At 41.7% G+C, this 71,433-nt stretch overlaps 4 protein-coding genes and 1 long non-coding RNA gene across 6 annotated transcripts; 3 read left to right on the top strand and 2 right to left on the bottom strand.

Annotated features, from left to right (window-relative positions):
• The first annotated feature begins 17,264 nt into the window (after positions 1-17,264).
• On the top strand, positions 17,265-18,351 carry LOC144717049 (two-component response regulator ORR3-like). The gene is made up of 5 exons (XM_078592362.1): positions 17,265-17,550; positions 17,625-17,701; positions 17,769-17,846; positions 17,916-17,986; positions 18,065-18,351. The coding sequence occupies exons 1-5, from the start codon at positions 17,376-17,378 to the stop codon at positions 18,156-18,158; spliced, it is 495 nt and encodes a 164-aa protein (XP_078448488.1). The 5' UTR covers positions 17,265-17,375; the 3' UTR covers positions 18,159-18,351.
• Positions 18,352-20,055: 1,704 nt separating this feature from the next.
• Positions 20,056-23,839, bottom strand: LOC144717047 (cytokinin dehydrogenase 3-like). The gene is made up of 5 exons (XM_078592361.1): positions 21,869-23,839; positions 21,671-21,798; positions 21,353-21,595; positions 21,012-21,271; positions 20,056-20,565 (listed from the first exon to the last, which is right to left on the bottom strand). Exons 1-5 carry the CDS (start codon positions 22,437-22,439, stop codon positions 20,226-20,228), a joined length of 1,542 nt encoding a protein of 513 aa, XP_078448487.1. The 5' UTR covers positions 22,440-23,839; the 3' UTR covers positions 20,056-20,225.
• An 8-nt stretch (positions 23,840-23,847) lies between these two features.
• Positions 23,848-26,060, top strand: LOC144717050 (uncharacterized). Its single transcript, XR_013585043.1, has 2 exons — positions 23,848-24,610; positions 24,699-26,060. It is a non-coding gene; the product is annotated as an uncharacterized LOC144717050 (long non-coding RNA).
• Positions 26,061-46,230: 20,170 nt separating this feature from the next.
• On the top strand, positions 46,231-69,377 carry THO1 (nuclear matrix protein-like protein). The gene is made up of 22 exons (XM_078592358.1): positions 46,231-46,411; positions 47,160-47,243; positions 47,376-47,450; positions 50,462-50,555; positions 50,859-51,004; positions 51,079-51,150; positions 51,410-51,482; positions 51,576-51,641; positions 51,739-51,785; positions 61,058-61,129; positions 61,220-61,345; positions 61,437-61,502; positions 62,873-62,914; positions 63,790-63,906; positions 64,016-64,098; positions 65,573-65,639; positions 67,743-67,814; positions 68,061-68,111; positions 68,205-68,264; positions 68,369-68,521; positions 68,621-68,861; positions 69,218-69,377. The coding sequence occupies exons 1-21, from the start codon at positions 46,310-46,312 to the stop codon at positions 68,858-68,860; spliced, it is 1,908 nt and encodes a 635-aa protein (XP_078448484.1). The 5' UTR covers positions 46,231-46,309; the 3' UTR covers position 68,861; positions 69,218-69,377.
• Positions 68,863-70,271, bottom strand: LOC144717046 (uncharacterized). 2 transcript variants are annotated; one of them, XM_078592359.1, is made up of 6 exons: positions 70,130-70,271; positions 69,849-70,055; positions 69,639-69,773; positions 69,494-69,576; positions 69,182-69,314; positions 68,863-69,066 (listed from the first exon to the last, which is right to left on the bottom strand). In XM_078592359.1, exons 2-6 carry the CDS (start codon positions 70,050-70,052, stop codon positions 69,001-69,003), a joined length of 621 nt encoding a protein of 206 aa, XP_078448485.1. In that variant the 5' UTR covers positions 70,053-70,055; positions 70,130-70,271; the 3' UTR covers positions 68,863-69,000. The 2 variants fall into 2 exon arrangements, with proteins under 2 accessions (XP_078448485.1, XP_078448486.1); XM_078592360.1 differs by having other exon boundaries at positions 69,182-69,316; positions 69,520-69,576.
• Between the last annotated feature and the right edge of the window lie 1,162 nt (positions 70,272-71,433).

Here is a 71,433-nt window from a genome sequence, read left to right as displayed (position 1 = left end):
AAAACTGATAGAAACTGTTTTGCTATCTTCGCTAATCGTGGGAACTTTCTTTCCCCAGTTTCCTTCCACAATGAGAGAAATAGAAGTACCAATTGTGCCATATGTATCCCTCATTGGATCATGCTCCTGAGTCATGTTAGTATCGTCCTCCTCTAGTGACGCCTGCTCTCAAATACGAAGCTTTGCTAGCCTCACTTGGACAACTAGGTTAATGGAATGTGTGAAACATGGAACATGACATACATGTGTGAAACCTGGATTCATATCCACTACTTTGTCTGCCAATAATCTGGTCATTCTATCGCTCCACGAAGCATTATCATTCATAATTTCAGTGGTCTGTGACACAAGAAAAAACATTACAAAAATGAATCTTGTGAGTGGTGGTACATGATATACCCTAGTCGTGAGCTAAAGTTCTTTGAGCACTGACTTGACAACTTTGCTCATTTTCTCCCTAGAAATAGTCGTGGGGTAGTTCTTGAATAGTCAATACCCAGTTCATCATCTTCCACTCAGCATCAATCCAACGCACAGTGATACCAAGTAATTCAATATCGTTCTCCGTAGTTCAATATCATTCTCCGTCCGCAATTAGGGAGATATGAGTTCTTGGGCACACTGATTCTCATTTCGTGATATGCTTCGAAGAGTGGCTCCTTCACTACTCTTGAACTTGGAATATGCATGTCAAATTGTGAACATAACTGAGACCATCGCTCAAACCCTCGATGTCTGCTATGCTCCATGGTAGGTCCTCAACGCATACCAGTCGCCCAAGATCTACTTAAGTAGCTTCCAGGGTAATCCCATACCATTGGGGGTCCTTCCCGTGTGTGGTCCACCATGTAATAGCTCAGCAACTGATTTCTTCCTCTTCAATAACCCCTTCAACTCAAGTTATACAAAGATTCTAAAGTTAGTATTACAAATCATCATACCATTTGGGGGGTGGGGGGGGGGGGGGGGGGGGCGGACAGTGATCATGAAATATTGGAATACCTTGGACCTCGGTGCATAGTGCCTGCTTGCAGCACTCGACCCCTCGGGATCACGCGTGTACGTTGTCCCCTTGCTTGGCATACCATCGGCTTGTTTGTTATCATTTGTGTGATCACCATGTGTTCACCATCGCAATGTGAACCAATAGGAAATGAGCTTTCAGATGTCTCCTCATCGTTAGAAAACGGATATCCAAGAGAGGAGTCTGCATGTCTATCGAAATGCAGCTCAATGGAATCCATTGCACCTAGTAATGGACTAAACAAGCCAATGATCTATCTAAAGTGGCTCAACATATTTACCCAATGATCAATCAATTTACGGGACTCAATCCAATGACAAATAAAAGACCAAATTTTACAGTAAATGAGAGCAAGAAAAGAAAACCTATACCCACTCTAAGCCAGTTCCTACATTAAGATATCATATGAAATCATCGTGTGTATGGTTTTGCAGTGCAATCTGACTGGTATTACTCCAACAGTTTCAACATGCTCGACATGATTCAGTAATAATCAACTAACTTAATAGTATTCGAATGGATGACGACACCCATCCCCTAAGACAAAAGTAAATGCTGATATTCGGATGGATGAAGACAATTCATAATACTAACTTTACAATCGTAGCTACAAGTTTAAGCTTCTCATAATACTACGATCATTATTTAGATCCTATGCTAATTTAAATAACACATCGAAAAAAGAGAAAGAATGATAAAGTGAGAGAAGAGAGAAAGAATGAGAATTAGAGAGAGAGAAAGAAACAAAGAAAGAACGGAAAATTGAGAAAGCGAGAAAAGAGAGAAAGAATGAGGATGAGAGAGAGAGAGAAATAAAGAAAGAAAAAATAGAAAACTAGAGAAGAGAGAAAGAATGAGGATGAGAGAGAGAGAAAGAAAGAAAAATAGAAAACGAGAGGAGAGAGAAAGAATGAGGATGAGAGAGAAAGAAAGAAAGAAACAAAGAAAAAATGAGAAAGCAAGAGAAGAGGAAAAGAGTGAGAAGGCAAGAGAATAGAGAAGGAATAAGGATGAAATAGAGAGAGAAAGAAAGAAAAATGAGAAAGCCAAAGAAGAGTTATAGAATAAGAAGGCAAGAAGATAGAGAAAGAATAAAGATGAGAGGGGAGAACAGAGTGTGTGTGTGAGAAGAGAGAGAGGGAGTGAGTAGAGAGAGAGGGAGAGAAAGAGAAGAGAGAAAGAATAACAATAACCAATAAATCTTAAGAATACTCCACGTCAATATTGCCATTTAACTTCAAATAAAGACTGGGAACACAAATAAAATTGCCATTAAATAAAAGCCTGCTGCAAACCCTCTAAGACCAACAGACACGGATTCAATTGTTTTTTCTTTTAAAAAAGAAAAACCCAGCATGAAGGCGCCCATTAAAAAGCATCATTTCAATGTGATAATTAATGAATGTCACCATCAATCGTAACCATGGTACGGGAATAGGCCATTTTATCTTTAAAACACACCACACCAATATCGCCATTTAACTTCAAACTAAGACTGGGAACACTAACCATATTGCCATTTAATAAAAGCCTAACACAAAACCTCTCAGACCAACATAATAATACAATCATTTTTTAGATCCTATGCTAATTTAAATAACACATAAAAAACCAAAATTTGCCACCAAAATCCCAAATCATCATCCAGCCCTTAAGACAAAGGCAATGCTGATATTCAGATGGATGACGATTTGGGATAGTATTAACTGTACAAGCTTAACTACACATTTAAGCTTTTCATAATAATATGATAAATATTTAGATCCTATGCAAATTTAAACAACAGATATTGGAAAAAGCAATCTCTCTAAGCGGTATTGGGTTGGACGAGAAAGCCTTGAACTTGTACATTATTTGCCATTGTAGAGAAATTAGTTGAACTAGAATATTGTTGATATGTCAAATATGCATCAGGGACATTTAGATTGATCATTGTGTCTTCAAAATTAAAGTGGTCGGTAGTTCCATTGATGTTGACTATGACCTGGGCATACTCCATGCCTAGGCCTTAAAGAAACATCAAGATCGTTAACGCTTCACCAATTTGGTCAGTGAGTTTCAAGGAGCCAACAATTCAGCAGAAATGCAAAATATACTCGTCTGTCATCATATCTCCTTTATTCATGTTATGGAACTGCCGATGAAAGTTTCATAATTTAATTTTGTTGGAAAAAGTATTTATAAATGTTTAACATGCTTCTTTGGGAGACTTTGCCTTACTAATGCATTGTAAGATCAACTCAAAAGAGTAGGATGAAGAAATTCAAGCACCTACTGGTCTATTTCCACCAGTGCTAGCAGTATGAGTTTGCAAATTTTAATTACAGTTCTAGAAGGCTTTGATTCACTTCATACAGTCATATTTTGAGCTCTCTTAATGAGGGAAACTAACTCCTAAATGCCACAAGATTATATGTTGTAGACTTACCCCTTCTTTAATGATCTAAATGATACCATAATTCATCAGAAACATAAATATTTTTTTCTTATAACGACTGCAACAGCCTATTATGATACACATTGCATAATGAAGAATGCACAATGCAGAAAAGGCTTTCAAATGAATCATGTACCTTTAAAACTCCACAAATGCAATATTCAAGCTCCACAAACATCAAGAACAAAATATTCCAACTCCACAAACTCCACGAATCCAGACTCGCCGGGTCAACAGGAAGAGAAGTCAAAAATGTTATACATTTCTATCTTTCTGATTATTCAATCCATACATTGGGGCAGTTTGAAAAAAATCAATCTGAACCCGATGGGAAGATCAGGTTTGAATCAAATTTTAACTGGGTCTGATTGAGGTTTGAATTTGATCGTTTGAATGATTGATCCAATTGAACATTCGAACGATCAGTTTGAGTCCCTAATCCCTAGTTGAAAGTTATGTTGTAGATGAATGTGTCGGTGAGAATGGTTTAGTGAGCTTTATTGGTATCACTGATTGCCCGCCATCACTTTCTCAACCTGATCCATCTACTTCTGCTTGGGGACTCATTCGATGCACTCTTACCTAACCTTCTACAGATGATTCTGCATTGGGGATATCCATATTTTATACTTACGTTAAGATTGGTGGTAAGATGTGTAAGATGATTGTTGATAGTGGTAGTTGTATCAACTCGTTTCAGATGCTATGATTTTACACTTAGGATTATCTTTTATTGATCATCCTAACTCATATTATGTTTTATGGATCGGTGCTACCTCTGTTCCTTTGAAGAATTAATGTCTCATTCCACTCAAAGTAAAGCCATACGAGGAAAAAGTTGTGTGATGAGTTGCCTATACAAGTTGGAAGCATTATATTGGGTCTCCCTTGGCTTTATGGTAATGATGTGCATATTTATGGTATGAGTAACACCTGTTACTTCATTTATAATGGCAAGAAGATAACTGAGCATCCTTAAACCCTGACCTCTGAGACACCTACACCCAAATCCACTTCCTTAGGTTTATATCTTCTTAATGAGCGTTGATTCCGAAGGGCGTTAGAAAGTGAGTCATCTGTTTGTCTAGCTATGCTCAATCGTTCTAGAGACGTCTCTTCTCCACCACCACTAGAGCTTTCTGAATTATTGACTGAATTTGAGAGTGTCTTCCCTACAGACTTACCCAATGCCCTCCCCCTATACGAGATATTCAACATGCCATTAATTTGGTTCATGTATCATCCTGGTGGCGTGGACGCCAATACTTCGACACCGGGCGTGCCGCCGCCATCAACCAAAGTCAACTCCATCGATGACGCAGTCAAACGAAGACGCAGTCAACCGAAGTCAGCCACGGACACGACGACACAGTCAACTGAAGTCAACACCTCCGCCACGAACACGCCGCAACCGTCGTCACGCACATCTCCACCCGCGCACGTCCCTGCGCGCATCATGACACGTCGCCAAAGGCAGATCAACAACTGTCCTTTGGCGTGACATAAAGCACGTCCTACGTCCTTTAATTTCTCGTCTTTAATTTCTCGTCCTTTTCTCTTTTCCTCCAAGGCCTATATATAGGCCATTGTTATCAAGAAACAATTAGGCAGTCGTATTTCAAGAATTGAGTTTTCTGTTTAACTCTTCTTTGAGGACTGCCCAGCCTCCCTCTCCCATCAAACCCTAGCTGTCACCGCCGCCGCCGCCGCCACCGCTGCTGTAGTGTTTTGTCGTCGGCCGTCTCTTTCACTTCCTCATCTTCTCTTCTCTCTCCCTCTCTCTCTCTCTCTCAGGTCTGCCACCCCAAGGCCGCCCAGGCTGCCCCAGCCAGGGCCGCCCACGAGCAGCCCTAGGCCGCCCCAACCGGGCCGCCCTAGACTGCCCAGGTCGCCCCTGCCTCACAGTCCAAGGCCATGCCCAGGCCGCCCCAAGCTGCCCCTGCCACGGCCGTACTCGCTCCTCCGGCTGTACCCGTCCGCATGCCTCGCCCTTCGTCAGAACCTCACCACGACATCAACTCACTACCAGGGTCGTTCAATGCCCGTAACGCCGAGATTCCTTCATCCAGGGGGCCGCTCAACGCCTGGATTCGCCCAGCCTCATCACGATCAGAATTTCCTGCATCCTCTTCACGCACTACGGTGCCGAGGTACGCCTGAACTCTTTGGTGTCGAAAGTGTTCTCCATCTAGTACTTTCTCGAGAAGTTTCCACCGCCGTCAAAATTAGATTTCCCACTTCCTCTCTCTCTTTCGAGTGTCTCTTCGTGACACAAATTCGGATATTGATTTCGGTGCTTAGGCGTCGTCACGGTGGGTGATGACAGTACTCCCACCCTCGACAAGGGTCGGAGCTGCACCACCAGTTTTTCATCAGTTTTAAAGTCTGAATCCGACCGTGTGTATTTCTGTGGGCTGTTTTATCCCTCCAGTACCCATCCCATACATTGTCGTCCATCGATCCGTAACATTTCCTGTACTCCAGTCATCCATTCCTTAGTCGTCCTACATCACATCCTTACCGAATCTCCATCATTATCGTATGGATTACACCCAATACAAGGAGTGTCACTGACAGGTTCAGGAATTGTTGGTCAAGGGTTTCATTCAAGAGAGTCTTAGTCGTACACTGTTCATGCACTTTTGCCTTCCAAGAAGGATGGAAGTTGGAGCATGTGTATTGATAGTAGAGCTATGAATAAGATCACTCTGAAGTAAAGATTCCCCATTGCTTGCATTGATGATGTGTTTGATATGATGGCCGGTTCCGTGATTTTCTCAAAATTTTAACCAAAGAGGGGTTATCATCAAGTAAAAATCCATCCTGGAGATGAATTAAAAACTGCTTTTAAAATTAAGGATGGCTTACATGAATGGAAGGTAATGCCTTTTGGATTATCAAATGCCCTGAGCACTTTTTAACGGCTGATGAAACATGTCCTTAGACCTTTCATCGAAGACTTTGTTGTGGTTTACTTTGATGATATTCTCACTTATTGCAAATCTAGGAATGATCAATTATATGCTCATCCCAAGAAATGTTCATTCCTAGTTGATCATGTTTCATTCCTTGGATTTATCTTATCTGGACAAGGCGTTTCAGTAGATCCTGCTAAAATAGACGCCATAACCAAATGGCCTACTCCTACAAGTGCCCATGATATTCATACTTTTCATGGTTTAGCTACCTTCTATCACCGCTTCATTCCAAATTTCAGTACTATTATCTCACCTATGACTGAATGCTTAAAAGGTAACCATTTGGAATGGACTACATTGTCTGAAAAGTCATTTGAATAAATCAAGGTTAAAATGAATCAAACACCCATCCTCCACTAACCAATTTTTTGTAAAGTCTTTGAGGTCGCATGTGATGCATCCTGATTGGGTATTGGTGATGTTTTAAGTCAATAAAATCATCACATTGCATTTTTTAGTGAGAAGTTGAATGATGCCAAGCTCAAATTTTGTACATATGATAAGGAGTTTTATGCTATTTTCAGTCCCTACATCACTTGGGCCACTATTTGTTTTTTAAGGAATTTTTTCTTTATTCTGATAATGAGGCATAGAAGTATCTTCATTCCCAGCAAAAGTTAAATCCTAGACATGGTCGATGGGTTGAGTACATCCAGTCATATACCTTTGTCTTGAAACATAAAAGGGAAATTGCGAATCGGATTGCCGATGCATTGAGTAAGCGAACCCACTTGCTAAATGTTATGAAAATTGAAGTGATTAGTTTTGAACAAATGAATGAATGTTATATAGATTGCCCTGATTTTTCACCTATCATCCAGTCTTTAGAGAAAGGTCCTACGCCAAATACCAAAGATTATGTTCTTTAAAGTGGTTTCCTTTTTTATTACCATCACCTATGCATCCGACAAATGTATCTTAGAGATTTTCTTAATTGGGAAATATATGTCGGAGGCCTAAGAGATTACTTTGGTCGAGATAAAACTATTGCATCAGTCAAGTATCAGTTCTCTTGTCCTAGCTTGAAGCAAGAAGTAACGAATATCGTACCACAGTGTGGAGTGTCTGCATTAGCCATGCAGGTGAAATAGAATATCGGACTCTATACCCCTCTACATGTCCCTCATAGACTGTGAGATGGCGTCAGCATCGACTTTGTTTTAGGGCTTCCCCGCACTCTAAGGCATCATGATTCCATCATAGTTGTCGTAGATCATTTTTCTCAGATGGCCCACTTCATTTCATGCTCCAAAAGCTCTTACGCTACTCGTGTTGCCCAACTCTTTTTTCATGAAGTAGTTTATCTCCATGGTCTTCCGAAGAGTATAGTGTCTGATAGAGATGTACGCTTTGCTAGTTATTTTTGGAAAACATTTTGGCTTCTTTTAGGGACTAAACTCAAATTTTCTCGCTTTTTATCCACAAACTGACGATCAAAATGAGGTTGTCAACAGGAGTTTAGGAAATATTTTTACGACCTTTGGTTGGGGACAACCTCAAATCATAGGACAGTATCGTTCGGTTTGCCAAATTTGCCAACAATGCATTTGTCAATTGTACCACTGGCATAAGACCTTTTGAAATTGCACATGGTCATTCCCCACATAAACATACCGATTTGATTCCCATCTCACTGCATGCCAGAGTCTTAGAAGATGGTGAGTCATTTTCAAAGCATATTATAAGTCTGGATGAGGAAATTCGTCATCGCATCACGAGTAACAATGCATCACATAAACAAATTGCGTATTTTCACTGTCATTTTCAAGAATTTAACGAATTTGATATAGTGATGGCGAGGGTAATGCCGCAAAGACTTTCTCCTGGGCAGACTACTAAGCTTCATGCCCTTAGTGTCGGGTCGTTCCCGATCCTCAAATGAGTAGGCGAAAATGCCTATATCCTTGGTGTACCCTCTACATGGGGATAAGCTCCATTTTCAAATCAGATTTGTTTGTCTAAAAAGCCCCACCTCTTTCATCGAATGACCCACCCCTACCTATGGCCTCTCTGGAGAGCGAGCTTGCCTTGTCCACTCCCCCTTGTTGCCCTTCGACTAGCATGAAAGCATCGAGGAGATACTAGATGAAGTAACCCAAGGTGGAACGGTGCGAAAGTTTCATGTCCACTGGCAAGGCAGACCTTCTATAGGTGATTTGTGGATCACGAAAGAAGATTTGGCGTGGCTATGTCATGTTGATCCCACTCGAACTCCCTAATGTCAACTCGTTAGAGCAGAGTTCTACTGACGTCGGGAGAATTGGTGGCGCACATGAATGATAACTTGCAAGTTATAATACAAAATTTATATATATATCACATAAATATATGTGTTCTATTGACCATATTTACATGCTATCACAATTAATGGACAAAATTCTTAGTATTTTTACATGACATCATGATCTTAGTGCATTAAAGATTTTTTTTGCAGGGCCTAAAATACTTGGCTAGAGACTGTTAAGACATTTCTAATTTTTCTAGAATTTACCAAACTTATAATTTTCTGACCAGTATTTTAACCAAGATTTTTTTAAAAAGTTAATAGAATATATTTATTTTTTCTGACCATTCACAATTATTGATATCTATGAAAATGGAGCAGATTTGATTTGTGATCCTAAGAAAGGAAAGGAGTTCAAAGTGAATGGCATGCGACTAAAACCGTACATAGAAGTTGAGAATCTGTCACCACCTACAACATTACTCTACGAAAATCCAATCACAAACATTGAACAAGAGTTAGCATCTTAGGACTTGGATTCTATTTTTTTATTTAACTACATTTTACATGCTTTAAATAATGGGAACTAATCTATTTCTCTAGCTTGTCATTTTGTTTATTTTAGTTTCTCCATTAATTTCCAAGAATAAATAAGGAGAAGTGCAAATTCCCATATAACTACTACCAACGATGGAGTGCAATGCGCGTTTGCAAAAGTAGATAAAGAGGCAATGAGAAAATAAGCCCTACGGCAGCGGCATGGAAGTACGCGGACGTCCGAATGACAACCTGGGAACAGCTAGACTTCCAATGGCCGAGGGCTCCATGGACGTGGTACGAGGTCCGCTCTGTACCGTACCGACCAGAGTCATGTCTGCTGCCCGCTCATTGCATTCACTATCCTAGCCCCGGAGGAAGAGCTACGCTATGGAGGTACTGAAAGAAGTAAAGGAAACTCAAAGGGGCAATTGTGAGCGAAACTGCGAGGCCAAAGCCTCGTCGGTCGTGGCGAGTAGCATCGCTTAGCCAAGAGGATGAGTCATTGGAAGGCGTGCGTGGCGGACATAGAAGTAGAGTCCGGCATCCTAGTGTCGTAGCTTCTGGACATTTGCAGGATGGCTCAGCGTGCACGGTGGCTGTGTGCCTGAGAGGGAAACCCGCGGAGCTTCCCGATAAGCGCGAGATCCAGGCCAAGGCCTCACTGACTTCAGCCAAGGGTGTGGGTGGGCGCGGCGCGCGTGGGATGACTAGTCACTTGTGCGAAGTTGACTGCATCGGTTGACGTGGGGGCGAGTTGGTCAGCGGTGGTCTTCGTGCAGGGGGGTGACCTAGAGGAGGGGGGGTAGATCAGCCCACCGCGGAAGAGACCCACAAGTGGGATGAGGCGACCCGGTCGAGATGGCCACGGATTACAGCCGCCAGCACACACACCAGCGAGCGCCTGAGGGGCTAGACACACGCGGGGAGACGGGGGAGTCCCCAGAGGGCATCGAGGTAGGGGAGGGCCAAGGAGTTGACTCCGCGGAAGGGAATCAGAGGGGGTAGTGATGGCCGGATCAGTCTTGAATAGGGGCTGAGATGGCCAAACTGGCCACAGAGCTACGTGCCGCCATGCGTGCCCGAGAAGCACCAGAGTCTGTGGAGGGCGCCGAGGTAGATCTCTAGTGCACCGATAGAGCGGAACAAAGGGGAAAGTCGGGGGAATTGTTCCCATCTCTGGTGCGCCAATAGAGCCGAGCAAAGGGGAAGTTGAGGGAATCGTTCCCATCGGCGACGGCCCCCTTGAGCTTCCGTCGTAGGGGCGCTGGGCTAAGAGAGGTGGTCAAAGGCAGCCCTCCACCGAACAGTTGGCAAGATGGAGCCTTCTGACGCCTGTCTGGTTGATGGAGCACGAGACCTTGTGGGGCTGGCCTAAGGGGGAGTGGTGGCGTGGACGCCAATGCTTCGACATCGGAATCGCCGCCGCCATCAACCAAGGTCAACATCTCCGCTACAGACACAACAATGAAGTCAACCAAAGTCAACATCTCCGCCACGAACATGCCGCAACCATCATCACACACGTCTCCACCCGCGCACGTCCCTACGCGCATCATGACACGTCGCCAGAGGCAGATCAACAACTTCCCTTTGGCAAGATATGAAGCACGTCTTTAATTTCTCATCTCTAATTTCTCGTCATTTTCTCTTTCCTCAAAGGCCTGTATATAAAGGCCATTATTTTCAAGAAACATTTAGGCAGTCATAATTCATGAATCAAGTTTTTGTTTAACTCTTCTTGGAGGACTGCCCAAGCCCCCCTATCCCTTCTTCAACCCTACCCCGCCGCCTCCGTTGTAGCCGCCAACACCACCGCTTCGCATTGCCGGTCGTCATCCTTCTCCTCCTCTCAATTCCTCCCCTTCCCTCTTCTCTCCCTTTCTCTCCCTTCTTGTCCTTCGCCCTTGACAGCCCTAGGCCACCGCCAAGGCCTCCCTAGGCTACCGCCCAAGGCAACCCAAGGCCGCCGCCCAAGGTTGCCCAAGGTTTCCGCCCAAGGCAGCCCAAGGCCGCCACCCAAGGCCGCCCAAGGCTGTCGCCCTTGGCAACCCTAGGCCACTGCCCTAGGCCGCCCCAGGCTGCCGCCCAAGGCAGCCCAAGGCCGCCGCCCTAGGCCGCCCCACGCCGCCGCCCAAGGCAGCCCCAGGCCGTCTCCCAGAGCGCCCCAAGCTGCCAGTCAGCGCCACGCACGCTTGTGCCACCGACGTCGGTCGTTGTCGACGCCGTCCGACGCTTCGAGCCGCGCGCGCTACGCGTGCTCCGGGTGCACTGCACGCTCTCCACGCACTCCGCGCACTCCGCGCACTCCGCGCGCTCCGTGAGCTCCACGCACACTACACGCGCTTCGCTCGAGCGGGTATTCGCCTACGCCTGACTCTGCGACAACAACATCTACTCTCTACCAGGGCCGTTCAACGCCCGAAAGGCCCAGAATCTTCCGCGTCCAGTGGGCCTCTCAATGCCCGGATTCACCCAGCCTCGTCACGATCTGAATTCCCCGCAACCTCTTCACACACTACGGTGCTGAGGTACGCCTGAACTCCTTGGTGTCGAAGTGTTCTCCGCCCAGCATTTTCTCGAGAAGTTTCCACCGCCGTCAGAAATATTAGATTTGGTTTGGATTTTCCATTTCCTCTCTCTCTTTCTCGAGTGTTTCCTCTCAACGTGAATTCGGGTATTGATCTTGGTGCTTAGGCATCGTCGCGGTAGGGGAATACAGTACTCCCGCCCTCGATAAGGTTCGGAGCTGCACCACCAGATTTTCATCGGTTTTAAAGTGCGAATCCGACCGTGTGAATTTTTTGGGTTGTTTTATCCTTCCCTACAAACCCATCTACCACCCTGTACCCGTCGTCATCCATCCATCTCCTCAGTCGCCCATTTTTCCTTAGTCGTCCTACATCAGGGAGCAAGCTCGACCATGGACTGGCACCCGCAGGACGGGGAGGGCGCTGGGCTCTACCTCTCGGTCACTTGAAGGACGGGGTCAAGGGGAGAAAGCTCACCCAAGACTTCCCGACGAGCCAGCTCAAGAGATCCTGCCTCCTCGATGTAGGGGCGCTGCATCGTCTAACCTGCAGAATTAATTCAGAGGAGATGACCATGGAAAGAGGTAATCCATGGAGGAGAAGATAGACAAATCCATGCACTCACTAGATTCGATTATCACCCTCTTCTCAAATATCATTCCTAATTATTTCCATGTTCTTTCTTTACCTCAATAAAAAAAGGGAAGAAGAAGAAGAAAAAGGGAAAAAGCTCCTCAACTTCAAACAAAACCCGAGGAGTTAAATAAGTTGGTTGTCTTGTGATAAGCACGTTAGTGTATCAATCTGCCTAAAAAGCTATTGTTTATTGGATCTAGTGAGGGCATCATACACCATCATTATTTTTCATTCTATATCCAGATCATTAGCCTAAGTCTTGGGAGAAGGCAACATGAAATGATATGACCTTTACTAAACCATACAAACCAACTTCATCTACTTTCCTTTGAGCATCCCTTTTTTTCTTATTCTCTTACCCACGCCATCCTTTTTAAAGTGAGCCTCATTGCACATAGCTCATTAGTACAACATTTTGATATCATGTAGTGGGATAATTTTAACATCAGGTAGCCGCTACCCGGAAGAGAGTGACCTTGATATGAGAGGTGAGAGGACCACCGCAGAAAGAGTGTAGTGAGTAACCTTCAGATCATAGTGTCAAATCTGTATAGAAGTACATCCTTCTACCTGATGGAGGACCATTGAGAAGCTCCTAGTCAAGCCCGCCATCAATTGCGACATGACACCCGAGCCAACGCAAAGAACCCTACCTTCGATTACACGGCTTGATGATCGATCGGGTAAATTACGCATCTCATTTCAAGTATTTCTTTATGTGTAATGACATTCAAAGGGGGCACCTGTTTAGGCCTTTGTTTTATTTTGATGTAATTGTTTTTTAATTGGCCCATTAGGGGAAGGTATCTCATTTCATCACCTTTCCCCTAATGGCCCATTAAGGCATCCACCTATATAAAGGAGGGGATGCCCTAATTGAGAACTAGATTTGGCATTTGAAGATTTCAGAAATTCGAGTTATTGTGTTTTTTCCCCACTTTCTTTCAATTCTTCTAGTGGGTGGGTCCCACCATAGATTTATCGGGAGGGTCAATTACCGGTGAAAAGAGAGCCGACGTTGCCCAAATTTCATCGCCTTGGCCGTCTGTGACTAGGTGCATTGTCGTTGATCTCTCTCCTTGGGGATCTCTTCTTCATTGGCGTATTAGGACGTCTTCTTTCGGCACTATTGGCTTAAGGAAAGTAAATTATTGTTGCAGAAGTTCTTCTTCGGCGAATTATCTGAAGATTGAAGACATAAATATTGAAGCAAGTTTCGACTCTGTCACCGGCAATCCCGCCGTGAAGAAAAGGGAATTTATCAAAAGATCTACAAATGGACGTCGTGGTGGGCTTTTGCAACATAAAATTGATTCTTGGACCTTGATTGATCAAATTCGTGTTTCTTGGCAATTGTATCGATTATATAATTGTTTCCAATCAATCCTTTTAGTAGTTACAAAACAACATTAAACATAACAAGGGGCTCGCTAAGTATATAATTGATTCGTTCTTGAAATTAATTCAAAAAAATAGACTGAAAAAGCCTTGAGAAAGTGGCTCCCTGTGGTTCGACCCCTTTTTCATCCTATACTTTCTAATTGGGGTTAAGGGTAAACAGTACAATTTTATTGCATTTGTCTAATTCTAACGACATCATTAATTGAAATGATTGACCATTTTTAGGCTTATCAATGACCATACCCCCATCATCCGACGCGATACCACCACTTCAGGAGGAGATGACACGTGTCATGCACGTCAGCGTCATCAACATTGGACCTGGGATCTGAATTTCATTTACGATTAGATTTGATTTTTGAAATTTGGTTTGAAATCCCTAGTAATTTTATCTTTCCTCCAAGGCCTTTAAATAGGCCACTACTGTGATAGATCATTGGTGATTTTATTGAATTAACCTTTTTTTCTCAAGAATTGTCCTGGTTTCCTCTCTATCGCTACCTCTACCTCTCATTGCCACGACCGATGCACTAAGAGTAGGCTGCCCTTCTCATGCCCGCACCCCGCCACTCTCCCAATCGACCACAATGCACTATTGTTTGCCCGCTCGTTGTTGTCGCCTGCGCGTCCACCACCATCCACGTGGCCATCACGTGGAGCCATTGCTGTACGCGCGACCACCACGTGCAACCACCGCTGCCCACGTGGCCACCGCGTGATGCCTCCACCCACGCGGCCACTACGAGCAGTTGCTGTCATTCGTGCGGCCACCATGCACAGCCACTGTCGCCCCGCGGGGCCACTATGCACAGACTTATTCCTCTATAGATAGACCCCTAACTAATCACAATACATTGTCTCATGCGTTCAAGGTTAGCTGTAAATTTATCACATTTCTCATTGAAACAATGAGTATTTTAACACAAAATTGACCTAAAGAATTATAATTATAATGCAGCCTTAGTACACGAACAGTGTAGGAAGAGGACTTGAATCCACAAGCATTGCTCTACTTGAAGGAGCTAAGTCCTAAATCCACAAGGGGTTGTACTTGAATCCACAAGCACAGAAGCACACTCTTACAAAGAGAACACTCAGAGGGTAGAATTAACAGTTTCAATAAGACAATAGATTTCCATAGTGCTCAATCATGGGTACATGGTGGCCTTATATAGGCCACAAGAAGTTCAGGGTCATCCATTCTGACTGTACCCATAACAAGACAAGTCAAAACATTTAGGAAAATAATTATGACAAGGTGAAACAGAGGATAAGCAGCGTAATAGGTCTGAGCAGTGATATCCTGCAGATTTTGCAGCCTATAGAAGTTGTAAGGAGATATTTGTGTGGCTAAAGAAGATCATGATGGGACAAAACAGAAGATATGCAGCTTTGACAAGTTACAGGAGAGATCCAGCAGAAGAATAATCTGAAAGAAGATAATGTCGGAAGATCTTGTCAGAGAAAATCCTGTCAGAAGATCTTGTTAGTAAAAATTATGTCTGAGAATTTTTAGGGGTTCTAGGTATATTTCTGCATATATAGTCAGTTCTAGAAGAATCTCCTTCTCGGGCTACATCAAATTATGTACCTCATTCCTCTCTCCTCAAGGGTATTCTTCTTTTCTCATCTGTGATATTTAAGGGATTTGCTGCCTTTTGCTTCGAACATTAGTTAAAAATTTGGATTTCTTTCGTTCCTCATGTCTTATCTACTTTGTCCTAAAATCCTTTCCATTAGAAGCTCCTTGTAGTTTATAGACAAGATCTCTAATTAAATAAGCCAAAGTTCTCCATGTCAAGTAAGTTACAACTGCTTGCTTTGGAGCATCTTCTGGTCAATGCCTCAACCTACCCAAACTAGAAGAATTTCAGGAAGTGAAAACTGGTCTTCCAATCAAGTGTCAGGTTTAGCACTTCCCTACTGTGATGAACTAATAAGAAGTGAGACTTTCTCTTCAAGAGGGATGTGTTTTGGTGCCTCTATAATATCTCATCTATATTTCTCATCTCTGATCCGAATTTAACGTGTCAAGTCTAGTTAGAAAATTGAGATGCATCTATTCATTCGACCACCATTTTCAGACTATTTGGAGTTAGCTCTAGGTTCAAAATCGAGGTCTAAGTTGATTAAGTTTTAATCAGTGCTTCTTTTTATCTTTCTTTCAGAGCTTTATATGGCAAGATTAAGACGAAATCTCATTTGTGTCTAACAGTCAACTTTAGAATACAAGTTTGACTATCAATCCTCGTGGATCAGCGTGATATACCGCAATATAACGAGTCAATTTTGACTAAGTCAAAGGCTTTCATATTTATAAATTTGTCTTTTTTTACCTCAACAGAGATATTTCTAAATCAAAACATGTCAGGAGCGTTTTTTTTGTTAGATGTATAAATCAAGTCAAATATATATGTATATATGACTATATCTTGCTCGTTTTATATATCAACTCAAACGTATGTCAGTAACTTCAACTCTGAGCCTATTTCAACTCAAGTATAACAGTATATCTCACCCTAATAACTCATAAATGTATAACATCCTCTCACACAAGGGAATTTGCACATATTCGGCAACATGGGTTGTGCACAAGATATCTACGAAAGTGTACTTGATAGAGCTAGGCCCCTTAATTGACTGGCTTCTCCTCGTTCCTGCGGCGAGGTTCCTGTGACCTCACTTATCATCATACCAAGGACGTCATCCGTCAAGTGCGACGCTCTTAATGCTCCTCAAAAGGATAATTCCGGACACTCTGTCAACTGAACTTCTAGAAATGACAGTAACGAGTAAGGAATCGATTAGCAATGAACCCTCATCATATCTGGCTGGGATGCTCGTCATAGATTTATCTGCAGGAAATACTGTCCGATCGAACTGCCGCAAAGGGTATACTCATCTTTATACCATCGCCTCGAGCAGATCACCTGCGCAACATCTCTGCCATACTCGTACTTGAAGGCACAATCTCCGTAGCCGCAGAGGCTATCAGATAGCCGGAATATGCCAAACCAGACTACCAGCAGATCTCTTTCGTATCTCACGGCTCAGCGCACGGCGGCGCAAAGTCTCCGGCGGCGACACGACTCGACGAAGATCAACGGCAAATCTAATTATGAACCAGCCAAGTGTTCATAGCTTCCGAGGCGTTGACATTATTATAAATCTCCCTGGCCGGCGGAAGATCCTCTCCCCCCACTCGAACCGATCTTGTCGGCGGCGGTTCGGGTGGCGGATTAAGAAGGTTGACCTGCATGGCAGACGGGCCATATCCACGCGATCGCACCTGCATGGGTAGAAGCGCGAGGTTTCGACAGATAGCGCTTCGGCCATACCCCAAATCCTCCAAGAGGATCTCCGAGATATGCGCCGTAACAGGGAAGACTTAACGGCGAACTCCCTCGGAGCAAGTAAAATCTTCTTAAGACGGATATCGAGATCATTACAGATTTCTATCCATCTTTATATCCTCCCTCTCCACGCATGCCAGCTCGGTGGCGCAGATTTCTCCTCGGGATATTCTGTCACAGCTACGCGGGGCTTGACCGATATCGCTGCTTCCGTGTATAAATAGGAAGGTTCGGTGTTACAAAATTTCATACTTATGTCCCGAGCAAGCAGTGAAGAAGAAGATAGGAAGGGAAGGATGGCGACTTCGGGGCTCAAAGAGGAACAGATGACCGCCATGGAGGCTAGTCCGCTGCATGTACTGGCCGTCGATGACAGCTCTGTAGGTCGGATGATGATCGAGAAATTGCTCAATGGGTTTCCCTACCGAGGTACCCGCCTCCTTCTTCTTCTATCTCTGCACTTTCTTTCTTCACGACGCCAGCTATCTGTTATCTATGGACAGTGACGACGGTCGACAGCGGAAAACGTGCGTTGGAGCTTCTGGAGATGGGAAAGGCGAACGACGGATCCTCGTCCGCGGTAGGCCCTCTCTGTCTTCTTATCTGTTTCGCCATGACTTTTGACGAAACTCCGTTCTCTTGAGCAGGCCTCTGATGTGAACTTGATCCTTACCGACTATTGCATGCCAGAGATGACCGGCTACGATCTCCTTAAACGGGTCAAGGTATTTGTTTGTGTTCTCCCTCTCTCGCCTTGTCATTCTCTTTCTGATGAGGATGCCTTGATTCTGAAGGAATCGACTGCGTTACGGGATATTCCCGTGGTTATCATGTCTTCCGAGAATGTACCAACCAGAATCAGCAGGTGCGTTCGCCTCTCCCTTCTTGCTAGATTTATGGTGCTTCAGTAGTTCGAGGAATGAACGGGATGTAGTATATGTAGGTGTATGGAGGAAGGTGCTGAAGATTTTCTTCTGAAGCCGTTGCGTCCGGAGGATGTCTCACGTATCATGAAGTTCGTCGAATACCCGAAGTAAATAGTAAATTTCGCAGAAGAGTCGTCGCCTGAGGCTAAGCCCTTTCGAAGCATCACAACTGAGGAACGAATGGCGGGGCGGTGATCCAAACATGTTCATTGGGCATTGCAAAGAACGTGTCCAAAACCTTATCTTCATCTTTCTCTGATAACTCCTCGAAATGTTGAAGAAAAACGTTCATTTTCCCCGTGCACATGCAGCTTCTTTAAATTCTAAAATCACTGCGAAATTATATAACAGTAACCTTTTGTTAAATAAACTTATGATCATATATGGTACGTGAACGTAAACATAATATTTGTGTCGCATGCTACCTATTGATATATGAACAGGCATTCCTGCACAGCCTGCGGTGTCGTCGGTGAAAGTACCTCGCCAACGTTCAGTGAATATTATGTTTGCCATCTTGCCCAGACCTCGTAAATATCATCACAACATCTATAGGTTCCGAAGCGGCCCTAATTTCCTACCACCAATATGTATATGTACATTCAGTTTATTTCATCACAACATCTATATATACATTAAGTTTATTTCTTCTGCCGTTCATTATTTTAATAAAAATATATTAACATAATGACGTAGCAACATTGCATCGGACGTGCAAATACGGTTATCCAGCGGGCAATTAAGCGGATCGTTTTCATTTATCCGTCAACGATTTCGAATGTCCACGTATCTTTCACATAATTGATCGACGGTATTTTAAATTGTCCTAAATTTAATTTTGTCTACATCGGTGTTGTCATCACCTAACCTTCTAGATGAACATGGAACAGTTATGGGAAGATTTCTGTAATCTTGAGGAAAGGATCCGCCGATTTCTGGAAGGTAAACAATTTAAGAACAAGAGGAAACCAGGTACATAGGACTTTCTTCTAACGCCGCTGCGTCCGGAGGACGTTAGCGTATCACAAACTTCCCGAGCGACTTCAAGTAAAAGAATCAAGCTGATGGGGCTACGCCTGTTGTAACGTCCAACATTTTACTATTTAAAAATATTTTCTTATTCGAACTTTCAGTAAATTTTGAATAGAAAAAGTCTTCATCTTTTGGCCTGGGGAGTTCGGCTAACCGCTCCATCGCCTGTGGCCAGTGGCCACCGCCACTTAAAAACAAGCTTAACCTCCATATCTCCCAAGATTAAATACCCAACACTTCGTTCGCAGCCGCCACATTCACACTTCCCTTCTGCCGTCGACTTCTGCTTGAGCCGTGCGGCGTCACAGCTGAGCGCATGGGCCAGCTTCTTTTAGGGAGTGCGAAAATCTTGCACGAACTTCCTTCTCCCACGCTGACGAGTCCCAACCTTGGGTTTTTGAAGAAAAAAACTTTCATTATCATACCAGATCATCTAGAATCTATTTGATTGCGAGATAAACAAATAAAAATACACTGCGGTTAGGACATACACATCCAGTAATACAGGCCGCAACGGAAAAACTAAGTATCAGTCAGTTGTTTTAAAAGTCTACGATAGTTTGATTTTATCACAGTTGTATCATTAGAATTGCCAAGGATTCGCGCTCGGATTATATGCTTTACATCGCTGCCGCTATCAGTTACCTGACGCATCAAAATCATGAGAAAATGCCATCACTGTTCATAGCACTGAAAATCTGAGTAGGTGGCCTTGTACGCGTGTCACTCAGGCGTTAACTGCGTCGACTATCTTCTCACAGTCTATCTACCGATATCTATGTGTAGCCCGGATAGTTAATGACCAAAAACTAAGATTAAAGAGGGACCGACGAAGTGGGTACGCGTACACGGTCAGAAGATCTTGCTCAGAGAAGCAAAAGAGACGGCTGGCAGCGGATCCCGACTAAGATCCTTAGAATGGTGCCCACCACGATCTTGATGGGGACACGCAAAGCAGACAAAACTCGTCCAAGAAGAAGAAAAAAGAGCGAGGAAAAGCTGAAGTAATTACAAGGAGAAGTACAGGAAAAAAATCGGGCTGAGAATGTGCCTGACTTGCTCTCTTTGCTGGGTGCCACTTTGGCCTCCAGATAGGAAAATAGTACAATCTCTGTGCACACAATAATCAAACGGCGGGCGCTCAGATCATAAAGAGGAGGAGAGAGTTCTGGGGAAAATTCGGAGGCCCGGAGCGAGGACATGGGAGGGATCGAACTGCGACTTCCGCGCCGAGAATTGCTGCCATTTTTCCCCGAAGTGCCTTTCCCACTCTTCATTGGTGGAGTAGAATGGTAGGTACTGCTTCGCCCCGATCGTCGTGGCGACTTGCACGGTTTGCTGATTCTGCAGGAGAATTTTGCTTAAGCATTCGGCCGAACAGGTGGCGGGATTGGCAGAGCGTAGAACCCCCACAACGTAGAAGACGTTATCAATCTCAAGAGAGCCGTCGGCTGCCGGAATCACTGCAGAAGAATTGGACTCCCACCTGCGCCGGAGAGAAAAGAGTTAAAAAGCTGCCGTCTTTGACCTTGCTAGTATGAGAAAGAGTTAACCCTCGAGTTGAAAAGAGAGACGAAGAGGAGACAGCAGATAGCCTTCTGTCGATAGATTTAGAGGGAGAAACAAAGAGGAAGCTGACCGGGGGAATAGTACCAGCGGCTAACGGATTAAGAACAGTGTACTTCTGTGCGAAGATTCGAATATTACCCACGCTTCATCGAGGAAACAGTATGGCACTGCCCCCCGTCACCCTTGAACGAAACAGAGACAGCGAAGCAATAGAGAGAAGGATTCGGCAAGAGAGAGAGAGATCTTGAACTAAGGATTGATACCAGGGCGAGGGGACCGGGTATCTTCAATGGCGAAGAAACCGCCATTAATGGGGTTAGATCCAGAGGAAAAGAAGGAATGAGCTTCGGATGAGGTTCTTACTTGTCCCGTAGTAATGGGTATATCAGCAACGGGCCCTCGAAGTCATCGGCGGCGATGGTCTCCAAGAGACGGTCTTTGAACTGCGCAATCGATCGCTTGGGAACAAACATATTGAGCCAGGGGTGGGGAACGTCCCAAAGCCCCTTCTGTCTCAGGTTCATCTCTTCCCCCCTGACCCTATCAAGAAAATCTAAGTAGGAAACCTCTACGTTGTGTATTAGCGCCGGCATGTGTCTCAGCCGCTTCGTCACCGCTGCGAGCTACGAGAAAAGCAAAAGTTCAGCCTCGTCTTCCCACAATGACAAACTTAAGAACTTAAGCTAGAGTTCAAACTCGCTTACTCTGTCCACCGTTACATCGTGAATGGCGAACTCCAAGCAGTAATAAACCTGGCGGAGCCGCCCTCCGAACTCGAGATTGAAGTCTAGATTGGCCGGGAAGCCGGCGTATGAGCCGACGAGAGAACCCTCGTTGGGCACAATGAATCCCTCCACGTAGTCCACCAAATCCGGCATCGAAACCAGCTGCTCTTGGTCCTCCGTGAAGGTGTTGAAATCGTGGTAAAACGCTCTAATCCATCTCACCTGACAAAAGTACGAGTACGATAAGGAAAAGCCTTCGATTGGACAGATTGGGCTTGCTCGCCCTCCGAACCTTACCTTCTTCGGAGCTTCTTGCAAAATGATACTGGCCCGGGTTATGATGCCGAATTGGCCGAGCCCGCCCAGAACGGAGTAGAACAGCTCCGAATTCAAGCTCGGAGAGCAGACGATATGAGCTCCCGTTCCTGCAAAGAAACGAACAGCTACGATGAGAACGATGCCCATGGGCGAGGATACTGCCCAAAAAAAACTCACCGGTGACGACTTCCAGTTGTAGAACGTTGCTGATCTGAGGGCCATACTTGAAAGCTTGCCCGCTGATTCCGGCGTTGGAGAGAGTCCCGCCGACGCTGAGGTAGAGATAGTCCGTCCAGGACCTGGGCGCGAGCCCCAGGCGGAGACTCTCCCGAAGAAGCTCAATCCAGAGAGTCCCCCCGCTGACGTCCGCGTAAGAGACCTCTTCGTTCTTAAAGATTTCGATGTTGGCCGGGAGGGCGTCCATTTCGACTACAATGCCGTCCAGCGCCTGAGCCTGGCCGTGGATAGAGTGCCCTGCGCCTCTCGCCACGACTGTAGCCTTGCCGAGGGGCGAGCTCGTGGAGAGGAAATCAAGGAGGAGGGAGATGTCTTTCGCCGACTGGGGACGAAGCACGGCTGAAGGGGAGTTGAAGACGATCCGGCCGAAGTCGACGGAGGCGGTGTTGACGTTCTGCAGGAGCTTTAATGGGCCGAAGTCCACCGAGCTCTGGAAGAACTTGCAGGGCGAGTGAAGGGCGAGGAGGAGGAGGATAACGATGACTCTTGTACTGACCGGAGCGAACTCCATGAAGCCTAGAGAGGAACAGACTCTCTGGTACGCCGGCTCTTGCGAAGAAGTAAGGCTTGAAAGATGGATGTCAAGAGGGAGAATCAAACGCCATGGAAATTTAAAGGCGAGCTGAAGGGATTTCTACTGTCCTTGATGGGTTGCCGAGGGAACCCTGCTAGATTTAAGAGGAGAAGAGAGCTGATAGAGAGAAAGGCTCTGGGAAGACTGAATTTATGGACGGTTTTCTCTGGGAAGAAGAGATCAGATCTTCAGCGCAGGCGGGCCAGGAGAGAGAAGCCGTCACTCGAAAGCAAGAGACGTCCGCGAATTGGTCCAGAACATTAGACGGGCACTGCGCAGTGGGCACGCACCTCTCTTGGAATAGAAGCGCGGAAGGTTGCGGCGGGTCAAGCAACTAGGGCCTCGCCTCGCTGCGTCGTCGTTCAATGCCGCCGGGGACCGTAATTTTGTATTTATAATGTAAAAGAAGAGAGAGAGAGATAAATAGGATGAAACAGGGAGACAGAGATAGAATAAAAGAGGCAGAGAGAGATAAATAAATGGGATAAATGAGAGAGACAGAGAGATAGAGAGAGACAAAAACACAGGTAGAAAGAGAAAGGCAGAGAGATAGAGAGAGACAGATAGAAAGAGAGAGACAGAGAGATATTGAGAAAGAGCTAGAAAGGGAGAGAGACAGGTGGAAAAGAAAAACGAAGCCACGAAGGCATAGGTAGAGAGAGAGAGAGATAAAGATAGAGGTAGAAAGAGAGATAGAGAAAAAAAAGTAGAATGAGAGAGATTTAGACTAGCGACATGGGTAGAACGAGAGATATAGAGAGAGAAATGTAGAGAGAGAGAGATTGAGGGAGAGGTAGAAAGAGAGAGACAGAGAGGGGTCGATAGATAGATAGATAGATAGGTAGATAGCTAGATAGAAAGAGAGTGAGATAGGTAAAAAGAGAGAGAGAGAGAGTGTGTGTGTGTGTCTGTGTGACTGCGTGAGTGTGTGAGAGAGCAACGGTAGAAAGAGAGACTGTGAGACTGTGAGAGAGATAGAAAGAGAGACAGGTAGAAAGAGAGAGAGTGTGAGAGAGATAGAGAGAGACAGTTAGAAAGAGAGGAGAGAGACAGTTAGAAAGAGAGGAGAGAGACCGACAGAGCGACGGAGAGAGAGACAGAGAGATAGGTAGAAATATATATATATATACAAAAAGAGTGAAAGAGAGTGATAGAAATAGACTCAGGGAGAGGGGTAGAAAGAGAGAGCGATAGAGAGAGAGGGCCAGAAGTGGAGTGAGAGATAGAGAGAGGTGCAGAAGTGGAGCGAGAGATAGAGAGAGAGGCAGAAGTAGAGTGAGAGATAGAGAGAGAGGTAGAAATAAACAGAGATAGAGAGAGAGGTAGAAGTAGAGAGAAATAGAGAGAGAGGCAATAGGGACTTGGAGGGACAGAGAGAGGTAGAAGAGAGAGAGGGGGAGAGAGAGAGAGACTGGTGAACCACCCCTCGCTGAAAAAGCTCGTAGGCCGCAAAAGCCGCAGTTAAATGATGCAAGGAAGGGAACCAATCATCTAGCCCAGCATAAGGCCTATCGCGCAGTTGTCAGTACAGTGCTCTTCCACCAAGGCGTAGCCACCATTCTCTTTCCTCGGCGCTGGGAATGGTGACAGGACAGCCTGCCATTTACAGCAAAGAAATCTTTTATTATCGGCCCTATGAGATTCTCTAACGCTTTCTGTATCGCGTTGCCCAGGCTCTGTCGTTTGTCCATCGCCACGTCCCTTCACCATTCCTTCCTGGGAAGGCTTTGTTTTCTTTGACGACGACCTCTCCAGTCGCCAGTTTCCAGCTCCTTCACGACGATCGGCCACCGGCGCAAGTCGCCATTATCCTTACACGTGCTTCAACAAAACGTAATGAGAGGACGGCGAACGGCGATGAGCTCGCAAATCGTCACTGTTAACAGCGACGGGCCGTTTGCGGCTTGTGTTTCGCTCGCCGAAAGAGGGTTTCGCGAGCACGGCACCTGGTTAAAAGGATTTGTCCGGTGTCCAAAAAGACAAGAGACTAAGAGATTTCTGATCATTGAGCATACGCCTCCTGATAAGCTTGTCCCCAACTATCGCAGGCACTTCCAACACATCTTCGCCATGAGTAACGTTGCGGAAGACCCATCTTTCATTGCCTAGTACCCTCCATTTCTTATAATATTCCTTTCACATTGCTTCGTTCTCATCTACCTTTCCTGATGTGATGGATTCTGGACTTGATTTCAGCTTCTGCAAAGTTCAGTGGCGAGATGAGGGAGAGGAGGGTCTTTGTCTGGGGCGGAGGCATCCGCGAACATCAGTGCGAGCATATAAAAATAACAGTTGAAATGATGCTCGAGGGGAATAAGATCCAAGGTGTATATTCTCTCCGCATCAAAGATTTGGCCTCTGTCCTTCCCATTCAGCGATTTCTGTAAATGGAAGCTTCATGTGGGGTACGCCTGCCTTTCTCGGCGCTGTTCCAGACTGGTAGATCTCTGGAAAGAGGATTGACAAAGTGGGTAGCTTTTTTCACTGAACTCATATCTCGTTTACTCGATCTTCCAGCTCGTGTCCCGTACGGCGGCGTAATGGCGAGCTTCCAGCTCGTTCTCGCATACGCCGCCAAAATACTAATAACACGGAAAATCTCCGGAAATTTATCCACGAATCTCCCCGGGATGACCGCCCCGCGAACGGCGGGTCTCCTTCTTTCGGCGCCATTTACTGTAGTCCCGCGGAGCCGGCTGTCGTCGAGTTGACGACCCTCAAATAGGCGGTGCCGGCGTAAGCAGAATAGCAGGGCGGTTCATCCGACGACGGAAATGGCTCGAGCAGTCGCGTCGAACGAGATCTCCGTCCGTTTTAACGACAACATCCCCCGATGAAGGAAAGCTACAACGCCTCGCTGGAGCCCATTATCGTTACCCATCGAGGAGAGAGAAAGGGACGGATAGAGTTCTAGGATTTCCCTCGCTTTGCTGCCCGCTGGTCAGATGACACTGCGGTGTAGACGAAGCTTCGAGGGAGGGCTTTGTCTTACAGATAGCCTCGATCTTTCTCCGAGAATGCTTTCCGTGGACATACGCAAGGACTTGCAGGTTAACACTCGCTTTCTCGCGCTGCCTTCCAGTCTTCTGGTGCAATCTGTCGTTGCTGCTCTCGCTTAAAGCTAGGCTTCGCTCCGACGTCGGTCGACGGCTGCCGCTAGGCTTAGCTTGCCGACTGTGTTCTAAGATCGCAGTGGGGCCGTTCAAGATTTCGTCACCGAAGTGCCGTAGACGGGGCCCATCGTCAGCCCACTCCTTTTGCGGCATGTGCTGTGGCGGGCGCAGAGCAATCGCCATCAATCATTTGGGCTATGATCATCGTCCCCATCAGTCGCCATCGTGTCGATGTGGCTTCATCTGAAATCTTTGGATTTATATCTCTAGGTAGGTTGGCACGTAAGTTGTACCCCGGCTAAATCTTTTGTGACGTGATCTAGTTCCGATATTATTTCGCGCGGCATGCTGATGGGAAGATTCCATCTACGTCGAAAGCTCCGTCAAAACCCGTCATGGAATCGACCGGAGTTGTGATCGAAAGCCCATTGAATTAATGATTTAATGAGAGGGGGGGGGTTGGGCCGACTTGCCAGGTTTCTTTTGGAAGAAGAAAAACCATCTGACGGGGACGACACAACGCCGGTACTGCGTGCGCTTGTATTGTTAGGGCGATGGCTTGTTTTGTTGTTTTTTCAATCTTCTGTGTGTGCCAGTGGCGATGCTGTTCAAGAGCTTTGGCATGTACTACTTCTTGGGTATGTGCCAAGGCATGGGTCAGACGTATCAACGCTACAAGAACGCTGATTAGGGCCCGGAACAGATGTTTTGTCGGTACACGTTCGATGCTCTGTTATTTTGCTGATCTAGAGATTGTGTTGCCTTCAATACCTTGTCGGATAGCTAAGAAATACACAGCGACAGCTCGATAATAAATAAAACTGTTTCGTCTGAGCTTCCCAACAGAAAATCCCCAAGGCCCAATCATTCTTCCCACTAGAAGATCCGAAAGATTATGGTCTGACTCCTTTGAAAATTTTACAGCAGTTGTTTCTATCTTCACTCGCGTTAAACTTCATCGGATAACTGATTCAAATATCATATACCCGCGTTTGGACCGCGTCAGAATAATTGATTCACGCGTATTCTACGATAGCCCATTCGGAAGGTAATATTTGTCCGTCGTAATTGTTTGTGGGGACTTTCCCTCGAGAATAGAGGAAGAGTTCAGAAATGTATGACAGAGAAAACGAAATGAGATCAGAGGCTGACGAATGTTTACTGGGATGCCATAGCATTGGCAAGACCAAGAGGAGAAAATAAGGAATTATCCTTACGCTACAAGTAAACAGGGCATGGGCCCCCTTTATGTTGACACACCCCACACACACATTAAGCCGGATGATAGATGATTATCATGCTCAGCCATAACTTAGGCTGCAATTAAGCGTCTTTATCAAAGATATTGGAGTCCTGATCGGCGTGGTCATTCTCGCATCAATGATCTAATCAATTTCACAGTAATGAAACCCCTTTCTTGAAGATATTAGCAGGTTGCTCCATTGTATAAAGATATGGAGTGGTGATCTATCTGTACAATCTAGCATCACGATTTTGGTGAGAATCATTAATCACGTTAGGTAAACTCTCCAAAGGCTTGATTATTTGACATGAATGGGAATGCATGATGATCGTACCTTAGTTAAACGAAGTGCATTTGTTACAGCAAAGTAACTGAAAGAAGCAAGCATGTAGTACAATTGTACAGACCATGAAAGTAGTTTGTGTGGCAAAGGGAGACAACCCAATGAACATAATGCTATGAAATCATCGGCCAGGGTAGAAGAATACTCGTGAAGTATCTCTTCGATGGTTTCCCAAAAGCATCATTAGTGACTAGCACGACTGATTAGGGCTTAATAGTTGACCACACCCTAAGTCACGTCAGGAGCATCAACCAGATGACTAATTATACACACATGGTACCTGATGATTTATAGGTTTCATAATACCGTAATATTCCATTGTATCCTCTAGGGTATGAGGTGTTGCTTGTCGCCCCATAGGCCAGCGACTTAATATATTCTTTCTACTAAACCCATAATTAAATGTATACATTTAAGTGTTCATAAATAGCGTTTGAAAATAAAAATTACCTGAAAATTAGATTCATTAACTTCACTTATTCGTTGGACTAAAGGGTCACACGACAATTTTGGGGACACTGTTGGATAAACCTTAAGCTTAGCAACTTCTATGAAATTTTATCAGGGATGGAGACTTTAATAAAATTCTGCCAAGGAATATAATCAAATTGTACAATAATAAATAGATTAAGCCAGTCTCTTTTGAAACCATTACAGTCATTCTTGAGTGCCCCCCCATTCTTCTTTTGCACTTCCCAAGTGCAACATCTGGTGAAACTAGATGGTGAATAAATCATATCTTAGAAGCATAGTGTTAGAGAAAGATGATCAAATCAACCACTTAAAAAAATCATTTTACGTGAACAAACACTTAAAATATACATTTAAATACGTTTGATTAAAATTGTTGTTACATTTTAAGTATTAAAATATTTTTAATACTTTTGATTTCTGATAAATAATTTTATAAAATATACATTACCAAGAAAAATATTGCAAAAGATACTAGCACAATATAGTACTGGACTAGACGTGCCCAATAGTTTCGACTTTGACTTCATAATGGGCCACATAAGGTGGTGTGTTATATCTCCTTTGATAGACTAGAATGTACCCAACATGCAATCATGAGCATACAAGCTGAAAATAAAAATACTATTACTGCCCTTCCATCTGCTTTCCCTTCATATTAATCTATTTATATAATTTATTGTAGAATACTAAAGCCTCTGCCATCCCTCTGCCCCATAATTCCTAATTTTTCCTCGTCCAATGACGAATGACATGTGGAATCTTAATAAACTTGGGGCATATGTAAAAGATAGGACCCATCGTTATTTTGGTTTGAATATCTTTCCATGGTAGATTTTCTACATCTCTTCGATCAACTTATACATAAAAATTCCTTAAATACCATTTAAATCCTAGGATATTTACGATCAAAAAAATCAAAATGCGCGTTGGATTTTAGAACACAAGTTAATATAGGAGTCTAATAGATTTTTGTTTGAATTTTACGCTAAATCATTGACTTTGTCTTTTATTTTATGGACATTAATTTAAATCCCCAAAAGTTTCATGTTACGACAATTCATGGATATTTTGGATGGATATTAAATGAATATATTCGTTGCATTTTCTATATTTATATCTTATTATCTTTTATTTCTCATACCATTTTCTCCGTTAGCTACTGATTTCCTAAATGAACTATTATTTAATTGATTATTTTTAAAATTCTAATAATTATATTTTATGATATTACATTTGTAGTGTCCCACTTTAGTCACCTCACAAAACCTTGAAAATTTTAATATAAGAGTTTCACAAGGTATTTCTTACGTGAGATCGTATTCTTGTATTGGAGCCTTTTTCAGTCTCATTGAAAGTTTTATTTCTATGGTTATATAGAGAAAGCTTTGGTTGTATAGATGTTCCCAATGTTCCTTATTCGATTATTTAGAATAATATATAAAAAAGAAAAAATGTGATCTTATCACATGGTATGGAACAACTTTCCCTTCTGTTGGGGTTCCTTAGACAATAAACTTTTTGATTAAAAATTATTTTAATTCTACAGATAATCAAATTATCTGTTGAAACACAGAGATTCTCAGTGTTTCTACAGATGAGAATTCTCCCCCTTTGTCCTCTAGGACTCGCCATCTCTGCTAGTGAATATAATTATTATATCCTAACTTTTAGAATCCTATATTCTGGACTATATTTGAAGGACAATGAAATCCAATTTTTAGTCACATTTCTCTTTGAATGAACCTTGCATTTTGAGTCCTGCAAAGGGCACCCATGTCATTATTTCTTATTGAATACATTTATACTAACGTCAGACTCTCGTCCCCTAGTTGATCTTCATACCCATAGACTTCTTCGTTGTTGCTTAAAAAATAATTCACATCTCATGATTTTTTCCTACATAATAAAAGAGAAAAAATATAGAAACAAATTAAGGGTGATTATCCTTCGTTTACTATATTTTCCCAATTGCCTTAATCCATTTGTCTATGTTTCTCTTATCCTTATATCATATTCTCTCTTAGTTTCTCCATGATTCCAGCTAATATCCTAAAATGATGATTTAAAAGTAACTGGCACGAAATGGGAACTTAGGTACATTTACGTGGAATACATGAAAATTAAAATAAATAATAATATACATTTATTTACGCTATTATGCATTAAATATATTATTAATCATACAAATTGAGTGATGGAATGTATGACATAAGAACCACGAGAAGGTAATGTGAAACCTAGAATTATAGGCAACTTGCGTTTGATCAATTTTTAATTTAAAATAATGTAATTAAATAGGGATAAATTAATTAGTGCACCAATGTTATGGGAGAAACCTGAAAGGAGATGGTCGACAAGAAACCTATATGGCAAAAGATGAAGTTTATTTATCACTGCAACTTTTGTCATAGGCAATCAACATGAATGTGTCTTTTATTAATTTCAATTTTTTTGATCGTGTAAAAATATTGATAAAAAAATTACATTCTAAAAAATGATTAGTTTTCAATCTTTAAATTGGGATATCTATAGAGTGATACAATCCAAGCAATGTATTATCTACTGCAACATTTAAGCCACGGTATAGTGTATATACTACAATATACATATCATCATAACTAATCATGAATCTCTCTTTCTATTGTATGTATATCTCTTTTTAGTGGCACAACTTTTTCTGATTTATCTATTTACTTGATGCATGTTATATACATTTTCATGGAAAACACCTTCATGAAAATATATATAACATATAAATGCTGAAGCATTCCTTAGTTCGGCCATGGAAAAAACGTTCCTTGGTTTGGCCAAGGAAAACACATCCCTTGGTTCGGCCATGGAAAACATGTTCCATGGATGCTGAAGCGTGTCGATCGATTCGCAATCGATCTTTAAAAAAAAACATTCAAATTACCTTTTGGGGAACTTATTCCAAGGTAATTTGAATGTTTTGTTTTAAAGTTCGATTGTGAATCGATCGATACGCTTCAGCATCCATGGAACGTGTTTTCCATGGCCGAACCAAGGGACCGAACCCGACACAATTAACGCTCAATCTAATATGAGATTAAAAATATTTATTAGTATATTTAAAATCAAAAAAAATATTTGGGAGATAAAAACAACTTAAACACAAATTATTGGCCATTTCAGTCCTAACAGATCAATTACAAAGAGAAATCTGATAAGTCCAAATCAATGGCCATTTCAGTCATTACTTAATTATGTCATGTCAATCATTGTTTAATTGCTTAAGTACAAGTTAATGGCCATTCCAGACCTGACAGATCAATTACAAATAGAAATCTGATAAGTCTAAATTAATGGCCATTTCAGTCATTATTTCATTACATCATATTTTTCATGATGATAATATGTATCTTGATTGTTACTATACATACATTACATCAAACATAGTCCAATTAACGCTCAATATAAAATGAAATAAAAAAATATTTCTTAGTATGTTTAGAATCAAAAAATAAATTTTATTTTGGGCATAGTCTTCACTAGTGTTACACCATTATTTTACCTTGACAAGCCACATTAATGCTCCTTTATTGTTACGTCGTGCATGTGTGTTCATGAATGAAGATGATCAAAAGGGAAAAGGGAGAATAAGGTGAAGAGCCCTGAACAATTCTAGCCTCGGTAAATTTGTTCAATGCCTTCCTATATTTATGCTACGTGAATATTTTCATTTAAACCCCCAAACTTTAAGTATATATTCTAAAGTCTAAAAGACCATTTGCGTGTAACCCTCTAGGGCCATATATCAATCTAGTTAATGACTCTGGTTCCCCAATAACCTTTATCACTTCGCTCTTGTGTTTTGTATTTTGTTGGATGTGCCCTTGGCGCGGAGGCCTCAAGGATCGCTTTGCTTGCGTACTTGCCTTGGTACTCAACTAGAGTAGTTAGGCTTATTTACAAAGCATATGTCCCAATGGTAGACGTGTCCAAGCTCCCAGGCAATCAAATTCTTTTCATTTATCATATAAATTAATGATAAATTTATTTAACTATATCATCATATAAATTAATTAATGAAAAATTATTTTTAAACAATCAAGAGATCTAGTCTCTAGTCCATGGGATGCCAACCACACCTAGTGCTCTAGAAGACACAAACGAGTGTATATCGACTCACTCGTGGAACTTGTCTCTCATCGGTTATCATGAACGTATCATCCCTCATCCACTCAATGCTCCTAGGACGACTTAAGGTATGGTTCCCTATCAAAACTCAATACATCATTAATAATACCCATTTTTAGCAGGTTAATATAACAATATTGTCATGTTTCTTAACATTAAATTAATTATATGTGTGTGTATGTTATCAAGCCTAGAATGATTAAGCATTTTTAAATTTTATGAATTTTTAGTATTTTTATGATCTTAAATTCAAAAATCATGTAATTTTACTAGTTGAGTTATAATTTTTCTTAAATTATTTGGCATTATATTCAACTATATATCATTTTTAAAATTAAAAAATATATATTTATTACCTTTTTATGAATTTATATCTAATTTTGAATCATTTAAATTCTTTTTCACTTTTTTGATCTTCTGAAATCACTGGAGAGATAAAATGAGAGGGCTGAGAACAATCCAAATTCAAAACATGATACCTAAAAGTTGAGTTTTAAGTTGAAAATTTGCGCGTAGCTTTCTTTTTCTTCCTCTTTCCATCAAAATAGTTGGATTTATTAATAGAGTCTTGGCATTTTGTAAAAACTATCTTCCTTGTGAAGCAGACTAAAATAAAATGAAGTTTTGAAGGCTCATCAAGAATATTCTTGGTTTCTTGAGTGCTTGGGAAAGATCAACACACAAGTGGAATGACTTACTAACATCAGGAAAATACATTGATCTGACATAACATAAGGCTCTAAGGTTAGTCTCTAGCTAACATTGGTTTCTCTCCTTCACATTACTTTAGTTAGATCTATATCATTATTTTCAATCTCTTCTCACCACCATATTCCATCATCTCATCTTACCACAACCATCTCTGATCTCGATCTCAATCTCGAAACCTTCATCTCATACAAAAATCCTTAATCATCTAGTCCATTGTCATGTTCTCCATCTCACAATCTCATGTCCATTATTCCATCAAATTTACAAGCTAGATCATTATCATTTATTCTTCTACCATACTATTTCATCACCATCTATTCACATCCACTCACATCCATTCATCTATTTCATCATCATATCTTCTAATTCATCTTCTACATCCATCATCACTTCATGTCTTCGTCTATCTCACTCTTTCATATCCATTTGATCTATCTATGTCCTCATACTTGATGCCAGACGTCTTCTAGGACATCATCTGGTTGGTACCGAAATGATGCTCAGTTACCTAGATAGTGGGGTCGGACATCATCAATGACGTCGTTTGACGGATAACCCTAACAAGTATGTAACTATGAGCGAAATGATGCGTCCTACGTGGTCGTACTTGTAGGCCCTGACTCTATGAGAATGTCGAACTCCGAGCTCCGAAGGAGTCGCCGAGTGATGGTGACAATGGCCTCTCGAGCCTTGTCAGAGGGACGACGGCGTCTACGGTGCTGAACGAAATCAATCCGTAGGGGCTGGCACGCAATGGACAGGCTCGACCCATACCTGTAAGACGCTCAAGTATCATAGTTATCTCTCACTTCCTCTCTCACCTATTTAGCCCAAACGCAGTGGAGACAATCGATAATATACTGCAAGGAATAATATGATGAGTGGGTGGGAGGATGACGTACCTCAACAGCGCGTGGCTCGTTGTGCAGGTTCTTCGTCAATTGCAGCAGCGAGTGCTGGTTGCAGTTAAGAGAAGCCAAAGAGGGTCGGTGTGCTTCATTGGCGGCGTGGCGTAGGAGCAATTGGTGGAGTACGGAGGCGAAGTCAAGGATGGGAGCGTCGGGCGATGGCGAGATGACTCAAGTGATCGGCCAAGCCCACCGGGTGTGATCTCAAGAGGGATTGGCACGATCGGGGTCAAACAGCGGATGCGAGCGGCAGCTCTTAGCTTGAGCATAGGCGGCAGAAAATCCTAGACTGACAACAAGGTCAGTAAGCACTAGTGGTGGTGTAAAACTGCCTAAACATCTGGCGGGTAGGTTGCACCGTGCGGAGGATACAACATCTACACAGCTGACTGGGTCAATGAGTCTGGTGATGGCGCGAGCAGTCAACAGATTAGTGCGTCGTAGGGAGCCCTAGGGATAGATGGCCTGCTTGGTCGGAGGTTCATTGTGCAAGCGACGTGCAGATCCAATCGCGTTGGGTTCCCTGTTGACCGCTTTGCAGCCGTGTCCACAATGCCCAGATATTTCTCAAACGCCGGGATGGACACGCGACCGGGAGGGTGTTGTTGAGTGTGGCAACATACTGTTGCGCAACTACGGGGTTGACCGGAGGATTTTTGTTCACAAGATTGAAGTCCTGAGGCCATTGTCGTTAGCGTACGGTGAACTCAGCCAATTCTCGCGACAGGATTAGCATACGTGATGCACGATCATATGGCGGCGAGCAACGGTCAAACGGTACACTGACAGCTGGTGGGGGCTATTGGCAGCGTTAGATAGGTTCCCTGTAGGTTACCACGGTGCTTACGTGACGGTAAGGGCATTGGCATCGTGATGCAGCCAGGTGATGGGGTCAGCGCGCGCGTGGCTCGGCTGATGGGAAAACGGACGAGTGAAGAGGGGAGGGCCTCATGGCATCCGGCGGTTTTAGACTAGCAATGTTTGGTGGCCCCACCTTCCCTCCTCCTTCCTCTCCCTCTCTTCCTCCTCCCTCTTCCTCCCTTATTCCTTTCTTGGGGTGAGATCTGGTCGACGATAACTGTCAACATGAAATTTCCAGATCTACTGTCCTAGGGGACCCATCCCTCCCTCATATGAGGGTCAAGATGAACCTTTAGGTAGGTCCAGTAAGGGGTCCATTAAGGGGCCCTTATACATGGGGGCCCCTTTTACAACAAAACAAAGAAACTAAAATATATATATATAAAGACATGGCCACATGGCGCATGATGCAAACGACAAGACACAATGACATATATTCGACGTAAATGAAAACATGAGCATGATAAAACCACAAATAGGATGAGCACAAGCCGACAAGAAATTCAGAATGTGTGATGGTGTGTTCGTGCTTGTCACCCAGGGTGTTAAACTCGGATGTCTTCTCCGTTGCCCTGGCGTGGCAGTCGGATGGGACGTGAACTGGTGGGCCATCGATGATGATGGCAGCGGCTCAGATGACGCCTTTGACGAGGCAAGATGGCGTGCTCCATCAATACTTATTCCTCATATTATTACTCATATCATCCGTATAGAATGATTATTATCACCCTCTCACCATCTTGTATTTATCGCATCACAATATTATATGTCATATGCATCTCCTCTCATCCCGTGTGATTCATAATTTAAAGAGTATTTTAACCCTAATATATGGTCCTGTGGAGAATACCCTTGCTCTGTCCTAATTAGCCAAAATATTTTATTGTTAAACATTTATGAATTAGTATTGATTAACTCAAAATATCAACGACATAATTTTACCCTAATTTTAACTTCATTGATCATCCAACTTAGTACTTATGCGTTCGGAAATCATTACAAAACTCTTCGTCAAATTTTCACTACCTTTTACAGGGACTTCATTGCATCCTCTTCCTTGATCTGTGTCCTCTTATATCGAGGGTAGACAATCCCATCTTGACGGATCAATCCTCTTCGTGGATTTCTTGATGCACCCAAAGTAAGACTGTTTATAATTCCATAATTATGATATTATTAGCCATTTTAAAACTATAATAATATATTTATAATATGTATTTGCTATCTCAGGCCTAAGGACCAATTACACGACCTTGATGTGAATCAACCTAACTTGTCGTCTGGTAAAGTACCATCCAAGGATTTGTATGGATCAATGTAGTGAAATTTTTTTGCCTAAGAGAACCCAATAGGTATCATAGTGTCTCCACACTTGGAACCAACCATACTCGTCATATGAGTGAGACTATATAGTGATAGTCTTACATGATACTTTGATATTATTCTTGATTATACTTTGAATATGAATATTTAGAACACATTAATAAATATATATTGTATTAATGAACAAGGAACGCGACATGTACGTATGATTGGCTTTACAACCACTTATATTTCCATTCGATTAGTGTAGCGACACTAAGGAAATACAGTGGGGGCTCTTTAGAGGAAGCATTCAGTAAGTTGATCCATATGAATCCTTTGATAGTATTAAACCTAAACATCAATGAGCTTTATTCATGTCACGATTATGTAAGTTGTATGTTGACTTGAGACACTAAGGCCACTTGGTGTATGGACAGCCATGTCTTGGCTATGACATACAAGTCCCTAGCCATGAGATTCAGTATTGTCTTTGCTTGAACATAGTGAGAAATACATAGAGGTGATTGAGTGGTACCAATATGATCATCTGTCCTTGGTATATGAGTAGATTGACTTGAGGAAGAAGGTGCATTTGAATCCTTGGTCCTGATAGTAGGGATATTATATTGAGTTGTCCAATGATCCCCATTATGTGTCAATACTATCTGAAATATGGATTCGGGTTTTACGACTAACCTTACTCCAAGTCCTTCGGGAGTCTTGAATAGAAAAAATATACATGTATGGTAACCGCTGATGATAACTGTTACATGAGATAGTTCAAACACTACTATGTATATTTTAGAGCACGAGGTGTAGCATAGCACCCCATAGGCTGGAAACTTAACCTATCGATTTGGTTATATCAATCTTTCATTAATTAGTCTACGCATTGATATAAATAAATAAAGTGTTGGTCAATAAATGTTATCGGGCATTTCAAGTTATTATCTATATTTATGTATGGGCTAGAGGGTCACACAAATAATATTAAAGGACGTTGGTAGACACAACTTATTGATAAATGCTATTTTTAAAGGTTCCTTATATCATCTGAGCATTAAAGATCTCAACATTCATATTCATTGAGGGGTCACTGGCTTACTAACGTATAATATTAATCACCTGAGTGGTTGTTCTTCCGTCCACATTGAGAGACAACTTATTTTGTGAAGGATTGAGTGTTGTAGCTGAAAGTATTCCATTGAGGGCTACCACAAGAGAGGTTAACAAATAAGAGATATTTGAAGAGCTCATGACTTTATAGACATGATTGTATAGCTGCCCCTGGTAAATAAGATTAACGCATGAGCATGAAATTATAAATTGACCCAATTGAATTGATTTTAGAGAGAGAGGACAGAGTATTAATTTAATATATTTTCATTATTTATTTAATCTTCAATTAATAAGCCTGCATTTGATGGATGAGTAAGTTGTCGATAAAAGTGTAACCATCAATGTTAATGTAACAATAATCAATCAATAAATTCAAGAATTGCTAACCCTCAACTTAAAAAAACCAGGAAATTCAATTATTCAAAAATTGGTAAATCATGTAAAAATCAGTTGCATGAAATTCCGTTTGAGAAAGAAAACCCTTATTGGCCATTTGTAACATTGGAGATTCTACTTCCGGGCCCATTTTTTAGACATGCACTGAGGCTCATAATAGAGAACAAAAGATAGAGAGGATGGGATATGTCTTACATGTACGCGATGGAGAGAGATAATTATGGGAAAGAGGAAACAAGTGGGTCTGAGTCAAAGAGAGAGAATAGTTGATAGACCAGAGAGAGAAAAGGAAAGAAAATAAAATAGGTATAACAATTCAAATCAGATAGTACATGGATAAATTAACTCAAAGGGATATATGGAAAGGGGTACGATGGGAGATTGAGAGAGGGATTGAGAGAAATAAATCTAATGAGAGAGGGAGAGAATCAGAAAAATTGAGACAAATCAAGAGGTTCTAGAGAGTACAAGCGGGGGTGCATTTTATCTTACATGTGGGTTAACAAATATATCATTCTAACAAATATACCATTTAAAGTGATTTTCTAAAGACTGGTATTAAGGCATTATCAATTGTGATATGGGTGCAAATATGTGTAGAAAGTAGGCCAGTTATAGATATTTTGATGGGTAGTCTTTATAATTTAACATGCCCTATGTGGGGTCTATATATGGAGGTTGTGAACCATGTATTAAGCAGTACGTGAGACCCTCAAAGCTCCCATCTGCATTAGAGGAATCAGTTTCCACTACACATATCTATAAGATCCACTTACGTTTAGCCTTAAAGAAGAATTCCGGTATACTTCTCTAACATAAATATTCTATCAGGTACCGAGAGGGATTACAAGAGAGAGAGATATAGAGAGGAAGAGAGAGTAAGAGTGAGAGAGAGCGGGAGAGAGTGAGAGAGAGAGGGGGAGAGAATGGGAGAGAGAGAGGGAGGGAGAGAGAGTGGAAGAGAGAGTGAGAGAGAGGGGGAGAGAGAAGGAAAGAGACTGAGAGAGAGGGATAAAGAGGGAGAGAGAGAAAGAGAGAGAGAGGGAGAGAGAGAAAGAGAGAGGAGAGAGAGAGGGAGAGAGAGAAAGAGAGAGAAGGAGAGAGAGAGAGGGAGAGAGAGACTTGGAGTTAGGCATTGGGGATCGGATTGGATTGTTCAAATCTTGATCGAAAGATTCGAACTGATCTGTTCGAATCTTTCGATTGAACAAACCTTTTTTTGGTGTTGATCCAAAATTTCGAACAAGCAATTTGGTTCGTTCGTGTTTGATCAGGCATTTGTTTGAACTGTTCCAACAAGTTAAAACAAATGGCCAACGGAGGCCAGCAGTGCTAGCGACCGCATCGACTTGCTCCTTGGCGGCGCTGGTGGTCGCTGGCCACCGCCAACGGTCGCTCGTGACTACTGGCTAACCCAATACTACAGGAGCCAAAGTGAACAGTGAATTTGGATTCCAACCTTTGATTCGATCCGATTCGAACAACTTGTTTGAATTGAATCAAATTCGAACATTCGGCCCGAACAGCCATCTTGTTTGAACAATCCGATTCAAACCCGATGCACAGATCTGGTTTGGATCAGATCTGAAATGGACAGATCGGTGTTCGGCTTTGATCGTTCAAATGCCCGATCTGATCGAATCTGTCCGAATCCCTGATCCCTACCTGGAGTAGGGTTGGGAAGTTCATGTTTTATCGTTGAACGAACACTGTTTGACGACGAACGAACAGAACAAAAATTGTGTTCGTGTTCGTGTTCGGTTCGTTCATGTTCGTTCGCGAACGAACACGAACGAGACGTACGTGTTCATTCACAAACAAACATTTATTAATTTTAATTAAATGAAAGTGAGAGGGATGAGTTGGAGACGTTGGATGGAGGGGGAGAAGGGAGCTGGAGGGAGAAGGGGCACAAGGTCTGACGGGGTGGGACAAAGGGAGAATGGAGAGGGAGGAGTTGGGGACGATGGAGATAAGGGGGAGAAAGGAGCTGGAGGGAGAGGGAGAAGGGGCAGGCAGAGGTCTGACGGGGGAGGGAGAAGGGGAGAAAGGGGAGGGATGAGTTCAGAATGATGGAGAGAAGGGAGCTGGAAGGAGAAGGGAGCCGTCGGAGAGGGATCTGCGGAGAGAAAGAATGCCGTCTGTTGGAGAGGGAGCCGCCGGAAGGGGGGGGGGTAGAACATGGAAAGATGCATTGGGAAGCTAACATATCCGTGAACAGTTCATCTGTTTGCGAACCGTTTGTGTCCAAGTTTTTAAGTTCGTGTTCGTTCATTCACATGTTCGCAAACGAATGATTTTTTTTTTGTCAACCCTAATTTGGAGTTTGGTCCACGTCCTTCATGTCCCGTCCGTCTACTGGGACACCTAATGGCCAATGATGATGCAGACCCGCGACATCATCTAAACTCCGTCATCACGCCCCAAATCCTTTACCGAGTGTTCGCCCGTCCCGATATCGATACCAGATGATGGTATAAGGACGTATGTTGTATCGGACACTGGAAATAGAATTTTTGGTATCCAATTTTTTTTATCTAGATATCGGATATCGGTATCGGATACTGATATCCGTCTCGATGTCGTCATCCGCCTCCGTCTCAGGGGGGAGGATGACGACATTGGATATCGATGATGGATATTGGATTATGATATCCACATTGAAAACTTCTATTTTGTGTATTTCGTCATTTCGTGTATTTTTTATTCAAAAGATTGAATAAAAAATACATGAAAGAGAGTCGGAGAGGGTTTGGTGCCTTGGTGGACAGCGGATGCCGGCATCGATGGAAGGCGGCATTGGCGGACGGCGGCATCGGCGATCGCGAGTAAGTTCTTCTTTGCCCTTCAAATTTTTTTTTCTTCTTCTACCGCTATTTCTCATATTCTGCTTGACTGCTTCATCCGCCAATTCTCATTTATCAATTCTCATCTGAGCCATTCTTCATCCAACAATTCTAAATTATCATATGAGACCTTCATCCCCCAATTCTCAGTTCTCATCTGTCAATCCTCGATTCTTCTTCTGTTATTTCTCATAGCTCCTTCTAGTTTGTGAAATTGTTGGAATTTCCATTACGGTTGCATGTATTCAGAGAGCCACTCTGTAATTCTCTCTCTCTTTCTTTCTCTAATTCTCCCTCTCTCCTCTCATTCTATCTCACTCTCTAATTCTTTTTATCTTTTTATCTCTAATTATCCCTCTCTTCTCTCATTCTCTCTTACTCTCTGATTGTTTCTCTCACTTTTCTCTCATTCACCCGCTCTCTCCCTCTGTCACTCTCCCTTTCTCTCATTCCATTTCAGTGGAATTCTTATCTCTAATTCTTCCTCTCTTCTCTCATTCTATCTTACTCTCTGATTCTTTTTATCTTCTTATCTCTAACACTCCTTCTCTTCTCTCATTCTCTCTTACTCTCTAATTCTTTCTCTCATTTTTCTCTCGTTCACCCTCTCTCACTCTGCCACTCTCCCTTTCTCTCATTCGCTCTCATTCTCTCTTACTATCTAATTCTTTCTCTCATCATTTTTCTCTCGTTCACCCTCTCTCACTCTGTCACTCTCCCTTTCTCTCATTCGCTCTCATTCTCTCTTACTATCTAATTCTTTCTCTCATTTTTCTCTCGTTCACCCTCTCTCACTCTGTCACTCTCCCTTTCTCTCATTCGCTCTCATTCTCTCTTACTATCTAATTCTTTCTCTCATTTTTCTCTCGTTCACCCTCTCTCACTCTGTCATTATCCCTTTCTCTCATTCGCTCTCATTTTCTCTTACTCTCTAATTCTTTCTCTCATTTTTCTCTCGTTCACCCTCTCTCACTCTGTCATTATCCCTTTCTCTCATTCGCTCTCATTTTCTCTTACTCTCTAATTCTTTCTCTCATTTTTCTCTCGTTCACCCTCTCTCACTCTGTCACTCTCCCTTTCTCTCATTCCATTTCAGTGGAATTCTTTCTCTAATTCTCCCTCTCTCCTCTCATTCTATCTCACTCTCTGATTCTTTTTATCTTTTTTATCTGTGATTCTCCTCTCTTCTCTCATTCTCTCTTACTCTCTGATTCTTTCTCTAATTTTTCTCTCGTTCACCCTCTCTCACTCTGTCACTCTCCCTTTCTCTCATTCCATTTCAGTGGAATTCTTTCTCTAATTCTCCCTCTCTCCTCTCATTCTATCTCACTCTCTGATTCTTTTTATCTTTTTTATCTGTGATTCTCCCTCTCTTCTCTCATTCTCTCTTACTCTCTGATTCTTTCTCTAATTTTTCTCACGTTCACCCTCTCTCACTTTGTCACTCTCCTTTTTTCTCATTCCATTTCAGTGGAATTCTTTCGCTAATTCTCCCTCTCTCCTCTCATTCTATCTCACTCTCTGATTCTTTTTATCTTTTTATCTCTAACTCTCCCTCTCTTCTCTCATTGTCTTTAACTCTCTGATTCTTTCTCTCATTTCTCTCTCATTTTCTCCCTTTTTTCTCTCACTCTTACATACTCTTTGATTATTTCTCTCATTCCCTCTCAATCTCATTCTTTCACGATTTTCCTCTCTTCTCTCGTTCTCTCTCACTCTGTGATTTTAGACTCATTCTTTCTCAATCTCCGTCTCTCTCATTCTCTATCACTGTGTGATTCTTTCTCATTATTTCTCTCATTTTTCTCTCATTCTCAATCTCACTCACTCTGTCACTCTCCCTCTCTCTCATTCCATCTCAATGTCATTCTTTCTTATTCTCCCTCTCTCTCTCATTCTTTCTCACTCTCATTCTTTTGCATTCACCCATCTCTCATTCTCTCTCAGTGAAGTCCTTGCTTCTTTCTTAGTTGTTGTTATTACTGACTAACTGTGCTACGTAGCAAAGACAAATTCACTTAAGAATGTCGTGCTATTTTCTCTATTCTTCCTGAAACCCTTCTACTCATTTATTCTACATTCTTCTATTCACTTCTCATCATTGCATAACCTTTCTTCTTGGACGTTAATCCAGAAATTTGGTCCGCTTTCGAAGCTTTTTATGGATTCCTCAATTTACTTATAGTGCTCAGTTTCTTTATTTCATTATCTTGATTGTCTCTCTTACTTTCTTTAGAGTTATAAGCATAATTCAGCATCTTGCGTTCATCTATTAAACAATTACTGCTTACCAAATTATTCCTTCAAAACCATGAATCCACCTGGAGGCAGTGCACCAACCCAAGACACTGGTTAGGAGCTAACGGTCCTGAACGTACAGAAGTGGGAACATCTCGTGCCGTACAGAGTCACCCTCGTTCGAACCATTCAGTCATCATTGACTACTTCGAACACATCGGTGATGGATACTATGCATGGACATGAAGTAGTGGACCATCCAAATGCTTGGACACATGAAATAAGATGTGAAGAAGCTATGGGAGAACACGGACCGAGTGTCCCTCACTATAGACGCGTGGACTGCGGAGAACGATACTGGACTTCTAGGCATCAACGTTCACTGGGTGGACGATAAATGGGTGTACCGAGAGTGGGTACTTGCCATTCGGGGAAATCATTGGCAAGCACGATGGGGACAACATGGCATCCATTAATCTCCAGGTCCTAGAAGAATTCTGTCTACGGCCAAAGGTCATCATTCAATGTCAAACTTATCTTATTAAATTAAAATGTGATTTTACTCGTGACCGATATTTATGTTGGTTTACGCCGTGACTAGTAACAATCCCTCAACGAATAAAAGGATGTTGTCATTGATGATGAAAAAGATAAAGAGCATCAACCCGACATTTAGCACCAGAAGGCACATCCCATGCATTGCACACATTCTAAACATTGTCGTGCAAGCGGCAATAAAAAGCTTCAGCATTCCTTTGACCCACGTTATAGGGCCCAAAGAAGGCGAAGTGACTAGGACAACATATGAGTATGATAGTGAAGCGGACAACGAACTTGGAGATATTTTCTCAGCATCTGACGACAATGACGGAGCACACTGGCTTTTATGTTTGGGTGATGCAGTTGCGAAGGTGCGGACACTACTACGCAGTATTTGGAGCTCTACGCAACGGAGAGAGGAGTATGCAAAGGCATGTGAAGATGGCCCCGAAGTCGAGGACTCTAACATGGTCGTCTTGGACTGTACCCCCCGATGGAACAACACTTACGATATGTTATCAGCCCCCGTGAAGAAATGTGATGTCATTGATGAAGTGTTGAAGACTTTTGGCCGGAAGGGGAAGGTGACAAAGATGTCGAAGGATGAGGGGGAGTTGATGAAAGAATTTTGTCGCATCCTTGGACGGTTCACTATATCCACCGATCATGTTTGCAAGAGATGAGTTCAACCAATACCTAACGGAGGTCGTGACTAATGAGGAAGTGTTCACCCCACTATCTTGGTGGGCCAGCACAAGGGCGAAACGCCTCCCCCTTACTTGCTTCCATTACAAGGAAGATGTTGTCCGTATGTGCAACAAGCGCTCTTGATGAGCACATATTCTCGATGGGCAACGCTATTGTCACGTACAAGAGATCACGTCTGTCGCCGATAAGCATCAAAACACTCATCACTATGAAGTGTTGGCTGCGTGTGGACAACAAGCGATGGTACAGTGATGTGGAGCTGGATTCGGATGGCGAGGATGGACAAGATGGGGTAGTCACATGTGCTCCATGTACAAATCACCTACATTGACAACATTTTATGCATATTTAACATAATCATCATTTTTTATTTGCTATCTTTTGCTATGCAGGTGATGACCAAGTAAGCACAAACCTCTAACAGAGCCATGGGGAAATTCTGAGGGGAAGGGCGTACTTTGACGGTTACAAAGTACAGAAGGCATCTTTTGTTAAAAACTTTGCAACAATTTCCTATATATTTCAGGGGAAGGGCGTATTTTCAACTTGCACTAAATTCAATAATATAAATATTTGGTAAATAAACCATGTTAAAGCACCAAAGAGTGGGGGATAATTTTGTTAAAACTTTTGCGACATTTTCAAAATGAGAAGTGTTGAATTTTCCAACATTATAAATTTACACTTGCACAATTAGTAATTCACATATCCCAAATTCACTTAATTCACTAATATAAATATTAGGTAAAAAAAGCATTTAAAGCACCAAAGAGTGGCGGATAATTTTGTTAAAATTATGAATTATTTTCCTAAAAACTTGTTGAATTTTCAAACATAATAAATTTAAAGTTAACCAAATAAATAAATTACATATTTCAAATTTCCACTTAATTCAATAATATAAATATTATGTAAATAAACCATGTTAAATAACCAAAGACGAGGGGATAATTTTGTTAAAAAAATTGCAACATTTTCATAAAAAATGTCGAATTTTCCAATATTAAAAATTTACACTTACCCAATTAGTAATTTACATATTTGAACTTTGCACTTACCCAATTAGTAATTCACTAATATAAATATTAGTTATATAAACCATGTTAAAGAACCAAAAAGTGGGGGATAATTTTTTTAGAAATTTTCAAACATTTTCCTGAAATTTCTTAAAATTTTCCAACATTATAAATTTACACTTACCCAATTAGGAATTCACATTCCTCGAATTTACACTTAATTCAATAATATAAATATTATGTAAATAAACCATGTTAAAGCACCAAAGATGGGGGGATAATTTTGTTAAAACATTTGCAACATTTTCAAAATAAATTGTTGAATGTTCCAACATTATACATTTACACTTACCGAAGTAGTAATTCACATGTCTCAAATTTGCACTTAATTCACTAATATAAATATTAGGTAAATAAACCATGTTAAAGTACCAAAGAGTAGGGTCAATTTTGTTAAATATGCTGAAACATTTTCCTGAAATTTCTTAAAATTTTCCAACATTATAAATTTACACTTACCCAATTAGGAATTTACATTTAATTCAATAATATAAATATTATGTAAACAAACCATGTTAAAGCACCAAAGATGGGGGGATAATTTTGTTAAAACATTTGCAACATTTTCATTATAAATTGTTGAATGTTCCAACATTATACATTTACACTTACCGAAGTAGTAATTCACATGTCTCAAATTTGCACTTAATTCACTGATATAAATATTAGGTAAACCATGTTAAAGTACCAAAGAGTAGGGGATAATTTTGTTAAAATTTTTGAAACATTATCCTAAAAATTTCTTGAATTTTCCAACATTATAAATTTACACTTACCCAATTCGTAATTCACATAACTCAAAATTGCACTTAATTCAATAATATAAATATTAGGTAAATAAACCATGTTGAAGCACCAAAGAGTGGGGGATAATTTTGTTAAAATTGTTGAAACATTATCCTAACAATTTCTTGAATTTTCCAACATTATAAATTTACAGTTACCCAACTAGTAATTTATGTAACTCACATTTGCGCTTATTTCAATAATATAAAAATTAAGTATGAATAAACCATATTAAATAACCAAATAAGCTTCTTGTTTCTTTTCAAATTTCGAGATAAATATTTTACATATTCCTTGGTCGGTTAGTCCTCATGAAAACTATAGGTTATATGTTGCTGGATTAAGGATCAAAATAATTGTTTATGTGGGCTTCATGCATGTACTTTTATTTTCATAAAGTTCCCTTACACAAATTTTGACAATATTGTCATAGGGGCATATCTCTAATATTTGCCAGAAGCAGCATTCGTTGGCGCGCGCAAGTCATAAGAAGGATTTACATTAAAGACGGCTGGAGCAACTTTAAACCTTAAAATATTTTAAAAATCCATCATATGGGATTGCGACGGATTCGGAAAAAAATATCCGGGTATCGGTTTCGAGATCCAGATATCGATAACCGATATCCGGCATCCGATATCCATCTTGTCCTTGTATCTACGGTATCCGTCACCGATATCTGTCTACCCTTCGGAGACGGATATCGACCGATATCCAATATCCAATGTCTGGCACAGTCCCGGTTTTCTTCCCGATATCGGACATCAGTTGTCCGATACGGGGTATCGGGGCGAACCCGGCTTCACCTACAAAAATTGACTGGGCCGCTCCACTCTGTGCCATATTGAGTTTTCGTATTGGGCTTGATTTTCCTCTCAATGGTCCATGTAAAGAGTTTTGGGCTGCTGGCATTTCTCGTACCCGTGAGAAACTGTGCTCAGCTACGGGTGTCAGCAGTCAGTTCCTTCAACTTTGCTCAGCTATGGCGGATGCATCCCCCGCTCTGAAGATTCTTCTCCACAAGGAAGTCAAGGAACAAGTCTCGGATATAGTGTCGAGTCACGGCGATCGCGATAGAATCATTGTGAGTGCAATATTTCATTAGATACTTTCTTCAACCCGAGTGCCTCCCAGGATGATGGCTGTTTTCAGAGGTATCACTTCTGCTAAAAAAATGTTACAGATGCGATGTCTCTGGAAACAACCATAACATCGCATCCGATACAATTTTATTTTTATCCGACTGATTATTGTAGTAGCAACTAGAGACGTGCGGGAGCTGAATGTTATATTTTACGTTTTCTTTGATATTTATTTCGTGTTCCACTCCAAGTTTTAGGACTTTGCGCTTATCATTGACGATGTCTACTTCCGGGAAATGTTTTAGGATGAGAGAAATATCTTTTCTCCTCTTCGTTGGCAACCCTCACGCGGAAATTAAAATGTACATGTGCGTCGACAAGGGAACATAATTTTGGCTTGATTTTAACTTGTTTATTTCTAGAAATTTTGGCTCCCTTCCACAACCGTTGGTGGACGGCGAGTACTCTCATTTCTTGAATTTTTTAACCCTTTTGTCTTCAACTTGATATCCATTTGTATTGTTATTCAATATTAGCAATCTACTTTTTATCCATAATATTATTTTCCCTTCTAATTCTCAATGTCGCTAAATTTTCAATACCTTTTTCAAAAAAATATTCGGACGTATCATTAACATTCAAAGAAAATTGAATTTCCATTCTGTATCGTTTTATTTAGCTTTTAAGTCATTCAAAAATCCCTATTCATTTCAACCGACTTATATTTCATTCCTCCGTTTCACCTTGCAGGGCGTATTTAAGAATGCTCTTTTGAAGACTGAGCCACCCGAAAATTTTGCTCTTCAGGCCGTGCAAGAAGCTATTAATCCTCAGGTCTGATGCGTGACTTATGTACTATTTCTAGCTACATCTTACTGAATTTGCTGATAATTTCTCGACCAGCACATCATCCCCTCGCACCATGAGAGACTCACATGTTGATGCCTTTAACATTTTTTGTTCCAGAGGCAAACAGTTTTGGTTCAAGATGAGAATCAGTCGCTGGAAAATTCACTTCGGACGTTACTTCAAGAACTTGTGGTTAGGAATTCATATCGGCAGCTCTCAATTGTCCATTACTTCAAATTCTTTTGAAGAATTGCACTAATGAGATACTATCTGTCTAAATTTGCTGTATTTCATCACATATAACTTTATCGATGTTTTGTAATGAGCCGCATGCTTCTGTACCTTTTGGTGGTGCATTTTGAAAGTAAAAATGCGGCATGATTTCATTTATTAGATTGGGTATGGGCGACATGCTAGTTGATCCATTTGCATTCAAATGGGCCAAATATCCAAAGTTCTGGATATACTCTATTTCTTACTTCCAATCTGTATTTTATTTCTTCTGGAGAGGTACCATGTAATAGCCTAACACTTATCCCGTTGCACAGTAATGATCAGCAAAAAGAAAAAAATGGATTCAAACTCTTGTGTAGTTCGTTTTCTTTGTCACGTGAAGCCTCTTTGTGCATTAATGGCGAAATCTGTGATTACATTTTCTCAGCTAGTTGACTACCACGTTATGATAAGCATATCTTTCTTAGTAATATCTTCTGAGGATGTTGGAAATTTATTTTGTGGTCAATACGACACTTTCTCTCCGTTTCCATTTTCATTTTATCAAATATTCTACATAATCTAATCTGGCCACGTAAATTTTTCCAACCGCGTTGCTCTGGTCATAGGCCATAGTCTAGCCATGGAATTTTTCGACATTTTTCCTTGTTTTGTGAAGGATGACTGAATAGAACTGTCAAATCGCTCAATCTCTTGGTGCTTTTGTGTATTGATGCTCAATATTGCCACTGACTTCTTGAAAATTAGCTCTGTTGTGTTACAATGATTCTTGGAATGATACTCTTGCCAAACCAAATGCCTTCTTGCCAAACCGAATGCCCAGATATGCCATATGTTGGTACTCTTTTACGCAGAGCTCCTTGCCTGGGAAATATGACTATAAATCTTTAACTTTAAAATTAATCTTTATTGCATTTTTCATTAGCGTTTTTATTCCCTGTAATTGCACTATGTTTTTTTTTCCTACTCTCCTAGGATCCGATACAAACTCTATGGGTTCATTTCGCCCTTTGATACTGTGTTATTTATATTTTAATGGATCCCTCTAAATGATATGAAGAACCTCTTCCCCGACCTTTCTGGCAGCGTTGTCTCTCGGGCTTTCCAATTGGAGACTGATATGATATCAGAGCTGTAAGGCAACAGACACACCTAGCCACTTGGGTTCCTTAGTATTTCTTAATTTATGTCCGCTACACTTCCCTCCTTTGATCTATTTAAATGTGGAGAGAAGGCAAGTTGGGGAGGCAGCAAAACTCATGTTTCGCGTGGAAAGCAACTGATCTAGCTCAAGCTGATGAGGGATCCTCTGCGACTTAAGAAAGCATAGGAAGATTGAAGGAGATGGTTAAAAAGTGATTTGTGGGGGCCACAACCAATACCTGCCCTTTGTGGTGCCTGTTGGCTTTTTGGTTCTTATAGATGACCATTCCAAATGACATGGATTTGTCCGTTGACATCAAAATCAGAAGTTTCCACCAAGGTCAAACCGTGTTTCTCAATGATTAAGAATCCTTATGGTGCCACCATCAAACGTTTCTGATCTGACAGTTGCAGGGATTACTACGACCAGTCTCTCTCCAGTTATTTCAGTGTGATAATTACTCATTAATCCTTATGTGCCAGTACCCTCCCCAGAAGAGGATTGCTGAGAGGAAAGCTGTTCATTTAGTAGATAGTACCACAGCCTTATTATTTCATCAGATATCTGACAATATGTCTGAGGAGATGTTATGCCTTTTTCAGCTTATCTGATTCATCGAGTCCAGTAAAAATAATTAAGGAAACAGCCCTATCGACCCCCTCTCCTTTGAATACGCATAGTGGTGCCGCAGTGTTGTGTATTTTTGGGTTACTCAAATAATCAAAAAGAATATGAGTGCAATGATCCAATGTCTACGAGGCTCTTTATTTAAGCTGATGTCGTTTTTGCTGAATGTTGAAGCTACTTTTTAAGGACGCTTCATCATCTTTTGACCTGGTTTCTGAGAAAGAGGACTTGATAGTCATGTCACAATCACTGCAGACACAGTCATCAAGTGCCACATTAGTGATTGTTCAATTGAGGCCCTGAAAGTCCAAGAAATTCTCACCAGGAGAACCAAAATGTAAAAAATTATCTGAGATGACCTCAAGGTGATCTGGGAACTTCAAAAGACTTGAAATCTGAGAGGACCATATCCTCCAACGCCTTGATATCCATATTATCTGCACCTTCCCTTGCCAGGACCTGTTAGTTGTGGCCTAGTGGAGGAGGTGCAGTCTCTTAATGAATTCCTCAGAGCCTCCTATGAACCAACTTGGATGCTTAATTTCTTGCATTGGGAGTTGGGAGTTTTCGGTTTAAGCCAAGGTATTTGACGGGTGACTTCCTTGGTGTCATGAAATGCCAAGGTTTGGCGAATAGAAAAAGGCCCTGCTATGTTTTTCCTTGAGGCCCTGCTCTCCCTCCACCAGCACCAAATGCCTCCTATGTTTTTCCTTATGGTTTTGACAAATAGGATACCTCGTTAGTGTAAGTTACTAGTTTAAATACCAGTTACTGATACAGGCTCCTTGGGCTCTGAAGTCCCCTAAAGGTAATTTTGTCTTTTTGGCATTTCCTGCATTTCCCTTATAAAGGTTGAAGCCCTCCTCATTGGGGGGAAGGAAAGAAACATCTGGTATCAATTAATTTGCACAATGTTGGAACGTTTCAGGTGGCCAGTAAGGGCCAGTTAGGGCCAGTAAGGGCCAGTAAGGACCAGTTAGTAAGTGTCCCACATTGTAACCCTACATAATAAGTAGGGAACCCTCTTTTTTGATTGCTAGTAAGGGAACGCGTTGTTTTCCTGTTGCTGCCCTAGGTTAGAGTTTCTGGAGAACCATTCCCTGTGGGACATATGAGTTTGGTTTTACATACAGTTTTGTGGAAAAACAACAGAGTTCTCTTTCGCTAAAATGCTGTTTTGTTTACATTTACTTAACAGTCATCGGCTGTCAACTCCGGAGGACGTACAATGGACTTTGGGCGATCAATTGATGATGCTGATACCTCCAGTGGCCAAATACCAAGGCTCCTTGGTTTGTTTTGTTTCTTTTCATCATCTCTTTTTGGGAAATTTTTAGGGGACAATTTCCCTTTGTTGTTTCTTTTTTTAGACTTGTCAGGCATTTTTGATGAAAATTTTGAAATTACATCCATTTTGCTCCTATTTTCCTTCACAGATAGATAATAATTGCAAAATTCGAGCCTATCACTTCTTCAACTAATTATTTATGTTGAATGAGTCACAGATAAAAAACCATTAAAAGATAATTTTAGATATCAAAGAGGTTCAACTTTCATACAGAAGGTTTACAAAACTTATGTATTTATTTCCTCAGATGTTGTCTTGTACCTTTGCGAAAATGGCCATGTGGAGGGTGGTATGATATTTCAACTTCTAGAGGATTTGACAGAAATGTCAACCATGCAAGACTGCAAGGAAGTTTTTGGTTACATTGAAAGCAAGCAGTATATCCTTGGCAAAGTACATTTCCTATCAATGTTCTCAGTTTCTGCAGGCTGAAGTTGTCATTAATTAAAAGATTGTGTTGTTTTCAGCAAGAACTGTTTAGTCGGGGGAAACTTGTGATGTTGCGGACATGTAATCAACTGCTTCGCCGTCTGTCGAAGGTTGGTATTTACGATTGAGACAATCAACCATTTACTGCACTGATCATTGTGAACATCTTAACATTTGAAACTAAATAAAAAATATGTTTCTTGTTTGAAACTTTCTCTTAATCTTTTATCTTTGGTTAGTGCCAAATGTAAAGCTCTTTTATTTAAGTGTAAGTTAACGTTATTCTCACCTGCTTCCCTGGCAATGTTCTGTATACGTGCACTTTATAATGTTGTATGGGCTAATTGAGAAACTTGTGTTGTCCTTCAGGCAAATGATGTGGTCTTTTGTGGAAGAATTCTTATGTTTCTTGCTCACTTTTTCCCTCTATCAGAACGCTCAGGTAAGCTTCTCGCTTTTTCTCTCAAGTGCATCACTAATTTTTGTTCTCCCAGGTCTGGTTTCTTAAATCACTTATTTCATCTATTCTTCGTAGCTGTAAATATAAAGGGTGTTTTCAACTCATCAAACGACACAAAATATGAGAAAGACGCGCCTGAGGGTATGGAAAACTGGAACTTTAAAGTTTTCTAAATTTATGCCATCATATTTTCTTCTTTTACAACTGTCTTTAATTTTCCTTTCTTGGAAACATCCAGGAGTTTCTTTGGATTTCAACTTTTACAAGACTTTTTGGAGTTTACAGGTTCAAAATATTACCTTTCCTTCTGTAGAGTTTAATTTGATTGCTGTGTGCATAAGGCTAATGAGAAAACTTTTGATTTTTTTTTTTGAAAGATGATAAAACTTTTGATGAGATTTCATCCAATAAGATGTGACTGAACTTTGACCGTGGTGCTGGTATATTTGTTTATTTCTTCGTTTTTGTACCTGCTTTGTATTTGTCAGCTGGGATTCACTATCTTGACCTTCATTGCCTTTTTACCCGGTCGATGTGTGGACTTAACTTATAAAGACCCACACTGATTCTTTTCTCCCTGTTATACGTAATCTCTCAAAGGGCCATTTAGCTGGCTCATAACTGTCAGCTCTGTTGGAGCAGAACAGACCAGCAGCCAGCCTCCACATTTAAGGTTTCAGAAAGAAAAAAAACAACTTTGAATTCGTGCTCAGAGTCTGGGGTTTAAATACCATGAGTTACAACTTGTGGGTTTGGGCCTGGGCCTAGAGTAGGCCCAAGACTAGGCCCGGGCCCGGCCCGAGTTTAAGTGACTTAATTCATACAAAGAGGTCACTTAAACAGTGAAATAAAAGGTACAACAAGGGGCTCTGTTTAACAGTAATGTACCCTTAATAAGGTGGGTCTTCCACCTTAATCAAATATGAGTCTTTTCTTCCGTCTGGGGTTTTAACAGGTGGCTGGAAGCACTCAGCCTCTCAGACAGCACGAGGTGCAGCGATCAATGGAGTCTCCCAGCATGTCATGCATGGTTGCTCAGAGGCATGGCAGGTAGCCTCTCCCATAATTCCTGCATTTGAGAACGAAAAAGCAGTAATGGGATTACATCCAATTACTGGCGCATCTATGAACTGCTACCAATCTACGTCATGGGGAAAGGACTGTGACAGAGTACTCAGTAGGATTACAGGCCATCTAGAGAGAGCTGGATTATTCGATCTCTTGGGGAACCATAGTATGAGTTTAGATCATCATCTTGCCTATGGAAAATACTATGCAGGACAGGCTTTGGAAATTTCTGATGGGATTAAATTTTGAATATGAGTCCTTTAGATGCCAGATCCTAAAGAGAGGAAAATTGCCAGATCTGCTGCAAGCTATTCAGATTATTCTGGATGAGGAGAATCATCTCTCGTGCGAGGAACTCTTAAAGAAAACCTGGACTCTGGTCTTATGGATGAGTCTAAGCCTACAAAAACTCCTTACCTGGATGGTGGAGATTAGAAGGCCTTAATGATAAAACAGGCGTTCACAAGTTCAAGTTCGCAAGTACTGCAAGAATAGGGGGGACACTCTAAAGAATTGTGGTGGCAACTACAAAACAATCTGAACTGGTAAGGTCAAGCTAATGTTGCTGAACGGGAAAAGCATACTCAGGAATTCAGGGAAGCAGGTGGTAAGCTGATGCATGCCAATCCTAGAGCCGATCTTAACTCTAGAGTACAAGCATTGATAAAAGATGAATTTGAAAAAATAAGGGCAATGCTGGATTGTTGACTCAGGAGCGCCAGACCATTTGACCCCCTGTGTAAAAAACCTTTTTACTTGTATAGGGACAGGGGATAGAAAGGCTTTGCTGCAGGAGGTCTATTCCTATGGGTAACAGGTATTGAGACCTTTCAGATCCATCTTTTTGGTCTACTTGTAAATGTCCTGCATGTTTATTTGAAACACTGTTACACTGTTTATTTGAAATCATAAACCAGTTAGAGATACTGTTTGCGTACCATGGATTGTGATGGCTGTCTCATATATTCAGAGGTCTTTTTTAGGAGCTTAGAGTACCTATAAATGGTCCGACCACCTTGCTCTGTGACAGAAAATTGGCTATTAATATTTGATTACCCATAACTCGGTGCAGCATGATAGAACTGAGCATGTGGAGATCAATATACAATTCTCAGGGAGAAAATTGATTTCCAGATTGTTAAAAAGGAGTACGTACAATCATGTCATCAATCTACTCACCAAGGGAGTCCCATTGAGCACAATTCACAGGTTTGCGAACAAGTTGGGAATACAGAATATCTATTCAACAACTTGAGAGGAGTATCTATTGATGTAAGATTCTTTTCTCCCTCTTTTATGTACTCACTCAGTGGGTACATTAAGTAGGCCAATAATGTCTTATTTATAAGGTGGGTCTTCCACCTTAATCAATATACGATTCTTTTCTCCCGTCTAGGGTTTCAAGAGTTGGCTGGAGGTGCTCTTGCTCTCGAGGGTGTTACAACTTGCTGCAGTCAACAAAGTCTCCCAGCTGACAAAATATTCATAATCTAAATTTATTTTAAGTTGGATATCTGTTCCATCTTGATTTTTGTTTCAGTTCCTTTGGAGGAGATTATTTCTCACTGGAAACTTGCCATTACTCAAATCAAAAGTAGAGAAACAAAGCATCTGTTGTCTTGCTTTCGTATAGACCACAAACAGCTCTTAATTTATTGTAAATTTGAAAAACCAGAAGAGTAAAAATTTGACTTTCAGGAGTCAATTAAAACCCCACAGATGGACCTTCCTTCGTAGAGAAGATATGATAGAAATCTCCAATGGAGATAAAGAACACCATCCGGGGGCCTCCAGCTTCCACGAAGCACAATATTAGGGTTTCAAAATAAACATCGTAGGGGTCAGCTAGAGTTGCCCAGTTTGAGTTTGGTATCTTTAACATTTGTGGATCAAAGTCCAATGAACAGTTAACTTAGTCTCCCAGTAAGAGAAAATTGACCACTCATATGATTCATTTTTGTCATTTATTCTCATGTGTGAGAATAAATGACACAAAACAATGGAACGGGATGGAGTGCACTGTACAATGTGGACCAGAGAGGTGAACCGCTTATAGAACGTGGCTCAATGACAACTAAGTGTTGTAAAATAGAGATTAAAGGTAAAATGGATATCTGTCAATGTTGGAAGCAACTGTTGTTTTAATTTCTTTCTTTAAGTTTCGGGCCCAGTCTTCTTTCTTTAAGTTCGGGCCCACTTGTAAATGGGGGAAACGTTTTTTAGTTAATACAAGTTGTTGTTTTCTTACTTGTCTAAAACCCTAGCCACCATAGTCCGTCAGCAGAAGTTCATCATGGTATCAGAGCGACCTAGGAGCCTAACGATCTGAATCTCCATCAGATCTGTCTGGCATCTACTCGAGCTAACAATCTATTGCGACGAGGCAGAGGTGAGCAGGTCTCGTGAACTTGAAGGGTTCAGAGTTGACTCTACAAGGTTAGTAGAGAGAGGAAAGACAGCACCAAGACAGCTAGAGCTTGGCAACGGCGACATAGAAGCGACTGCGACCAAGGACATTGAAACTGACTCAGGTGAAGTGACAAGTCAGGATTGATGGAAAAATCCGGAAATCCAAGAATGGATAGAGGAGCTGGCGACATTCAGCCAGGTACTCTTCCCTATTGTCCCTGAGGTGGTTAAATTTAATTGCTTCAACTTACTTGATTGGAGTCAATATATTGAACTAATCCTTCAGAGTAAGGGATTAGTCCATCATCTCAAAGAAGAGATAGACCTGGAGAGTCTAAAGTATAAAGCCTGGAAGGAGGATGCAGGTGTACATGCATGGTTACTGGGCAGTATGGCTGGAGATCGGTTCAGGAAATACATGTACCTGAAGACGGCTAAAAGCATCTGGGGTCACCTGCACAAGAGTAATGTAAGAAAAAGTCATGCCTGGAGGATTTTTGAGCTAGTTACTAGAACAACCACATTGGTGCAAGGAGAAATGTCTGCTGTAGAGTTCGCAGAAGAACTTCAGGCAATCTGGCGAGAGATTGATCATCTGAGACTGATCAAGAATCCAGAGGAGTGGTAGGCTACACTACAGGATCATATGTTTAGATTCCTTATGGGACTAAACAAGGAATATGAAGGACTCCGAAGTCAGATTCTCAACCGAGAACATATCCCAGATTTGGAGGAAGCCATTCAACTTGTAATCAATGAGGAAAGGCGAAGGGCTTATGGAAATGACAAAGATGAAACAGTAGCAGGATTCATGATGAAGATGAAGCAACAGCAGAAGGGCACATCAGAGGGCCAAATTATAAAATATCAGAAAAAACAGGGAGATGAAGCTTCAGAGCAGAAAGGGCAAGGAAGTAAGCAGCAGGGTAAATTTAATCTATATTGCTCGTATTGCAAAAGGAAGAAGCATACTAAGGACAACTTCTGGATTCTGCATGGTGGTCCTCCAAAACCTGCACAAGCCTATGTCTCTGATGCTAGAGAAAGTTAATCAGATGATGAAGCAGAGCAAGGGCAAGCCCCAAAAAGGACTGCCTCTAAGATTACCGCTGAAGACTATGCTACTCTGAAGGAAGAATTTGAGAAGCTCAAAACCATGATAAGCTCTACATCCATGGCTCGAGCTGGTGAGCTACCTACCTATCCTGATCATATTTTATCTGACTGGATATTAGATACCGGTGCAACAGATCATATGACTCCCTATTGTTCTAAGTTTCATAACTATACTCCTTATAAAGGAGACAGAAGGGTGTTCACGGCAGGGGGAGAGGTCCTTCCTGTCACAGGTATTTGGGACATAAAAGTAAAAGGCCTTGGGCTTATTAGACATGTTCTACATGTCCCTGGCCTGAAAGCTCAACCACTATCTCCACAGAGATTCATCAGAGATTTGGATCTTATATTTTCCATAACGCCTGACAATGTGTTTGTTTATGATAAGGCACAGAACCGGAGGACTTCACCTTTTAAAGTGAAGAATGGGCTCTTGTACACAACACAAGAGCTACACAAGAATGGGCAGTGAAGGTGGTGGAGATCCTGCATCATGCTACACTACAAAAGAGCTAAAGGAGAATGGACGGATGGAGCAGATCAAGTTGATGCATTGTCGTCTTGGACATCCGTCATTTGAATTATTAAAATATATGTTTCCAGTGTTGTTCAAAGACTTGAATGTTGTTGAGCTGTGCTGTGATACATGTCAGTTTGCCAAGCATAAACCGGCAGGGCTTAATGGAAAAAGTAAGCAAAGTAAAATACCATTTGCTCTTGTTCACTGTGATGTGTGGGGTCCATCATCTACTACAGCATTAACAGGTGCAAGATACTTTATTGTATTCATCGATAATTGCACACGGCTAACATGGGTATATATATTAAAATCCAAGTCGGATGTTGCTGTAATAATTCAAACATTCTGTCACATGGTGAAAAATCAGTTTGATACTGCCATTAAACGACTGCGTTCTGATAATGCAAGGGATTTCATTAATGAAACAACTTCCCAAGTACTTCAAAACTCTAGGGGTAATTCATGAGTCTTCCTGTATATATACCCCACAACAGAATGGAGTAGCTGAGAGGCGCATGGGTCAAGTGACCACTACTGCCAGATCACTACTCATTCATAATGATGTGCCCAAGCGATTCTGGGGAGAAGCTGTTTTAACAGCTGTATATATAATTAATCGATTGCCATCAAAGTCATTAGGCTATAAAAGCCCTGTGAAGCTAATGATGAAATTCTTTCCCCACGCTCGGTGGAAGACAGATCTTAAACCCAGAATATTTGGCTGTGTAGCCTTCTTACATCTGCACAATCCAGAAGACAAGTTTAGTACAAGATCAGCTAAGTGTGTTTTCTTGGGTTACTCACTTACCCAAAAAGGGTACAAGTGCTACCGTCCTACAACAAGGAAATTCTTTGTGTCAGTAGATGTGACGTTTCATGAGAATGAAAGTTATTTCAAGGCATTACAAGGGACTTCTACTGATATATATCAGCAGGTAACTAGAGTCAAGGACAGTGGTAGCCAACCACTGAATGATACTGAAGCAGGCAATAGATCAGTTGAAGAAAATCTGAATTCTCTGCATGAAATCTGGGAAGTACCTGCAATTGACAATCAGACATCTCAAGCTCTCCCAGTTTCTCCAAACAGAGAGGAAGTCGTAAATGAAGCTGACAACACCATGGGAGAAACAAATGAAATTGAGAGTGAGATAATAGTGGGAGAAGAAGATGAAAGTAGTGGATGGCCTATTGCTCTTAGAAAGGGCTGAAGACAGTGCACCCAAGGAGTGAGATATCCACTCGCCAATGTGGTTGAATATTCTCATCTTGGACATAGCTATCAATCCTTTATTGCAGCCATTAATTCAATTCCAATTCCTCGGACTTATCAGGAGGCAATTAAGGATGTGAACTGGAAGAAAGCAATGGACACTGAAATGGAGGCATTAATCAAGAATTGCACATGGGAAATTGTTCTGACACCACCTGGCAAGCGTCCTGTAGGTTGCAGATGGGTGTTCACTGTAAAATATAATGCAGATGGGAGCTTGGAACGGTATAGAGCCCGGCTAGTAGCGAAAGGATATACACAAGCTTATGGTAGCGATTATGGAGAGACATTTGCACCAGTCGCCAAGCTAAACACAGTACGAATCCTTCTCTCACTAGCAGCAAATCTGGACTGGCCACTGTTACAGTATGATGTCAAAAATGCCTTCCTCCATGGTGACTTAAATGAGGAGATTTATATGGAGTTACTCCCTGGATACTATGAGTCTGAATCAAGGAAGAAGGTATGTAAGTTAAAGAAAACACTTAATGGTGTGAAGCAGTCTCCAAGAGCATGGTTTGGGAAGTTCTCATGTTGCATGAAATCCATAGGTTATGTGCAGAGTAATTGTGATCATACACTTTTTTTGAAGCATGCTATCTCTGGTAAAGTCCCAATCTTATTAGTTTATGTAGATGATATTATCACTACAGGAGATGATTATCTTGAGAATTGATTGTTGAGCACCAAGTTAGGTGAAATATTTGAAATTAAGTCGCTTGGAAGACTAAGATATTTCCTGGGCATTGAAGTTGTTTATTCTTCCAAGGGAATATTCATTTCCCAACATAAGTATATCCTGGATATCCTTCAAGAGGCAGGAATGAGTGGATGCAAACCATCACCTGTGTCTGTCGCTCCTAATACGAAACTGGGCATTTGTGAAGAGGAAGTAGAGGTGGATAAAGGACAATATCAGAGGTTGATCGGAAAACTAATCTATTTGTATCATACAAGACCAGATATAGCTTTTGCAGTTGGGTTGTTGAGCAGATTTATGGATAGTCTACGTCAGTCTCATTTACAGGCAGCATTCCGTGTATTAGCGTATTTTAAGGGTTCAGCGGGCCATGGAATTTTCTTCAGCCGAAATGGGAGTACCGATGTGGAGATGTATACTGATGTAGATTTTGGAGGATCCCTGATAGATAGACGGTCCACAACAGGAGACTGTGCACTTGTGGGAGGAAATGTGGTTACTTGGAGGAGCAAAAAACAACCAGTAATTGCATTATCTAGTGCTGAAGCTGATTACAGAGCTCTAGTCAAAGGTATCAGTGAAACCCTATGGATACGAAATATTATTTCAGAGATTGGGATGGCACAAGACAAACCCACTGTAGTCTACTGTGATAGTAAAGCAGCAATCGACATTGCTCATAACCCAGTCCTACATGATAGAACAAAACATATTGAGTTGAACAAGCACTGGATCAGCGAGAAGATAGACCAAGGGCATGTTTATATTCAATATGTAAAGTCGACTAACCAGACTGCAGATATACTTACCAAGGGATTGGCCAAATCCATCTTCGACCGGTTGCTGAGCAAGCTGGGAGTTCGAAGCATCTACTAACCAGCTTGAGGGGGAGTGTTGGAAGCAACTGTTGTTTTAATTTCTTTTTTTTTTCTTTCTTTAAGTTTCGGGCCCACTCTTCTTTCTTAATGTTTGGGCCCCACTTGTGTCGTAATGGGCCCTATAAGTTCAGGCCTACGTGTAACCCTGTAAATGGGGGAAACGCTTTTTAGTTAAGACAATTTGTTGTTTTATTTCTTGTCTAAAACCCTAGCCACCATTGTCCGTCAGCAGAAGTTCATCAGACAAGGTATTCCAGCTAGTGGTACATGATGAAAGAGATTTACTGGCCTGACAGTATTTGACAAGGTATTCCAGCGTCTCCACCCTCAGCAACTGCCTGGATTTACTTGGGTTTCCCAAGTATTAACCTCGTGTTTCAACATTATTACACCCTATTCAATATGGGGTGAAAGAGGGAAACGAAGGATCACCCATAAAAACCTATAGGCGGATCCGGTTTAGGTTACTTCTACAATATTACAAACTTAAAAACTGAAAGACATTTACATGAAGATGAACATGGATTTCATCGAGAAATAACGGGAGGCATGTTATGGTGGATATTCATGTTTCTTTATTCTCTGGTGGCCATGTAGGAGACAGCTACTTGGGGCAGATGTGGTATTATCTACACCTGGGAGGGGGAAGTATCCCTTCACTCAGTTGCCGGGGCGTATCTCTGTCGCAAGACGAGCCATATTTTCTTCTTAGGCCTATTCCAAAGTCAGAGAATGCAAAGCCCTCTCTTGCTTTGAAGATGGGTTTCCTGGGAGCTCCCTTTCCTTCTGCCGAGCTCCCCAAATACTTTGCTGGAATGGCATTTGTAAACCATAGATTGCTCTTCATTTAATGGTTTCCTTTATTTATGTAACCAGAAATGACCTTCAAGTAAACAAGTATAATACTGGAATCCATCGTAATGGGATTGTCTCAGGTAAGTGGTATTTGAATCAGTATTATCGAGTAATAAATTTAGGGTTTCCTATCGAACCCTAAAAGATGTCTGGAGGAGTGCAACACCAACAATACTTGATATGTAGTATCCCTTTCGAACTAGATATAAGTCTATTTTGACAATGATTTGACACATCTGAGGGGGAACCCATCCATGTTACCTCCCAGGTTATCCGAGTACTTAAACCAGAGAAAATAGTCTGTGCTCTTCTGGACACCTTTTAACTGAACGAAGAAATTTTTGTTAAAAAAAAACTGAACGAAGAAGCTGCGATTCAGGAAGAACATTTGATAACCTTTCAGAAAATTGGGAAATATTCCGAATCCAGAAATACTCGTGGAGGACTAAGATACTGCCCACCTCTGTGTGTAGGGGACTATTGCGTTTGTCACTCCATGGATATATGTAGTATATAGTCTTCACTGGATATGTCAATATCAATCTTGTTTATGATGCTTAAGTGTGCTATAATGTTTTTTAGTGCAACGTCATTGATTTTTAAGTGAAATCCTTTTTTTAAAGTGGATCTGCTCACGTTTTCAGCTGTAAAAATGTTCGTGGTCTTATAATATTATTGATGATAACTTTTTATTCTCTGCTATGGATTGATTTAAAAACGTGCAATTTGTGCCACCAGGGACATTTCCGTAGTCCTGCTTCTACAATTCTTCTGCCTGCTAATTGGCAAAAATTCTCTTCTAGTATTACGGTACCCAAGGCTCTATATTTTCATCTTTCACCACTATAGACAAAATACGAAGATTTCTGCTTGTTCTGGCTTGTGATTATTGAAATTTAGGTTGTGTTGGACGCCTTTGAAGCTCAACCATTGAGTGAGGACGATGGAAATTCCAACATTCTTGAGGAGGAAGAGACTGCCTTCAGCATTAAATACTTAACAAGCAGTAAACTGATGGGTTTAGAGGTAAGTGACTGGAAAGTGCCCGTTGCATTCTTTTTTTCATTGGCGTTATTTCAATTTGCCTTCATATGTTCTTTTTTTTCTATCAATGCAGCTGAAAGATCCAAATTTCCGTCGCCATATCCTTTTGCAGTGTCTCATACTCTTTGACTATCTCAAGGTAACGTAAGGCATGAGGATTACAGTGAATTCAGGATTTCTCAATGCTTTTTTTTATGAAAGAAATAAGGAAGATCAGTCGAGAGCAGTGATTAACTTGATACTATTAAAATAGAGGAATGGTTAATTCACACGATGACCAAAATGCCCCCCTCACCCACCTTCTGAACCAGTATGCTACAAGAAAATCCACGTCATGAACAGTGTTGTCCATTGGGGCAGTCCTTCCCTTAAACACCACCTCATTGTGGTGCCGCTAAGTCACCCAGAGCACTAAGAGAAGCCTTCCCCATTCCATCTTTCTCATGTATCCGTCTTCCTTGGTAGTCTCAGAAGGCCTTGTCAAAGCAGAAATCCACCCTGGGATGTGCTGTGATGCCCGTATTACAAATAAACAGGCAAAGAAGAGATAAAAAGAGTCTTCCTCATACTCTGTGTACATATCACATTCTGCCTTGTCGGGGAACATTTTTATTTGGAGGGCTATTGTCACAAGTCTCTGCCTCATCAAGAAACAACCAAAAATCCACACATTTATAGGAACTTTTTGTCTCCACAGCAGGCCACATGTGTTAATGGTTGTTGGATCCTCTAACACTCCCCTGCTAATCTTGGTGTTCGTATCCGTGAACCAAAAGGAGGTGTCATATCACTCTCAGTCATTTTGTGTCTCACTCAAAGGTTTAAGATGTTTGAGTGCTTGCATGCCCATCAATTATTCCAGGCTCTGATTTGACAGAGCCCCTTCCAAGATTGGGTTCCTGTGTCATCCTTACATTCTCTGAGCGTGGGACGAGGATTTTTGCAATAGTAAAAAGTTGTGGAAACTCCACTTGTAGGGTACCTCTATCTGACCACTTGTCTAACTAGTATGTAAACACAGCATCATCTTCTTGTTTAACATCAAAAAAATCCAAGGTGCGGGGAAATATTCTCATGCCATGCCAACACAAAGACTTCCCTCGAACTCGAGCCACACACCTCTCTTACCTGTCCTTCAGGAAGTTCGAGATCAGTTCCTCCGACCACTTATTTCTGTCCACACATTTTGTGAACAGAATGTTGGGTGGGGGGATGTTGCCACCCCGGTGGGGGGTTATCAGGGAGGTTTGGGGGAGGCTAGGGTTTTTCAATGCTGATTTGATAGTTTAAGCAGTCAAATCTAAGTCATCTTGAGACTAATTTAAATTGAAAGAATATGCTTTTTAATGCTCATCGGGGACATCTTGAGGATCTTAAGCATATGTTTGTGGTTTTTCCTACCATTTTCTTAATCGAAAGATTTTGAATGGAGATCGAGAGCATTCTACTTAGGTTGCGTATGCTACATTTTGCCTTATAAGTATTTCTATTGTCTCTTTCCTTATGCAGACTCCTGGTAAAAATGACAAGGATGTACCATCTGAAAGCCTGGTACGAAATAGCAACATCATTTTAACAATTGATTTGTTGAATTAAATTTCCATTTTTCCATGTCTGCCATTTTATCAGTTATAACTTGTTTTCTTTGTAAAAGGCCTTACAATCATATTTTCATAATAACTGATCGACTAGTCCATTATTTTTAGCTATTATTGCTTCGATGGTGCTTGTTTGTGTATATTGGTTCTTTTATAGATTCGAGAGGATAGTCTTCATCGTAGACTTTGTGACGAAGCCTGTTCTTGTCTTCTATCCAGGTTCCGAATGTCAATGCTATTCTACTCATGTTTTGGGTCATCTTGACGTTCTCTTAAGTCTCACTTTCACCTTTAATCTATTCTTGTCGCTGCTCTTGTACCTCACATTGCTTGATTCATACATTTTATTAACCTTAAACGTGCACACTTCTTAATTTCCTAATAATCATCAGTTTTTGGTACTTGAGGCGTGACTTCTGATCTGCATTGACATTTATTTTTTAAGTTACAGTGCTGTCTTTCTTTAAAAAAAAGGTACACTGCCGACAATAGTTACCAGATGGTCTCATTGAACTTTTATGTGAACTACCTCTTTATCTGTCCTCGGATATCAACCGTTGGATCCCATGTCATCAGATTATTACAGAGAATGAACCTGCGGCCCCTGAAACAATTTTTAGGCTATAGGGAGAGGAGGTTACACTGCCGTCTATGTCTGTTATCTTTATGGAAATGATTTTTAAGAAGTTCTTTCCTGGGATGTCAACACTGTAATTCCAGCTGCTTAGTTTTTTTGGTTACATGATTCTCAAAAATGTTCTTAAAAGCTTCATTGTTTTATGAGAAATGTCCATTTTTAAGGAACTTTTCGTTTCATATGATTTTCAGAAGGAAGAAATTACTGCATGTGAAGAGCGTGTGAAAAAGCTTCTTGAGTTAACCCCGCCTAATGGAAAGGATTTTCTCAAAAGTGTGGAGCATATCCTGGAACGAGAAAAAAATTGGGTACTTGCAGTTCTCATAACACTAAAAGATGTTCAATGGCAAACATATGGTGCCACTTTGTTTGAAGAACAACCTAGTATAGATTTTTCATCATCGTCTGTCTTCTTAGGTTTGGTGGAAACGAGACGGGTGCCCAGCATTTGAAAAACTTGTAGCTGAAAGAAAAACTGGTCAAGAAAGAGCCAGAAAACGGTATAATTGTGATGTCACATTTTTTTAGCAAATTGTTATTTTAAATATTCAAAATACTTTTCATGAGGGATATTTGAGTGCTCGAATGAATATTTCTGATATCTATGAAATGAGCGAGTCAAACTTCCATCGCTATGTTAATACCAGAGAAGACCATGTAGGCTGTTTTTGACCGCATGTTATAAACCTCTCCATGTTAAGAACACGTGATTCAGAACTAAAATCTCTTCCACAAAAATAGGTTCTCATGAATGGATATTTTCTCTGAACTGCTGCTTTTGTTTTGGCCGGTGATTTCTATCTCATTATTTCAGGTCTTTGATTTTCCAAGCTTTCCAGGCTTATATATCTTCCATTGCAACTCATTCTAGATTTTAATCTTTTATACATTTCTTCATCCATTTCTCAAATATCTCAATGACTCTTGGCCTCAGTGCTCTGTCTGTCGTCTACTTACTCTTTTCTTTTCTTTTCCTCAAAATCGTATTTTTGGGTGTATGATACGACTGAGTTTTAGGAAGGAGAAAATAAAATGAAGTGAGGTAGGAAGTTTCCAGAAAATACACTTACCAAATTCAATTAAAGAGGCGAAGGTTTTGAAGTTGGATGATACTGTCAAAATCTAGTAGCGGGAGTATTATTCTATGAGACGCTGGGAGTCTGTACGTCCAGTGCCATCTTCTGTATCTTCTAATAGCCAGAATCTTGACATCTCATTGTTCTATGTTCCTTTAGAAAAAAAAAATTGTTCTATATTCTTGATCCTTATTGTCTTAAGTACAATTTGGTTTTGTTTTCTTACTGTTTGGTTTATGATACAACTTCGCATAAGGGATGTTCTTGAAGATGAAAGGCCATGAATAGCTTTTCTCTGCAGCATTTGGAACCTCTTCCAAAATCTTCTTCGTCTTTCTTTCAATCATTCAAATCTCTATTATTTCCGTTTATCCTTCACAGTGATGTGATTAAAGGATTCTATCACTTTCCCAACTATCTTAGACGCTATCTCAGTATATGTTAGAAGTGGGGCTTTTTGGAAATTCACTCACTATCCCTACAAAGGCAGTTAAGCCCGGTATTAATTTTAGTTTGGTCTTTCACTTCACTCCAAATATAGTTTCATCTCCTCTTCTCTTTATCCTTTCTGTCTTGCTTCCGGAACTAATTTATCTTGTTTCCACACTCTATCTACACCTCTTTGAAGTTCAACAATATTTTGGGAGCTGTGGGAGTACGAATCTTTCTTTGTTCGTATGATAGTTGTAGTCTTATTTCTGGACGTTGGAACTCAAAGAATCTTCATAATTTTCATTTTAAAAGCTGGCCGATGGTACTCTCTTTTGGTAAAGCTCTATTAAAACTATTTTGTCGTCAACACCAGATTGTTTTATTTCATCTTTTGGTTTCTACTACACAATTCCTTAATAGCCAATTTATATGTCAAGTTTTCTACGAAATCTATTTTTTTGGGCAGGAGACCAAGGTATCGCTTGGGCAATAGAGAACTCTCACAGTTGTGGAAATGGGCGGAACAGAATCCAGTAAGTTGTCCTTACACTGCCTCATCGTTTAATTTGGAAATGTAATTCTCGTGTTTTTGGTGCCTAGTTCTTTGCACCTTTTACAATTTTATGGTGTAGTCTTTATATTCCTAATGCAGATTTAGTGTGTCTAATTTTCCCCTCAGCTCGGCCATTATGCCGAAGTGTATTCGCACATGAAGATTCACGTGTTACACCCTTGCCAAAATAGGAGCTAAGTTGAAATAATCTAAAACATTTTATTCCCCTAGGGTATCTTAGGCATATTTGCCGATTAGGGGCACTATAGTCATCTGATGTTTAGGGTAGACTGCTTCCCTTTTTTATAAATATGTGTAGCCCTCCCTTGAGGAGGGTAGTCAAGACTTAAGGTAAGATCGACCTCTTGGCTCACTATCTCAATCCTCCCTGTCTCGGTCCCGTCCCCTTGACGGTCCAGCGATCCCCTATCCCTGTGATTGTCTCACCAGATCTTCAGCCGGCTTCCCTTCAATCCGATCTCTACGCCTGCCATTCGGTTCTCTTCTAGTCTCCGACGATCCCCGTCCCTGCGATCTTCAATCCTTCACCGCGTCATCAGGCAGCTAGGCCCCGGTCGATTCCTGCCTCCTCTGTTCAACCCCTCCTATCATTTCCGTTTCTACTCTCCTACCCCGGGAGCTTCTACTTCGCCTTGGCCTCTACTTCCCTCCCGATATGAACCTAAATTGTGGCTCATATCAATTTGAAACCAATTTTACCATCCCAATGTAGATCTAAAAAAATCAAGAAATGGGAAGAGGGATAGGGAGGAGAATGGGAGAAATGGAAGAGGTAAGAGAAGACGAGAGATCAATGGGTGAACAAACCCTCAAGAACTTCTGAATCAGGATTTCTTGCAGTCACGACAGCCCAATACAGCAATTCGTGCCAAGAAACTGCAAAATGATCATTTATCAAAAGGTGTCTTTAATAACCTTACAAGGGGGTATTTATAACCCTAAGATTGTCAAGAATCACTTCCCCTAAGGCTCAGTTCTTGACTAAGCCTTGTTGACCAGGTCTCCTGTGATGAGTCCTCATCAGGACTCTAGCAATAACCAAGTTTTTAAATCTCAAAAGAGAGATGTCCCGAACCACAGGGCCGTGGCAAAAACTTATAAACGAAAACTTGGGGAAGCTTTAGGGTGGAAAAGACAGGTAGCAGTATAGTCTTCTCATAAGAGGAGATCATCTTGTCGTCTAAAATGTCCAATACTCTGGCCCAACCCCTCATCACTTAGGAAACAGTTGTTACAATAAAAAAACATGTCTTCTGGTATCCCTGAAAAGTTTTGGTGAAGAACTGAGTTGCACCTTGATACGAACTTTGATGTAGGCTCATATCTGGGAGGGGGGCCTAGATGAGGAGGAGATGATTTTTCTGAAAGAAAGAGGAGAGGTTCCTGGGGTAGAGAGGAGAAAGGGGAACAATCTGAGGAGAGGTCGAACAGATGAGGCAGGGATTGACCGGGGACGAGCAGCCTGAAGATGCAGTGAGGTAGAGGCAATCGCGGGGGATGGGGATCGCAGAGGGAGAGAGGGACTTAGACATAGAGAGGAGAGACAAATGACTTCATTCTTCTTGGCTGCCCTCTTAAAGGGAGGGCATCCCTATTTAAAGCAAATACATAATGATGAAATGACTAAAATGCCCTTGCAGGCTAAAATGATGATACTACCCCTAGATAAGTTGAGGATCATATCATTGATGTAGTCCAGTTACATGTAACACTGCTCTACAGGCAAGCAGTTCATTAATTTTAATCTCTTCGGTGGCCATTCCTCCACCTGTGGGCTGTACTTTATGTGGGTCATTAGTTCTCAAGTAACAATTCGTGAACTACTTGGAGTCATGTGATCTGTTGCTCAGCATCCAAAAAAATCTAGAGAGCTCTACGAGAATCAGATTTTCAGAATTTTTTTTTACCTTCTCCTGGCCGACCTTGACTATCAGCTCTTTAAGAAAAGCGTCTGAAAAACCCGAAAAATAACGAGAAAACTTGAGCTTACTGATTAAAGTAGCACCTAATTCGGTTTCTTGAGGTTGTTCATCTTATTTTTCTCTTTTTTTTGAAACTTCAGAATGCGTTGACGGATCCCCTGCGTGTGCGCACGCCATCAGTCTTGGAGTATTGGAAACCTCTGGCAGAAGATGTAGGTGTTTTTTCTGTGAGATTGCTTTTCAGGGATTTTAATTTTGTTGCTTCCGGAGTATTACATTATTTTTTTCCTCTTTCATGGTTCTGAATACCATTATTATTCTGGGATCTTATAAATGATTATTCTTTTGTGATCTCTTTGGCGAAAGATGATCGATTTGGATCTGTGTTGTAAAGTTTCCTCTTTACCCTCCTGTAAACGTTAACTGATCGGTCATTCCTGAAACAAAACTAAACTCAGATGGACCCGTCTGCTGGAATAGAAGCTGAATATCACCATAAGAACAATAAGGTACGTACGGTTCACACTGACTAGAGGTTATTTCTTTTTTTTTTTATACACCATTCTCTTACTAAATCTTGCGGACTGTACATGGGATTTCAGGTCTACTGCTGGAAAGGCCTTCGGCTCTCGGCAAGACAAGATCTGGAAGGATTTTCTCGGGTATAAATTCACATGATACTTTTCATTTAAATCCCAAAGAAGGTTTTACTCTTATTTCTGCCGCTTATTAAACCAAGTATGCCTCTCGATATGATGTTTCACAGTATACTGATTTCGGCGTTGAGGGAGTCGTTCCCCCCGAACTTTTACCGCCCGAAGTTCGTTCCAAGTTCCACGCTAAGACCATTGACAAGTCCAAACGAACAAAGAAGGATGAAGAAACCAAAGCTTCTGCTGCTCAACCGGAAGAAGGCGAGGTACTTACCTTAACGGAATATCCTTTCCATATCGAGATTTTTTTCCACTTGTAATCTTCGTGGAATTATTTTTTAATGCTTGGATTGAATCAATGCTAGGTTTTGACCTCAGCCCCCGAGATCGACGGTGGTGCAACGGGCGCTGATCTTGAAGACGCAGCAGCTGCCGTTGATTCATCAGATACTTTACCCACAGCTGCTTCTTTTAGTGGGGAGTTGACTTCTGATGTTCATAAACAGAGTCCAGGTTTGAATGCAGCGCCGGAATCCGAACGAGAGGCTGAAATTGACGTGGAGAAGGAGTCCGACCCAGACACGGAAATGAACGACACCAAATAAGGTTATGTTCTAATAATTTTTTTTAAAATTTTCCTTTAGAAAGGGTGAAAACGCCATGAATTTCACGCAATATATTTCACTGGACATTTTTCCTTTCAAGTTACATTCATTGCTGGAAGTAGAAGAATTTCCTAATCCGCTTACTTGTATATCCATTCATTTGATCGCCCCCCTGTCTCGTCCATGTCGATGAATATGCTCACAGCCTGCATTATCAAACATATGAACCCAATCCATTTCTTTGATTTTCCGCAGATACCCTTTTCTTTAATTCTGACAAAATTTAAGAAACAATAATTTCGATGATGATTGATGTTGTACCTTCCCTATCCGGGGCCGTTCTTTCATTCTCTCCAGGCTGCTACGAACGTGGGAGACGGCCCCCCAGCACTTCAACGTGTTCACCACGTCGTCCAACCTCAGCAGGTACTCCTCTTCCGTAAGAGGGAACGACCTCTTGCAGAATCACGCAAAGCACGGATAAGCCTCTCATCAATCCAATTATCTACTCGCGCTATATCATTCTAGCTTTTAATTGTGTTATAGAATCGCCAAATCAATCTATCAATTTTCCTCAAAAAAAAAAAAAAATCAATCTATCAATCAATATATTGATCCATGTACGCATCTAACCATCCATATGAAAACAGTTGACGGACCTGTTCCACGTATTTCCACATCACGTTCATGGCCAGCAGATTTCGTCCCATGAACTCCTGCAAGAAGAGGATTAGGACAGGATTTCAGAGAAAAAAACCAGCAGGCAAGTTTCCCAGACCTTCTTGATGAGCTGGACGTCATATGATCTGCCGTACTTCTTCCGGATGAGCATGGCGAGATCAAACCCGGTGAATTTCGAATCATCCTGTCCCATGAGCCGTTCTAGGGCATCCCGAGTCGATCCACTGTTCATCTGCATAAAAGAAGGAGAAGACCGATCAACACAGAAAGATCAACACGTAATTTCGCTGATCGACGATTTTGAAACCTCGTTGGAGCTTCTCTGGGGGGATTCTTCGTCGTCATCTCCGGGCTGAGCGCTGCCGCGGACTGCTCCGGCAGAAACGAGCCTACAGCATGGGTTCTTCACAGGGCAACCGAGAAGAAATTGGCTTGGCTGGCGTCCAGGAGCGATCGATCTCCTCCACGCGCCGGATGAACGGGGCGGGAGGCTCGACACGGCGCTCGCCATTTCCTGGCAAATCCACTTGGCGATGAATTGCTAGGGCAGAAGATTGGGGAAGAAATTGGGGGAGGAATCAGAAATACCTTCAGGGGAGCATATCTCGAAGAGAGATGATCGGGATAAAGAACCAGGGGGGAATTTCAGAGGAAATGAGGAATTTGGTAGCAGGGGGGAAGGGAGGTGGGGCCGCGACGGCGCCAGCCCGCAGGTTCTCGTGGTGGGGAGAGGAAGGCCTTGTTGGCCGTCTTACCTTGGTGACGAAGATCTTCTTCCTTCGTTTTCCTGTCTTCCTTTTAGACTGATGTTTGCCCCTCCCAAGCCCAATATCTGATGACGGTATCGGGATAGATGCTGAAACAGAAGTTGGAATGGGGCTACTTTACCGATATCTGAGAATTGGACAATGTTGTCGCTGCTACAGTACTGATATCCGATTGTAGTGTAGGAATGCGGACGAGACGGTTTTTGCATCCCAGACCGAAAAAATCGTCCTGTCCGCGAGGTTGGACGAAAACGGGGACGGAAATTCGTCCAAGTAGACGGTTTTCGTCCACTTGGACGAAAAAACCGTCCCGCCCGGAGGTCTCAGACAGAAAAACATCCCGTCCACGACCCTGGACTGATTCCAGACGTTGGACGAGACGATCTTTGTCCCGTCCATCGTCCACATCCTGGACTATCCGGAACTTTAACTAGTGCAGGGACGCGGACGGGACGGTTTTTTATCCCAGGATGAAAAAATTGTACCGTCTGCGAGGCTGGAGGAAAACCGGGACAGAAATTCATCCCAAGACGAACGGACGGGACAGTTTTTGTCCAATTGGACGAAAAAGCCATCCTGCCTGTGCCGGACGGAACGATCGATGAACTAGAAGGATACTCCACTAGGACAATTACGAAGACTCCTTTTTTCTTTCAGAATAATAACTGCCAACACAATATCAGATCTGGATTTCTTTCAAACAAGCATGCTTCTCCACACGTCCACCCTTCTCCCACTAATAGTCAAGTAGTGGCAGTTGGGGGGAGGCTAATGGGTCCTTTGAAGAGGGAGCTTATTGGGATCCCTTAAAAGGGTCTTTTAGGGGGAAAAGAGGAGTTAACGTAGACTCTTCTCCCCTCCCCCTAAAAGGCACAATTAGAACAATTAAGCAACAAGCACGTACGAGGGGGAGGCTGGTACTCACGCAGGAGGGGCCTCCCGACAATCCAAAGACGACGAAAAAAGAAAAGAACATAAAGACACACGACATGACGCAAGACGACGATGACGCTTCTCAAACCTGATAGTGGAAGTGTGGGTTATTCACGTCAGCTCGGGCTCTGCAAAGTGGCTGGTGACGAGTCTGGACACGATCGACTAGATGGTCCTCCATCAGATTTTGTA

Source organism: Wolffia australiana, chromosome 2, assembly GCF_029677425.1.
Source record: "Wolffia australiana isolate 7733 chromosome 2, ASM2967742v1".
Classification (NCBI taxonomy): Eukaryota; Viridiplantae; Streptophyta; class Magnoliopsida; order Alismatales; family Araceae; genus Wolffia; species Wolffia australiana.
Note: the sequence above shows the minus strand (reverse complement) of the source record. Positions and strands in the feature narration are given on the sequence as shown.

Bases quoted from the DNA above. Each gene is read 5' to 3' on its own strand.
- LOC144717049 (XM_078592362.1), top strand. From the start codon at position 17,376: ATGTCCCGAGCAAGCAGTGAAGAAGAAGATAGGAAGGGAAGGATGGCG. The intron at 17,551-17,624 runs GTACCCGCCTCC...ATCTATGGACAG, and splicing joins CAATGGGTTTCCCTACCGAG to TGACGACGGTCGACAGCGGA. The intron at 17,987-18,064 runs GTGCGTTCGCCT...TAGTATATGTAG, and splicing joins GTACCAACCAGAATCAGCAG to GTGTATGGAGGAAGGTGCTG.
- LOC144717047 (XM_078592361.1), bottom strand. From the start codon at position 22,439: ATGGAGTTCGCTCCGGTCAGTACAAGAGTCATCGTTATCCTCCTCCTC. The intron at 21,799-21,868 runs GTGAGTTTTTTT...GTTTCTTTGCAG, and splicing joins ACAACTGGAAGTCGTCACCG to GAACGGGAGCTCATATCGTC. The intron at 21,596-21,670 runs GTAAGGTTCGGA...TACTTTTGTCAG, and splicing joins TGCAAGAAGCTCCGAAGAAG to GTGAGATGGATTAGAGCGTT.
- THO1 (XM_078592358.1), top strand. From the start codon at position 46,310: ATGGCGGATGCATCCCCCGCTCTGAAGATTCTTCTCCACAAGGAAGTC. The intron at 46,412-47,159 runs GTGAGTGCAATA...TTCACCTTGCAG, and splicing joins GCGATCGCGATAGAATCATT to GGCGTATTTAAGAATGCTCT. The intron at 51,786-61,057 runs GTTCAAAATATT...TTGTGCCACCAG, and splicing joins AGACTTTTTGGAGTTTACAG to GGACATTTCCGTAGTCCTGC.
- LOC144717046 (XM_078592359.1), bottom strand. From the start codon at position 70,052: ATGGCGAGCGCCGTGTCGAGCCTCCCGCCCCGTTCATCCGGCGCGTGG. The intron at 69,774-69,848 runs GTTTCAAAATCG...TCTTTTATGCAG, and splicing joins CCCAGAGAAGCTCCAACGAG to ATGAACAGTGGATCGACTCG. The intron at 69,577-69,638 runs GTCTGGGAAACT...CTCTTCTTGCAG, and splicing joins ACGTCCAGCTCATCAAGAAG to GAGTTCATGGGACGAAATCT.